Source organism: Camelus ferus, chromosome 26 (genome assembly GCF_009834535.1).
Source record: "Camelus ferus isolate YT-003-E chromosome 26, BCGSAC_Cfer_1.0, whole genome shotgun sequence".
Lineage (NCBI taxonomy): Eukaryota > Metazoa > Chordata > Mammalia > Artiodactyla > Camelidae > Camelus > Camelus ferus.
Window position 1 is genome coordinate 23,775,541 of NC_045721.1, and position 56,002 is coordinate 23,831,542.

Here is a 56,002-nt window from a genome sequence, read left to right on the forward strand (position 1 = left end):
CTGCTTTGCCAGGAAAATGGCAATTTCTGAAAGTCTCTGTAGCAGCTGGATAGTGGCACCTGGGGCGTCAGGTCCTAATCTCTGGGACTGGTGAATGGGAACTTATTTGGAAAAAGCTTCTTTGCAGATGGGAGTAAATGAAGGATTTTGAGCTGCAGAGATTATCCTGGATTATCTGGCTGTGCCCTCAACGACCATACACTCAGCACAAGAGAGTGGCAGGAGGTGAGACCCACACAGGAGGAGGGGTGACGGGGCCGCGGGGGCCAGAGCCTGGGGCGCTGCAGCCGCCAGACGCTGGACCAGGCGAAGAACAGATTCCTCCCCAGAGCTTTCGGAGGGAGTGTGGCCCTGCCAACAACTTGACTTCAGCCCAATGCGGATTCCAGATTTCTGGGCTCCTGAACCGAGGGAATAAATTCCACCAAGTGGAACCACCTTGGTGGTTTTCAACCACCAAGTTCAAGGTGACATTACAGCAGCGTCGGGAAACTAAGACAAGAAGAAGTGAGCTCACATCCTGCTTCAGAGGAGTCCTGTCCTGTCACTGCTTGTTTCCAGAGCAAAGAGGGGCACAGAAAGTGTGCATCCCCTCTTCCAAGGACCGCTGGTCCATGGCAGACCGTCTTATGCTTCAGACTTGAGTGGCAGAGGCGCCCCACATAGTCGTGCAAGAAAATCTGCAGCTGGGACTCCTCCCCCAAGCATCCCCAGGGTCCCCACGATTCCTAAAGGGAATCTGGAGCACGCACCCCACTTCCAATGTTGAGGTATCGCTGTACCTACTAGCACAAAAGCATGGCTCTGCTCCCAGGGCCCTCAGCCACCCCCCATCACGGCCAGGCTCCCCCAGGACACGGGGACACAAGGGGGCAAGTCCTCTGGCTTGGAGGCCCAACTCCTGCCCCAGGCCAACCAATACACTTGCAAATAACCGGAAACTCAGCTCAAATTAGATTGAAAAAAACAAGGGCTGCTGTTTGGGCAGTCCAGAGAGGAAGCCTAGGCGTAGGGCCTCTGGACCCAGTGTGGACACAGCGCCACCAGGAACCCAGGGCATCTTCCCCGGGGTCTGTTACTCCCAGACTCTCAGTGCCGAGGTGGCTGCTAAAATCCTGGGCGACTTTGGGTTTTGGTTTTGTTTGGGGTTTGGGGTCTTCTGTACCCTTGCAGGGAAAACATGCTTTTCTTTCTCCACCGATCAGACAAACAGTGGGCTTCACTGGAAGTCCCAGCCACAGCCCTGCCCGATAGTCACACTGACCCAGGAGATGCCCCATCTCGCTTGCTGGGCCTCAGGTAGGGGTCTGTTCTGGAATGCTCTCGGCAGTCAGGTGTGTGGGGAGCCGGAGTGAGGCAGTTCCCACCTAAGCCCTGTGGCCGGCGGGCGGGTGTGCGGCGGCTCCGTTGGCGAGGTTCCCACATACAGATACCAGTCATTCTGTCACAGCTGGGATCATCACAGCGGCATCTCTGCCCCACGTGCCTCGCGTGCGAGCGCCTGGGAGCCCTATACACAGAGGCCGCTCCAGCCTGGGCAGCCCCCTGCCGCAGGCCCACTCCTCTTTCTTCTCTGCCGCCCGCGCCCTGCCATGAGGAGCCTCTGCTTTCTGCTCCTGGCCACCTTCATCCTCTTCGCTCAGTTTGCCTCAGGTCAGCACGACTGGCCCTTTCGGCTGCCTTCTATCAGCCAAAGCAGGTCAGTAGGCCAGCCTAGACTCCAGAGCTGGGGAAACAGCCTCCGTCTGCAGAAGCTGCAAAGGGCCCCGTTCAGGGAGGGGTACGGTGGTGCCCAGGCTTGCAGACCACACAGGCCCCTAATCAGAACTGAAGAGGTCTCAGCCTAATTTTCCATCTGCCTCTTCCCCAGCCCTTCCCTGCCCCGTATGTACAACATGCGTGTTGTGGGGAGAGCCCTCGGACCCCCAGGGCAGAGGGAGATACGATGCCAGTGTCCTGAAAGAACGCCCGCTTCCTCCTTTTCTCACTCTGTGTCTGGAGTCTGTCCAGCCCTAGGCGGAGGGAGGGGAAGAAGACAGAAAAAGATGCTGCCGCCCAGCTTTCAGAGGTCTAAGGGCTTCCGTTTCTGCCCACGACGCTGCGAAGCACCCCCACGGAAACATGTCCCGCTGGAGAAGGACCTGGACAGAAGTCGGTCTCACCCGGGTCCTGCTCCTGGCTCTGCCACCTACCAGCCAAGAAACTGACCTTAAGCCAGACCCTCCTCCTCCCTGCATCTCAGTGAGCAGACACCGCACAGGCTTACGCGCAGGGTCTGTTAAGACAGTATTTCCAAAGCATGTGGAAATTACCCAAGACTTTCAAGTATAAGAGACTATTCTAATGGTGTTAAAATACATTTATTTTTACACCAAGTCATTTTCCAACATCCACATGACAGGTTTTGAAGACAAAGGTTTTCCACCTCCTCCCTCTGACCAGTCAGAATCAGAGTTTTGAGCTCCGGGTTCGGAACAGCTGGTGTGCTGGGGCAGAGGTACTCGCACCAGCACGAACCAGGCTGAGCTGCGGGACCTCCCTCCACCCATGCTCGCCTCTGTCTGCCCCCCATACACACTGGGAACTTGTGAGCGGCTGCGTGTGCCCACCAGAAAACATACCTGCAGGTGCCAGCAGGGCCCCAGTATTGGTGGGTTTGAGGGAGGATTCATTCACACGGCTCAGAGGTAGGGACAGAAGTCTCTGCGGATGGCACATGGCTTCCTCCCAAGCACTATAACCAAGTTGCTAAAGAAGCAGGATCTTAGGGCTCCTGGTGAACTGTTAGCAATCCTCTGATGAACCTTCTGGCTGGAGGCGCAAATCTGGTTATTTCCAACCACCACCATCACCTGGCAGGCTGCCTAAAGGAGCTGCCTCAATCAGCACGTTTCATTCTGTTCATGTGGGACTCAGATGAAGCCTGCGCGCCCACCGATGAGAAATACATTTATAAGCAGTCTTGCCGGTCTTACCTGCCCTATTTGGACTTAGGACAGAAAGCAGTCCCTGGACCCCACGTTGTAAGTGCTTATCAAATATGTTTACTCAGACATACATCATAAAAATGACCCCTTAAAGCCATTCCACTGGGGCCATGGGGCAAGCATGCAGGTGTGTGCCACAGTTCCGTTGTGCTCTCGAGGTGCTCCCCCCAGGGCACTGGCCATCTGTCAGGTCGGGGCTAGCGTCAGGCTGAGAGAAGCACAGATACAGGAAGGAAAACTGACGTTGTGGAGACATCCGGGCACACAACCTCGCTTCCAAAGCTTTATCTGCATTTTATTTCACTAAAATATTGGCTCATGATGGAATGAGCATTAAAACAAGAAGGTCCTTCATCACAGATAAAGGGGCGGCAGGGAGGGCATGGACTCCAGAGACAGGGTGTGGACCTGGACCGCTCTGGGTCCACAACTCACCTGTCCATTCCACCCACACCCAGCTGCCCCGGGGCCTCACCCCCAGGCAGACTGGGCCATTCGGAGCCTGGGAGGAAGCACCTCACTCCTACCTACGTCCTGTCCAGTCTGTATTTTCCCAGGAGTTTCCATCTGGGCCTTTCTGTTCACATTTAGGCCTCCAGGCCTCCCTCCTTGGATGCTCCCTAACTAAGAATCGGGCTGCCCCACAGGGTCGTAAGTGTCCCGGCACCCAGGAGCCGTGCGCCCTGTCCTTTCTCCAGAAGCGGCACTCAGCTCCCTGAGCCCTGATGTGCACTTCTGAAACATGCCTGTCACTCCTGCGGACACGCTGACCATCCTCTCCTCCACCTACAGGTGAAGTGCACGGACTAAGGAGCCTTTGGGCACAAAGCGAGCAGCCTCAGGTGCCCCATGAAGCGCTGGCACAGGGCCCGAGCCCCCAGCCCCTGGGCTCCACACGCGGGAAAGAGAACCTGGAGGCACGGAAGCTGCAGGGCCTGCGGACCCCGCGGGCCTCGAGCACGGCCGCGAGGGAGGAGGGTCAAAGGCCAAGGTGAGCAGTGTGGAGGGTGCTGCCCAATGTTTGGGCTGAAATCTCTGGAAACCATAAAGCACAGGTCTGATCGGATTAGGGACCCACCCTAAAGGAGTCACCTTAACCTAACCACAGTCCTAACTGCCCTACGCTCATGTACAATCACATTCTGATAAATTAAATGTTAGAGTTTCAACATATGAATTTGGGGGAGGGGAACACAATTCAGTTTATCAAAGTTGCTTCATTCTTTTTTTCATTTTTATGTTGTAAAAACTTATTTCATTTTTTACTGAATAAAACAATAATATCCATGAATTAAAGGGTACAAAAAAGAAGATTGTTTGAGGCGAGGAGAAATGGTAACTAATGGACTCTGTCCTCAAATTGGATTTAAAATAATGAGAGGTCGGCTGTTGGAAATAAAGGGAGTTCAAAATTTTAGCATTTTTATTTTAATTCAACCTTAAGTTTGGGTCATACTACATTGTATTTAAATGCTAAGAGGAGGTGGTTCAGAGACAGAGAGTTCAAAATAAAGTGTATATTGTTTTATAACTCACACAACTCAATATCAAAAACCAAACAATCCAATTAAAAAGTGGGCAGAGGATCTGAATAGACATTTTGGTTGAGAAGAAATACCATGGCCAGAGGCCCATGAAAATATGCTCAGCATTACTCATCACCAGAGAAATGTAAATCAAATCCACAATGAGATACCACCTCGCACCTGTCTGAATGCCCTCATGAAAAATCCTACAAATAAAATAGGTTGTCTAGGATACGGAGAAAAGGGAATCCTGGTACACTTGTTGGTGGGAGTATAAATTAGTGCACTGCTATGGAAAAGGGCACAGAGAGTCCTAAAAGGCTAAACATAGAACTACTAAATATCATCTAACAATTCCACTCCTGGGTATATATCTCAAGAAAATGAAAACACAGTTTTGAAAAGAAACATGCACCCAATGTTCACATCTGCATTATTTACACTAGCCAAGACATGGGAGCAATCTATGTGTCTATTAACAGATGAATGGATAAAGAACAAGTGGTGTGTATACAATGGAATATTACTCTGTCATAAAAAATAAAATAAAATTTTGCCATTTGCAACAACATGGATGGACTTGGAGGGTCTTATGATTATAGAAATAAAGTCTGACCAAAAAAAAAAAAAAAGACGAATATTGTATGCATTCACTTATTGTGAAATGTAAAAAAAGTGAAACAAAGAAATGAAATAAGAAAACACAAACCGATTTACAAATATAGGATACAAACTGGAGTTTACCAAAGCAAAGAGGGAAGGGGGAGGGGCAAATTAGAAATAAGAGATTGAGAGCTACTAATTACTATGTATAAAATTTTAAAACTTTTACCTCCATTAACAAAAAAGGGAAAAATTATATAATTTAAAACTTAGCTACAGGGGTAAATTTTACCACACAGGGAATATAGGCAATATTTTATAATGACTTTAAGTAGAGTATACTGTTTAAAATGATTAAATCACCATGCTGTACACCTGAAACTAATATAACACTGTAAATACTTAAAAAGTAAAAATAAAGTGTATTGGTTTTTAATTATAATGTACATTCTGACATGACAGGAGAGAGCAGGAAAGAACACAAACATAGAAATCAATTACCCAGCTGAGATTAAAAGCGACTCACTTCCTTTTATGAGGGAGATGGCATAAGTAATGAATGACAGGATAGGAATTCTGTAAATCTTGTGTTGGAAAGTATCCACCCAAAATTATCTATTTCATTTGTGAAATAGTTTACACATAATCTGACGAATGTGAGCGAAAAGTGTGAGTCCTCAGAGACTGAGTGGTAATAGTGAAGGTTGGAAATACTCTTTTTTCAAATCGAAGTATAGTTGATCTACCTTAATATTTTGGTTTCAGGTGAAATGAAATAAATACTCTTTAATGAGCATGGGCAATGGAACTGAAATGCATGGCATAACAGGATTTTCAGGCATTTTATGACAAATAACCAACATGTCCTCAGATATAGTGAAATACTATGCCCTCTGGTTTAAGTTTTTGCATTTCAGAACCAGGAATTTGTAGCTTAGAGAGCCATCTCCACAACCATGAGATCTCCTCTCAAAGGTGAAAGTCAACTGTGAATGACCCAGAAGTAAAATTATTCACTGTATCTTACTACATAGGAGCATTGTGTGATTCCCCCACTAACCAAGAAATAAAGTATAAAATTGTCTTCCCATTTTTTTTATATAGTCAGTAAATTCCTAACATGTTCTTGGAAGTACTACATGGCCAGTGCAAGTTCTCCGTTCCATTAATATACCTTATTTTGTCACCTCAGTATTTATATTTCAGATTTTCATTGTTCCTCACCTTTTATTTTTAATTCCATATTTCTCTCAGGGAATTCCAGCTTCCTTTCCACAGAATCCCATTGTGTCGGATGCCCTGCTTATTGGGAATACCTAGAATGTTTCCCAGTACCCAGGAGGCACTCAGAACGGAGACACGGATGGGTGGGTCTTTCCACCATCCCTCAGTAATGTCCTTACATCTCTGCTCTCCAACTTTGTGTGGGGGTTGCAATTGTGTATTAGTCTGGAAAAATCCAATCAAATTGAACAGGGCGTGTCTCCCGGGCTGAAAACCTATTGGACAGTTACGTACATCGATGCAGGGTGTATCCCTGGAACGTAGCCCAGATTGGATTATAAACGGTCTCCCAGGTATAAAGGGAGTTCAAACAGACATGCAATGCATTGGCCCCGAGAAGAAGAAACTGGACAGTCTGGGACATTGGAGGACAAGAAATTAGCTGCTGCTTGCTGTGGAACTTGCCTCAGAATCTATTTGGCTTCACTGGCTCCTCCAATTTTGGGTTCTGGTGAGTTCTTCAGACTGGGAGCTGGGAGCTGTCTTCATTCTGTGAAAATGTTCCAAGTCCTATCTGTCTTAGACCCTGGTCCTGTCAAAGCAGCTCCTTGTGGCCTCTGAGTTACATCGTGTCAGTGTTTCCCCATCTCCTCTTCTCGGATTCACTGTTCAAGCCCCTGTTCTTCAGTTCCAATGCTGCTGGCTTGAACATATCTATTTATTTTAACTGCCTAACCTAAGATCCTAAACTTGTGCTGTTCAATACAGTAACTAGCAGTCTCCTGTGGCTATAAAATGTAAATGAATGCAGTTAAATAACTAAACTTCACATTCTGGGGGGTGCTGTCGAAATTTCCAGTGTTCTGTCACCACCTGTGTGTGGCAGTTACTGCCTCGTACGATGCAGATACAGAGCCTGTCCTTCAACTAGGAAAGTGCTACCGGCACGTTGATCTACCGCTTCTGCTTTTATCGCTGTGTTTGTAAATACTTCCTTTTCTGCTTCTCCGAATTAATTTCCTCTTAGGGGTTTCATCAAGTGATGTTCTTCATTTTATTTCTTAGGTGTCTTGTGATATTTATTTTAAAATAATTATCTCAAGATACAATAAACCTCTTGAGGTTTATTTTAATTCTTCCCAAACAGCGATATACATTAACCTCCTCTGGTGCCTGTGACTTGAAAGATGGACGTAGCACAGGGCTGCCAAGCTTCCGTCTTCTTCCTACTTCCAGGGCTGCCCTTCTGCCTAGGCCTGGGGTTCCCTGGATACCAAGTAGGGGTTTACATGGTCCTATTTTCAATAGAAAAAAGATTCTAAGGGGAAAACAGAATGCTTCATCTGACTCTGAAATTTGCCTTGATGTCAAAACCAAAGGTATTCCGTAGCCAACTTTTGATCAGTTTTCCTGGACAGTCCTTCCCCTTTGGATTTTCCCAAAGGCTCTAGATAACCCAATCGTTGAACTGTTTCCTCGAGTGTTTCCTTAGGCGTTGTGAATTTTCCCAGGCTCTTCACAGGTTAGCAGATTCTTGCATTAATCTAGGGCTCCCTCCTAATTGAAGCTGGTAACTACACGATCAGTTTGATTGTGAGGAGAGGACAGGAGAGCAGGGACTCGTGAGCAAACATCGTCAGAGGAGATTTCTATTTCAAGACAGATGGGATGCAGCGAGGGGACTGACTGCCGCTATATAGAGGTTTCCCCTAAAACTGAGTGATAAAAATGAAGAGACATGACGATGTTTGGAAAGTGGGGTCGATACACTAGAAGCTCCCATGCGTTAGAGAATGGGTACAAGGAGTCATTTTGTGAACATGCAAGAGGAAAAAGGCTGTAATAAAAGGGAGCTCCTGATTATTAATGTTTGAGGTCACATTACAGTAAACCCTAGGGAATCTTTGTTATGCAAAAAGAATTTGAGCACAGGACACCAACCAAGCAAAATTAAATACTATTTGTTCCTTATCCTAGATGTGTAACTTTGTCATATGCTCAAGTCTTTGGAACCTCTGCATGTAATTGGAAATTTGTAAATAAACCAATTTCCTCTTAAACCTCAGACAGTCCCTGTTGCTGAGCATCCTTGGCCTGGAGGGTAGAGACAGCCCGTGGCAGTGACACCGTGACTCGTACTTCTGCTCCTTTCTGGTGCAGGGATGCTAGGGACTAGACTGGCGGGACGGGAGCCATGGCTCCTCCACACGGAACAAGTCCTTGAATTAACTACATCATAAGATAGATTCTTAGTAGATTGACTTCCAAGTCCACGGGAGACATCCCTAAAAGTCAGGGTTGAGGGAGAGCTGGAAGGGAGTGAGGTTCCAGAAGGCTGCCAGGGGTGTTGGAGAACCACTGTTGGTTTCCTAAGGCAGAAGTGATCTGAGGAATTCCACAGTGATTACCCACCGGAGAGAACCAAAAACTGCATGTGCCATGAGTCAAGTTTCCCTAGGTTTTGAATTAGGGAGGACACTGAATAATTCTGGATGCCACAGGAGAATTAACAAACAAAAGTGGATGCCTCGCACCTTCTTACTTGTAAGGTGTCTGTACGTTGAGTTTCTGCATGAGTAACCACAGCCTCAGCTGTCTCACATGTGACTCTGGGGGAGGAGAGACTGTGTGTTAGTCTTAGGATGTACCCCTTGTTTCTGTTTGTTGGGTGGGGGTCCCACCCAGGTGAAGGTCTGGGGCTTCAGGTGGGTCTGAGCTGCAAAAGAGGCTGAGTCTCATAACTGTTCTTCATCCTCAGATTTGACAGCTTGGTGGTTCGATTGGCTGTGAGTGACCCAGAGAACGACTCCGGGAAACAGTTGACAATGCAGCCACTGGTGAGTAGCGAGCGCCTTTCTCGGGAAATCACACCCCGAGGCCCACTGGATGGGCCACTTTTTCAAATTGGCATGTATGTTCCAAGTGCAATCAGGCAGTGTTCAGGCATCAGAGCTCCAATATAGTCGCCCAGGACTCTGGGATAGTTAACACGAGTCAGCACCTCATGAGTGAATGTCTCTTTCCTAACATTTAGCCAATTTAGGGTATCTGTGTCAACCTTGCGTATTTACAGAAGAGGTAAGAAAACTGCTTTTAACTCATCCAGCCCATGGCCTGACTGGCAAAAGATTAACTTGTTGACTGGTTTTGAATGTAATGGGATCAGGGGCTGGTGACTGCCAGCGGTGGAGAGGAGTGAGGGGCAGAACGTCGCGGTCCCCGGACTCCGACGGCACAGCCTGAGGATGACCGCTCCCCGTTACACCCCCCGGTGTGCACTGTTCCGTGCCGAGAGGAACAGGGCGCAGGTTTATTCTTTCCCAGCTTGAAACCTCTCACAGTTATTAGCGTATACCTGCACGACTGAAAATTTTGGGAAGATGTCACTAAAATCATCATTAGCAGTCTTTCCCTCCATACACAGTTTACTTCTTACTAATTAACCTTTTATTCCTATTTGATAACTGGAGGAATGTGATGGAAGTGGGGGTTTTTTCTTGTGCTTTTATTTTATTTTATTTTATTTTTGTGTGGAAAGGAGAAAGACTATAGTAAGTAGAGGAAACTTAGGCTCTTGTATAAATTTTTTTTAGTGGATAAAAACGAAACCAATAACTAGGCTTCTTTTATCCTCCAATGGAGGCAAGATGAGATTACAAGGGACACGGTGATAACTAGAGTCTAGACGCACTAGAATGTTGGGAACGGGGGTCCTGGCACCACGGGAGGTCAGGCGAGGACGGCCCTTCAGCTCAGCCACCCAGGGGCTCCCGGCCTTGTACTCGGAACCACCTGCCCCCAGAGTCTGCCATGAACCCCTGAGTCCTGCAGCACTAAGACAGAGGACACCTACTGGTGCCATGCTCTGTATGAAGCTTGTTCTGTTCTGAAGATGAGCGGAGTTCATTCATGGTTCTCGGACGTTTTTATGATCAGTAGCATAATGCATATACTATATTTTACTTAGGTTTGCTAGACAGGAAACACTTCATACAATCATACATTGGATGCTCCAATACTCATTACAAGTTACTAAATCAGCTCATATTTGGAACCAAAGATTCCTATAGGGAAATAATTTAAACAGCTCTCATGTTTTAAGTAGCACACCATGGTTATTGTTTGTCTCATTATGAATCTGTAGAGTTACTTAAAATCAATGGGGAAGAAAGACTTAGTTATGATTTTTCAAGTGAATATTTTACAATCACCTATCTGGAAGTCCTAATTACTAGGTTATTGAAAAACTTCTATGTTGTATTAAAACACACCTCATGCGATATTTCTATAAAACAAAGATTTATAAAGTCACAGTGTGTAGGTGTCTGTGAATGTATGTGGAAGGCAGATACCAGCTCGGCACTGACGGAGAACTGAGGGGAAACTCGCACATGGAATGATCTTTTATACGCCAGCCCCCTTCACCCCGTCATCCCAGCACTCCACTCCGGACATTGGTAGAACTGCTCTGTGTAAACCAGGTATCCCTGACGTTTTAGGAAACAGTCACCTTTGGGGACGTGGTGCTCGACTTCACCCAGGAAGAGTGGGCCCTGCTGGACACATCCCAGAAAAAGCTGTTCAGAGATGTGATGCTGGAAAACATCCACCACCTGGTCTCCGTAGGTGAGCCTGGCAGCACGTGTGTCCGTGTGGACGTGTCCTTTCCATTCACTCACTCATTCAACCAGTATTTAGAACAGCTTCCCTGTGTCCCATTCCAACTGCTTCCTGATTCTTTGATAATCGTCATCACTACATAAAAGGCAGGTGTCTCTTTCTGTTGTGCTTCTGGTTGCCACACTAAAGGGAATGGCGGCCACACTTCGTAGCTTTGCTGCTGCTCAGTCCCAACACTCAGAACTGGGGATTCAACGGATATTTTAATGCATAAACAAATGGATCAAACATTTTAAAGTAATTCTTCTGTTCTAGTCACTGCGTGAAGGCTTGAGAGCAAAGTGGTATAAACTGTGTAAAACTTGATTATTCACATGAGACTTATTAGTGATTTTTTAAAAATAATACTCAGCCCACTGTAGACCCTTCTCATCTTCCCTTTTGGAAAAGACTGAGGATGCTGTACTCTGTCTCTGAACTTGGGCAGAGGCCTCAGCCTCTCCAGGTCCTCGCTGTCTCTGCTGCTGCACTGGGTTTCCTCCTGGTCTGATGAGGCATCTTCACTGTTCCTTGTGTTGGTGATGTTGTTGTCTGTGGTGCAACAACCTCCAGTTATGTCTTTATCTGTCCCATTACCCAACCCTGGACTTGAGGACAGGGAAGGTTAATGAGCACAGACTAAATATCCACACATTTTTTTTTCAACAAACAGGGTATCAGATCTCCAAATCGGATGTGATTCTCCAGCTGGAGCAAGGGAAAGAGCTGTGGAGGGAAGGAGAAGGACGTCCCCAAGGCCGGGGTCCAGGTAAGCATCAGGGGCCTTGCTTCCACGCAGAGAGGTTCTGGCCGTGGGCGGGCCAAGCCTTTGGAAATGCCGAATGAGCGTCTGCGAAGTGAGTGACACAGCCCAGCATGTCAGTGAGGCCCGGGGAGGGTTCCGCATGCTGTCTTCACTCTGCCTACATCGGCCACAGCTTGTGTGCTGTGTGTGTGCACCCACTCTTTGACGGAGCTGATTCTTGTCCTGATCCTACCATTTAAGCGTTTTCCCGCCACTTGCTGACCTAGTATCTCTTCACCACATTACATTTTTATATTTTATTCCTGATTTTTCCCTCTAGACAATGATCTTTAAATGTTTCTGCTTCCTTGAGTATTTTTTACTTGACACAACATCCCCATCCAAGTACCGATTTTTGAGTCATACTCACAGGGAACTGGGTGTTGGACTACATTTTTATTCCACTAAAGGGATTCTAACTACCTAATTTTTTTTCAATTTCTTAGGTAGTGAAAGTCCCCTTAGACAACCAGAAATGATATTCATGCAACAAATCACCATGAGGAGCATATCCCCTACCATGTCAACGGTAAGTGTCATGGGTGTGAGCACCAGGCATCCACACGAAAGACCTGGCAATGAGATAAGTTAGCACCTGAGCACACCTGTCTCCATGTAATTGAGATTCAGCTCTCTCTGGGCGTATCTCAGATGGCTTGAAGTCAGTTAATAAACTAATATGAGCTCAAAACAATCACCTGAGATTTAAAAAATAAAAAGTCAACTGCATAAACACTGCTTATCACTTAGTCTTTAACAAAAACTGAAGTCTTCAAAATTAATCTGAGATCGCTGGGGCTGGGGTACTATAAAAGAGAAGCTGTTTGTGCCTGCAGGGGGGTAACACAACACGTGCAGGCAGCTAACGCTGGAAATATGTTCAGAGGAGACTGTTACTGACCGACACCCGAGGGCTCACATGTAGAGAGAGGAACACACACCAGAATGTGGGCCAACCATTAACAGCCTTTCATCTTCTCCTCCAAAGCAGGTTTCTCACACCCAAGTGGACCCCGTTGACTCTGCTGATTTGAGTGATGGATGTACTGACAAGTCTCCTTCAAATCAACATTTATCAATTCACTTAAGAAGGAAACATTACATCAGCAAACAGTCTAGAACATCTCTTAGCGAAGGGTCACTCGGTAATGAACAGGATCACACTCCCACCAGAGGAAAATTACGTGAATGTCCTCTGTGTGGGAAAGTCTTTAATAATTGCTTTAGCCTCAGACGACACGAGATGACTCACACTGGAGAGAAACCATATAAATGTCATCTGTGTGGAAGTGGCTTTTTGCAAATCTCCGACCTTAGAAAGCACAATCGAACCCACACTGGAGAGAAGCCATACCAATGCCAGCTGTGCGGGAAAGCCTTCGGTCAAAGCTCCTACCTGAAACAGCATGAGAAAACCCACTCAGGGGGAAAGCCATACGAGTGCCGCGTGTGCGAGAAGACTTTCAATCAGCTCTCCTACCTGAGAAAGCACGAGGGCGTTCACCGTGCGGAGAAGCGGTTCGCATGTCCTCAGTGCGGCAAGGCCTTCGGCCAGAGCTCGGGCCTGAGCCAGCACAGGCGGACGCACACCGGGGAGCGGCCGCACGCCTGCCCGGTGTGCGGGAAGGCCTTCGGCCAGAGCTCCGGGCTGGCCCGGCACAGAAGGGCCCACACGGGCGAGAAGCCGTTCCAGTGCCCGCGCTGCGGCAGCGCCTTCAGCCAGCTGGCCAACCTGAGGCGGCACGAGCGGACCCACACCGGGGAGCGGCCGCACCGGTGCCCGCGCTGCGGGCGCTGCTTCCGCCACAGCTCGTCCCTCCGGCGGCACGCGGGGACCCAGCACCGGAGGGGCCGCCAGGGCGGCGCTCGGGAGACGGCGCGCCGGGAGGACAGCGCGTTGCGAATGCGAGCGAGCGGGGAGGTAGCGCTGCGACACCCCGAAGGGCACGCCCGTTCAAGGCCCTGCCTGTGACCCACGCGGACGCGCTCAGGCATCGGCCCCCTCAGTCAGGACAGGCATGTGCGCGTGGCAGCGGCTCCGCGTGCCCACGAGTGACGGTGAACGCAGCGCAGGTGTCTGCAGCACCAGCTCTCAACCCTGAAGAACCCAGGCGACTTGAGCAGAGGAGAGCCCCTAGTTCCTCTTTGACACTTACTGTTAAGCATGAGCAGACTGCACTTTGTGAACCAGGAGGCCTGTAATCTCTCTGCAGGAGCATTCAGCCAAGCGCCAGGACTCATGAGCGTGAGAAACTCAGTGGAAGAGGAAACACTAAAGGTGACAATTGTGAAATACCAAAGCAAGCCGAGGAGCATCGACGCGTACTTGTAAATAATTCAGCCTGAAGAAGTGTAAACCCTGAGAAATACTTCACTCACAGAGCGACCCCTCCGGCACGTGTGAGGATCCAGACTGCACAAAACCCCCTCAGTGTCCTGAAGGAAGGGGCGTCTTCAGCGGTCACTTATTTCCTGGTCAACATAAAATACTCACGTGGAGGCTGTAGCAACCTTAAACCAGAATGGAACTAGAGGTCAATTTCATGTCAGAAATAAATCAGTATGTAGGAGCAGCAGGGAGAGCCTCTAAAAGAATCCTTCAACACACAATTAGGCAACTTGTGATTTGGGGGAAACACCAACTTATAAACACGTGGCATAAAATGGAGAATGAATTGATCTAGCCATATGGAATGCAGAATTTTGTAAGAAATCAAAATTTGTAAATGGAGTAATAGTTGCAAATATTCAAACAATGTAGTCCATTGATATAGAAGCTAAATGTTGGTGTCCAGTTTTCTTTGCCCCTCTAAACACAGGCATTCAGGTCTACACTCGGCATGTGGGGAGAGATTCAGCCCCAGACTCAGTCACCCTTTCTCAACAGCTCTTTCCACCCAGCTTAGCTCCACTCTCTCCAACATCCACCCCTCCAACCCCATCTGTCCCCATCAGGCCCTGGTGGTGACACAGCTGTGAGCTTCACCTCCACTTGCCAGGTTTCCCCAAATGTCATGGCGCTGGTCTGGCAAGGTCATGGGGGAAGTATAAAAGTCATCTAGTCCAAAGTTTTGGTGGCCCCTCAGCCTATGTCTCTGTAGCTGGAAACAACCTGGGGCCAGAGGGACATTCTTAGTTGAAACATGTGTTTCACCTTATTATTAACCAGGCAAAAATGGGACACTGAAGATTAAAGATTCAGAAAACAGTTCAGTTCAGAGGAACCGTTGTCCCCAAACACACACCTGCCCCTGAGGCTCCACAAGAGGGATGCTTCCAAATTCACCCAAATGCTGGACCTAGAAAGGGAGACTCCTTGAAACCAAGATGACAGGAGCATCAATATCCGCCTGGGTAATTTTTCTCCACTAATATAATAGTGTCATTTTAGGTCACAAGTTGCCACAAATCTGGGCACCAGGCTGGTTCCGAGAGTGCCTAAAAGCAACCAGGTGGATGGTCAAAAGGCTGAGATGTAGGGTCAGGTGTCCACACTTTAATCATACAGGATTCTCTAACTCCAAGATTTCTGCACGACCCCTTCCTCCTGACCCATCATCATCTATTTCACCCCATGGCTGTGATTTGGGGTGGGAACCACTATTTTCTGAGCTGAGGATATTCTCCTGGGACAATAAACCCCTTTCTCTATGACATTTTCTATCTTTCCTTCCAATAACCCACCCATAGCTTCAAGGCAGAAGACACTGACTGTACCTCTTATTTAAACTGCTGCTGTCCCAGGAGAAAGACCCTCTTCTGAACTTTTAAATCACTGGATTCTCTTTTCAACATATGAAAATGGAATATATGTTTATGCCTCAAATACCTCAGAATTAGGGGAAACATTTTTTTCTAAAACTTGAAATGCTGAGGGAAGTAAAGAATAGCAGAATGATTCTTCCTTTACTCCCAACCCCAATTTCTGTACGTGATTCAATTTCATATTCCTTTTCTAGTGGGTGAGAGTCCTGCTCCCAACGTGTACACATTGTGACATACTCCTTTTGCAGGACAACCAGGAAAAGGAGGATCTGGGGACTGGAAGTCAATAAAAGGGGAGATTGTAGAGGCAAGAGAGAGTGGGACTTTTGGCAATGAGGTTTTGTGGAAAGTGAAGCTGAAGGTATGGAAACCCAGAGTGCAAACCTGCTTCCCTGTATTGATTTAGAGGGAAGAGACTTCAAGGGTTTACACGGCATTTGACCATCTGTATCACAGAGCTGAGACTCTGAAATGGGGACAGACCTAGAAGATCAGAATTCATAGATCTGATGAGAAAACCAGAAAAGAGAAGCGAGTGGGAAGCTGGCCATGGGGAGGAGAGGGAAGCCTCTTAGGACAAATAAACATTACCTTCGATGAAATGAAGCATTTTATAAGAATCATATGGAAACTGTAGGGAATAACGAAAGATGTCTGACTTTGCAGTTTATTTTGATAAATGGAAAATAATCATGAGTTTTGCAGCTTCACTTGATTTATAGGTTCCTCTAGGTCATGCAACCCTATTTTTTTCCCCTTCAAGATGGTAAGTTCTTCAACTGTGACTTCTTCCACTGCGACTTCTTCCACTGCAGGGCTTTGGTAGGGAAGGAGGGAGTTCTCCACCTCGCTAAACCAGTGGGATCAGAGCAGCAAGATCCTTTGGAAGTGGCAAATCTCTGCCTCAGGGATGGAGGCAGAAAACTCCCCCAAAATAAAAAGGAGGGATAGTTTGGTTAATTGCTCACTTTAAAAGTTAAAGACCCCAACTTCATAACTGGCATCACCATGTCTAAATACCACTTCTTCCTTAAATTATACAGTAGGTAGGTAGGTAGGTAGGTAGATTAGATAGATAGACAGACAGACAGACAGACAATATCCTGTGAGGTTTTCCAGCGAGCAGTTTTACTTCTTGCACATTGGAATCTTGATTAACACTCAAGCCCCTGTGCAAAAAAAAAAAAAAAAAAAAAAACACCTTTTGTGGGAACAGAGATTGCGATGGATTCGAGGGTGAGATACAGGGAAAGACTCCAGTTAACATCTCCTGCAAGATTTCGGAAAGACTAATTTATGGCTCTAATCCAACTCCTTCCATTGACGTACATGTGCTCTCTGACTAGTGGTTAACCCGAGTGCCTTTCAGACGCCCCAGAGGCGGTGGCCAGTTTAACCACCTCCTGACCAACCCAGCTGCGGTCCCAAGACTCATAGTACTTTCCGAAGGCCCGTTATAAGGTTGAGGAACTGCAGAGAAACCGCTTCTGCGCAAATCAAGAGGCCGGGTCTAACCCGTACTTTCCCTGCTTAGGATTCAAAAAACACTGCCTCCCTCCCTCCCCATCTCCCCTCTAAGCCACTCAGGATAAACCAGAATGAGACACCTCACGCCTTAACGGCTCAGCCAAAAAGCATCCTGCAGTCGGGTCTCCGGCCGGAAACCTCCCCGACTCGGGGCGGCGGGAGGGGAAGGGGCGGGGGCCCGGGAGGCGGGCCGGCGGCGCGAGGCGCGGGCCTCGGGGCCGGCGCGGAGGATGCACGCGGGGGTCCTGGGCCTCTCCGCCCTGCTGCTGGCGGCCGAGCAGAGCGCGCGTGAGTGCGGGGCAATCCGAGGCTGGGCGCCTGCCATGCCCACCTCTCCGACACCCCAATCCATCCTGACGCCGGGGACCCACACACCACCCCGGCCATGGCGGCAGCCTGCCCCAGCCTGCGGCCAGCCCTGCGCGCCAAGGCACGCACGGTGGCCCCCAACCCGCGCAGTCCTTAGTGGATCCCCGCGAATGCATGATCCACCGTGGATGCGTGATTCCCTCGAGGATGCATGGTCTCCCTCCTCCGTGCATGAGACCCCCTCCCCTGCGGATGCACGATTTCCCCCGCGGATGCGTGATCCTCTCCGGGAACCTGGGCTCGTGTATCCCGCCCTTCCCTCCATAAAGGCCTCCTGAACTCGGCAAAGTGCCGCAGGTGCCAGAGGTGCTGAATGCGGGCCCCGGTGCGCCCTGCTCTTCATGCCACCCTGCCGGCCTGGGGGGTCTCAGCGGCGGGGGAAGCCGCTCGGGGGCCGGGTTCGGGCGGGACGGGGCTCGGCTTCGGCGGAGCTCTGTAGGGCTGTTCAGACCCAGGCAGGCTGCTGCTGGCTGGGGACACCCTGGCCCTGCGGGGAGCGCGGTCTCGCCAGCCGAGGCGGAGCAAGATGGCAAAGCCTTTAAGCGCCTTTTCAGTTTGAACTTGTAACTCCTTCGGTGCCGGAGCAGAGATCTCCTCCCACTTCCGCCGGGCCCCCTGCAGACGCGCCTTCCTTCGCGCGATCCCCACGGGTCCAGGGTAGCGAGGTGGATTTAATGCGGCCCCAGCAGCTGGACCCCCAGGGCTGCGCACCCCTCCTCAGCACGCACGCACTTGAGGACCCTGGGGCGGGGCGGCTGGCTCTGAACTTTGCGGCTGCGAGAGACTTGTCGCCCCCGTGTTGGCGGGGTTCCTGGTGTGAACAGTAGTTCCTTTGGGTCCCCCTGGACACTCCCGCCGTGAGATTTCAAAGGCGCACAGAGGAGTCGCCAGAGTGAGCTCCCTCCAAAGCTCCCTGTCCGGCGCCCCCACCGAGCAGGGCCAAGACAAGACAGGACCCCCAGGTCTCAGCACCCAGCCCAGGTGGTCCTGCGGCCGTCGGCCCCTCCTACCCAGCCCCAACCGGGAACGGCACGGGGCCTCAGCATGCCTCAGAGTGGGCAGGGCAGTGACTCCCCCAGAGGCTTTCTGTGCCTGAGGGCCCTGGTTTGCCGTGTGTTGCCTGGGTGATGAGAGCAAGGAGGAATGGCTGTGCAGGCCCTGGCTCCTCCGCGCAGAGCTGCAGGGTTCCTGTGTGTACCTGGGGCGGCGCTCTCCTGCTACTGATCACAGCTTTATGTGCCGGTACATCCATTTTAAACTCTAACATGGGAAAACCCAAGCAACAGTCAAGAGAAACGATCCCTGTGAATCTCAGTACTGGACAGATGCAACCACTCACCTCTGTTGTCATTAGGGAGTGCAGATCCTAACCTAGATTTGTCAGACTCTTTCCTCTCTTACCGTATCCTACAATTCTCAAAAATAAAATAAATGAAGAAGCAGTCCCCCGACAGGAGGTTTAACAGTTCTGAGCACATACTAAGTAACAGGTGGTTGCTGTGCATGCTGTCCTGGGTGATCCAACAGTCCCTCTACACGACCACGGTGTCTGGTATCTGGGATCCTTTGGAAGCTCTGGCACTTTCAGCCTCACTCCCGTCTAGACTGCCTGCTGGCTCTGCCAGCTCAGGCGCTGGGTCCAGCAGACAGCCCTGCTGGCCGTAGGGGCGGGAGGCAGTGTTGGCTGGTCACCCAGGCACCCCCCAGCTTCCCACTAATGGTCTCGGGCTTCCTCTTTCGTCCCCAGGCCTCTGCACCATGGTTTACTACTTCACCGCAGGCCGGCTCCTCTGGGGCTGGCTGACCCTTTCCGCGCTACTGCCTGGCTTCTTGGTCCAGGGCCTGAGCTATCTGTGGTTCCGAGAAGATGGACATCAAGGTCACGGCTTGCTGGCGGTGCTGCACCTCCTACAGCTTGGCGTGTGGAAGCGGTAAGAACAGGCAGCCCCTTTCACCCCCGAAGCGTGATTTTGTACGTGCAACAGGGCGGTTCTTCTGCCTATGTGTATTCCATCCTAAGGGGCACAGAAGTGCAGGGTTGGGAGAATATTTGAAGCCAACTCTTTGAATCTTTGCTCTGATCTTGGTCCCCTCGCCCAGCCTGTACTTTCTTGAGCATCATCAGGGGCTCCTTCTAGAAAAAGGTGTAACCCTTCACAAACCTTTTCTTGACTTGGGCAAAATTCTGTCTTGCTCTTGTTTCAATTCATTGGTCAACCATTCCATGTAAACGCCTGCTTCCTCAGTCCAGGAAGGTGGCACAGGCTTAACCACAGGCTCAGCAGTGGAATCGGCCTGGTAACATCTGTAACAAGCTTATATTGCAAAAAGAAGCCATTTGGGTGCCAGAGCTAATTTTTTCCATAAACGGGATGGGCCGAGTGCTCAGCAAGCTCACCTGTGGTCCACCACTGCAGATAAGGTATTGTTTTCACTGGGAAACCTCTCAAATGATGCAATGAATGTGAAATGTATTAGGAAACTAAAATGGTTAGTGAAGAGAGACATGAAAATTAGAAATTAGGAAAAACAACTAGCTGTCCATATCTCTTCTTATTTTAAAAAAAGTTAAGGTGACTAAACATATAATTTTAAAGGACAAAAAAAAAAAGAAAGAAACAAACAAAAAAGAAGTGAGAAAAGTCAGGAAATGTTGGAAAAGATGATAAAGACAAAATACACAATTATTCAAGGTGAACCACAAGGTAACTCTGAGTTCTGGAACAGTCAGTGCAGGCATAAGAAGCTACACGGTTTGCAGTGTTTCTGAAATTAAAAATGAAGCAAATAAATGGAAATCTACTTCCTTAGAAGAAAGCTTTGAAACTTAAAGCAGAAAACAAGAAATCTGTTCCTCATTCTGGAACCAGCATATTGGGCTCTCACGAAGAAAACACTGGGTAATAGAGTGTCTTTAAGCAAATCCTCATAGAATTTTGCAAGACTGATTCCCAATCAGCGCCCGAAAAGCAGCCTTTGAGCAAACTGCAATTCAGCTAAAGTGCCTGTAGGAGGAGCCAATTCTCTTTGCACAATCCCAAACAGCATTTTAAAAGGGATCACTTTAAGTGACTTCATAACAGAACGCAGAATCCACTTAATATCAGAAAAACCAAATAAAACACAAACCTTGTGAGGTGAAATAGCTTATAAAAAATGCAAGGCCTTAGAACATTAATGTATTCCTTTTTAAATTCCAAATAACACGGACTATATTAAGGTTAAGTGACTGTTCAAGACTGATTTAGTGACCACTTGTCTAAACAAAGTCACTTACTTTTTCCTAGTTTGTTTTTATACTTTCACTCTAATGCTATATGTTACCAACATTAAAAAAAATTGTAAGCCTATAAATCCATTTGAAAACAGCATGGGACGGCAGAAGAATACAGAACGCATCACATCCTCAGCATGTGTCTTGGAAGTTTTTCTTTAGTGAAAGCTAAAAGTTCTCAAAGGGAAAGCTGAGGTGAGCTTTAAGGATATGTAAGGCAAGCTTCCTATAGATGGGTGTAAATGTAATATTTAAAAGTTTGTAAAATTCAGCCCTATCAATAAGCACATGAGTAGATGCTCAACACCACGAACCATCCAGGAAATGCAAATCAAAACCACAGTGAGATACCACCTCACACCCACTGGGATGGCTACTATCAAAGAAAACCAGAAAACAACAAGTGTTGGCAAGGATGTGGAGAAACTGGACCCCTTGTGCACTGTGGGTAGAAATGTAAAATGGTGCAGCCTCTGTGGGAAAGAATATGTTGTTTCCTGGAAAAAATTACACATAGAATTATCATATAATCCAACAATTCCACTTCTGGGTATATATCCAAACAGACTGAAAGCAGAGTCTTGAAGATGTCTGTATACCCATGTTCGTAACAGCATTACTCACAATAGCCAAAACGTGAAGCAACACAAATGTCTATTGACAGGTGAATGAATAAACGAAATGTGGTATACATGTACAATGAAATATTATGTAGCCTTTAAAAAGGACATTCTGTTATGTGCTACCACATGGATGAATCTTGAGGACATGATGCAATAAGCATGCAGTAAGACAGATGCTGTATGATTCCACTTATATGAGGTCCTTAAGAGTAGCCAGAATCATTGAGACAGAAAGTAGAATGGTGGTTGCCAAGGGCCAGGGGAGGAAGGGGCGGCGAGTTACTGTTTAATGGGGACCGAGTTTTAGTTTTACAAGTTGAAAAGCGTTATGGAGACGGATGGTGGTGATGATTGCACAACATTATGAATTACTGCAAAGCGTTAATAATCTATTAAATTATGTTATTAAATTTAAATTATTAATACCACTAAACTGTACACATAAAATAGTTAAGATGGTTAAGTTGTATGTTATGTGCATTTTATTTACCACAATAAAAAGAACTGGAAAAAAAAAAAAAGTACAGCCATAGCGGAAACCTCAACTGTTCGCTGTCTCAGCTTTCACATTGCCAGAAAGCGTTCAGATGGAGAGAAGGATCACCATTCTTCACCTTGCGGGTCTATGATAGACTATTCCAGCTGAGGTGGGAAAGTCTGGTTTTTTATTTAAGCTGTTCATGAAAAGGGATTAGAGCTTGCTGAGAAACTTCATTCCGAAGACCGAAGTTAGTTTAATTAACGTGTTAACAAAGTCAATTTTCAGTTCACGCTGCCGTAGGGCAACTAGGTATCTCAGAGCACCATCAGCACGGCTTAATATGTTCGGTATCTATTTGTTCACATTCACTAACCTGTGTGTCACCAAAGGCGCTAGGGACACACGTGGTTAAGACACTGTCTGAGGCCAAATTGGGGGCAAAGCTGTATCAGAAGAACAAAAAGATGTTCACGGGATGCTGGAAACTGGAGGATTGCCACAGTGCATCCCTGGACCAGCGATATCTTCACCACGCGGAATTCATTAAAAACGCAAATGCTCGAGCTGCACCTGGACCCACATCACATCACGGCAAACTTCTCCTAGTTCTCCAAACACATCAGAAATTCTGGGCTGCAGCCCAGCACCCTGTCATTGGACAGCCCTCTTCGTGACTCTGATGCTGCCACTGTTTGGAACCACCACCCAGGCACAGAAGCCCTTGCGTGAGGGCTGAAGGATGAAGTGGATTTTAATTCACATGGGAGGAGGAAGAACTTTCGACCCAGAAAACAGCAACAGCTGTTGCAGAGGCAGAAAGAAGTGCCAGAAATGGTGTTTTGGGAACACTAGAAATTTATTGTCCTGTGAGCGCAGGGGAAAGATTTTCAGGATGAGAGCAATGTGGGCTAAGACAGACTAGGCTGGACCATGAGGGAATTTGTCCACTAGGTAAGGGGTTTGAGACCCACTGGAAAGGTTTAAGTAAAGGAATACCCTGGTGAAATGAGGCCCTTAGAGAGATGGCTGTGGGACAGTGAAGGACATAGAAGAGAAGGAGGGTCCAAGGACCAGGCCAGCAGCCAGAGATCTGGGCGGGAGCTGCTGAGGACCCGGAAGGATGTGGACCCGGACAGAGGCAGCAGCCACGAGGACAGATCTCGCCAGAATTTGATGGGAGCTGGTGATCCAGGCGTTCCCACTTCCTGCACCCACCGTGCCTCAGCTTTCACTTGGATTCCCCCCAACCCACCAGCTTTCCAGTGATCCCAGCCTGAGTTCCTTCCCTGCAACGGGTCCAGAAACCCGGTTCAGAAAACCAGATGAATCGCATTCCCACTGGTTCTCCGTCTCCCAGAGGGAAGCCTAGCTCCTCAGCTGGACCAGAAGAGGCCTCTGCTGTCCAGCCCCAGACCAGACCACCTCCTGCCCCGCTGACCCCACACACGCTCCCTGAGGCTTCATCTCCGTCCTAAGCTTGCCCATCCCTCCTTTACCTGACCTGGCGTCCTCTCTCCTCAGACCCCTCCCACCCTTCTCATTTTGTCACGTTTTTCTTCCTACTTAAAACTTTACACGTGCATATGGCTTTCTATCCACAACTGAATCTTGGGCTCCTGGGGGACTTCCTTCATTTCGTTTGCGCTTTCTGCCGCCTCCAGCAGGTGGGAGCAGCCCAATAAGGATGCTTATTGAATGAATGGAGGTGGTGGGGAGGGAAGGAAGGGGACCAGTCTGTCCCCAGGATTCCAGACCAAAAGGGAAGCTCCCATGTTTGGCTCCATATGCTTTTTCTTAACATTATGTTTGGGTCAGAGATCATGGCTTCAAAGACTCAGTAAGAAATCGGTTCCCTCCAGGATTCCAAATCATGAAAGAGGAAAACTGTTTTTCTCAAGCTCCTTTCCTGGGCCCTCCATACCGCGAATAAAGCCATTTCAAAGAGGACCCCCTCTGCTTTGGCTGCCGTAGAAATGTTGGCTGCAGATCAGAGGGAGTGGGTGTCTCAAGGGACTTGAAAGGTGCTTCAAGCTCTGATTCAGGAGTCAGTAAATTGAAATGAGTTCCAGTTTTCCTCCACTTGGACAGAAGTTCTCGACCCCACCTGGACTAGGGGGGCACTCCTGCTCCTGCTGCAGGTGGGTGTTGTGACCACCTTCTTCCTGCTCATGAGTGGACCCGGGGGACACATGGGTGGAAAAGGGGGAAACTGCTGCAAAAACCAGAAGTCCCCAGCACTCGAGTGTCCCCAGGGAGTCGTGTCGTTTTTATACAGGCACAATTCTCAAGGTGGCAAGGGATGGGGCCCCACAGCCCCTCCGGTGGCTCTCATGAGATGGGAGTGTCAGGAAGGGTTTCTAGGGTGGCTTCATGGGACGGAGAGTGAAGCAGGAACACTTCCTAATTTCTTTCTCTTGCGCTGACTCCTTTTCCTGGGCACAAGGAAGGTGGGCCCTCCTTGGGGAGCTGGTGTGTCCCGGTGGTCGGGCAGCCCAGTCTTGCAGACCCCACGACGATGCCCGCCCTTCCTGCTGGCCAGCAGGGCAAGCTTTGCCTCCCGATGAGAAGGCTGCATGGCAACTGGCCACCCCCAATCCCGGCAGCCTCCTGTTACACGTCTGCTGCTGCCTGGTTTCTGCCCGGGATGTCGGCCATCCTTCTCGGAGGGTGCTCTGCCCTCCTCACTTCCTGCTCCTCTCCTCCAAGCTTTCTGCTGGCTTCTCCTCGTCCAGGCCCCTCAGTGAGAACAGTCCCCAGGGTCCTGTTCCCACGGTCTCCTCTGGTCCCCTGGTCCCTGCTGTCTCCCTGTTCCCGAGTCCGAGTTCATCAGTGGTAGCTCCAGAACTCTCTCTTTGTGTCCCGCAGTCCTCAAATCCTCACCTCGGAGGACAGTCATAACCCCAGCCAGTCCGGCAGCCCCATGGTTTTAACACTGGCTTATTTCTGCCAGCAGCATCACCATTTCCAAGTCGTTCACTCTTGAAGCCCCAGAGCCATCGGTTACCCTCCCTCACCCTCCCTTATCAGTCACCAGGTCCTAACCTTCCCCCAATATTTCCCTCACCTGCACCTTCCTTTCCACCCATAATGCTCCTCCAACTTAAACTTCATTAGTTTTTATTCATTGATTATTGCTGGAATTATAATATTAGTTTCTTCCTGATTTTCCTTTCTTCACTAAGCACACACACACACAGTCTTACTCCAGGCTGAGATAACAAGATACCACAGACTGGGCAGCTTACAACAGACATTTATTTCCCCACAGTTCTGGAAGCTGGGAGCTCCAAGGTCAAGGTGCCCGCAGATGGGGTTCCTGGGGAGGTCTCTCTTCAGGGCTTGCAGACGGCCACCTTCTTGCTGTGTCCTTCTTGGTGCATGTGAGCAGAGAAGGACCTCTGGTCTCCCCCCTCTTCTTATAAGGGCACTAATCCCATCATGGGGGCCCCACCCTCGTGACCTCATCTAACTCATCAGCTCCCAAAGTGCCCACCTCCGAGAACCATCACACAGGGTCAGGGCTTCAACATACGAATCTGGGGGACTATGTTCAGTCTCTAATACACACACATACACACTCATCCGGTACCCCAAACACAACATACATATCTCTGCCAAATTCAGCTTTCCAGAGCAAAATCCAGGCCCCATAACCTGCAGTTCAGGGCCCTGGTGTACCTCCTGGGCCCCCTCAGCCCTCCCTCCCCTCCTGTGCCAGCCACCTGGGTCTTGCCAGGCCCCAGCCACTCCCCCTCTCCTTCTCTGTGCTGCTCTCGGCCTGTCCTGCTTTCAGAGGCACACGAGGTTCTACACTCTGTGAGGACGAGGATGAGTTTTCTCACCTCCTTATGGGCTAAAGCAAGGATGACAGTGTACCTAGCAACACACATTTATCGAGCAAATTAATTCCCATCCCAAGAGGCTCTGGAGTGGGGGAGGGGTTCAGGGTTAGCCCCAAACTTTGCAGGACTCAGAGAGAGCCCTCAGCAAGCCTGTCTGGTTCAGGCTCCTGACGCCCCTCCCTTCCCACACGTGCACAGTGTGGTCCACTGGCCAGGCCTTGCTGGGCAGGGTTACCTGCTGCAGCATTTGGATTAGAAGCTCTGTCTTCAGCCTGGAGTCAGAGCTCAGGGGCTCCAGTGTGGAGAGGTGATGGGTTCATCCCCAGAATGCTATCTGAAAAGGGGGGTCTTATTTGAGCTGTCACAGTGTGGTTCTGAGTCCCAGCGCCCTCCCCGCTCCAGGCACTGGGACGCCGTGTCCACTGTTCCATCGAGAGAAGGGGAAGCCTCCGGCCGGGGCCAGCTGTTGCTACAGGAGGCCGACCTGTCAGCCCTGCGCCTCTTGGAGGCTCTGCTTCAGGTCGGGCCCCACCTGCTCCTTCAAACATATGTTTTCCTCGCCTCGGACTTCACCGATACCGTGCCAGGTGAGTAACGTCCACACTAACCACAGACTGCCCAACTTCTCCCAGCGGACAGAAACCAATGCCTTATTTAGCCAAGACCAGCCATCTAAGATTTCCCCTGTTAGGGAGAATTAGGGCAGCCCAAGTTCACTATAGTACAGAAGATGATGGTTAATACTGGCTTTTGTTTGGGGCGATGAGTTCCCAAGGAGTTAGCTTCCTCCATGGGGGTCAGTCCCTGAGACAGAAATTGCAGATAGTCACATTACCTGAAGGCACCTTGGGAAGGTACCACATGCTGCCACTCAGTGAGATCAGTGTGTCCGTTTTTCAGGGGGACCAACTCAGCGCGGCCAGAGGCTCAGGCCTCAAGAGCCGTAGAAACAGAACAAGTGAGGCCCAGCAAGCGTGCGTCTCCCGCTGGCACTCAATCCGGGGCACAGGCTCTCTCCTACCGCCTGACACCATTGGCTGTCCTGGTCTTATTTCCTTGATTAAACCTCCTTCGTGTGGGGTGGAGGGCAAGTACATTCAGGATGGAACACCAGGTTCAGAGCCTTTAGGATCTGCTTCATCATAAACCAAAGGACTGAAGGAGCCATGACTTGGAAGCTTTTCTCAAAGGGCGACCACAGGGGAGCCCAGCCCACCGGCTGGGGAAGGGGCCCGTGTGTTGTGCAGAGGACACTCTCCTGCCCAGCCTTGTTCTCCTGAGCACAGGCAGACGTGCGTGTTTGCACAGAGGTGATGGTGCCCTCTGTGAAGTCAGATTTTACGAAGAGGCTAGGCGTCCTGTAAACACCACTGTTGTCCCTTCCCTCCCAGGGCTGAGTGTCCTGTGCTCCTGGTTGGCGCTGTCCTGGGCCCTGGTGTGCTACACCCGCCTCCTGGGCTCCATGAAGCCAGGCCGCCTCTCCATGTCCTGGACGGCCCTCGGCTGCCAGCAGCTCTGGAGGATGGGCATGTTGGGATCCCGCGTCCTGAGTCTGGTTCTGTTCTTCAGAGCTTACCACCTCTGGGTTCTGGTTGTCGGAGGTAAGCTGTGCTTGTGTTCCGAGTGTCTACTGCTGTGTGGTGAGCCACCCCACAACTTGATTCCTTCAAAAGAACCATTTGTGATCAATATCCCTGATTCTGAAAGCTGGCCAGGCTCCGTCCGGGCGCTCTTGCCTGGGAGGGCGGGCCTCACACTGTTGCAGCGGGCCCACAGGTGTCTGGATTCAGAGGGAGGTTCCACCAGACTGGCCGTTCAGACGTCTGGCACCCAGGGCTTCTCCACCCTTTCTCTTCAGCAAAGCCATCTGGAGTCAGATGTAGCAGCTGACAATTCCCACAGAAAGCGGGTGCAGACTGCCAGTCCTCTCATTGCTGGCCCAGCTCTGGATCAGTATGGCTTCTGCTGTGTCCTACCCAGCACAGCATTCTCAGGCGGCCCAGGCTCAAGAACGTGGAGGAACCGACCCAATTCCATGAGTGTCCAGGATGGGAGCTGCGGGGGCTCTCTTTGGAGATACGCTCCCACAGCTGAGCTGGCCCAGCCCTCAAAGGACCAGCCAGCTCCAGAGCACGACTTCAGCTGCTGTGAGGGCTGCACATTCTGTATCATGGGCTGAAATCTTTAGTGAAGCTGTCACCCAAACGGAGAGAGGCACAGGGTCCCACCTGCCCTGGCCCAGGACAAAAACCTACAGTACGTACGATGCTGTTGCTCATAGACTCCAAAAGCCCTCTGTTTTACTCACATGCCAAACTTTGGCTATTTTCTCTGTTTCAAACAGGACAGCTCCACTGAACCCAAACCCTCCCTCAGCCCTCAGTCTAGCCGAACCTGATTTAACCAGTGATGACAGGGAGTCTGACTAAGCAGGGTGCTTGGAGGGGACCTCTCCCGGTCCCCAGAGAATATGGTCTACACAAAGGAACAGTGTATTCTGTTTAAAGAGAACTGGAGGCACCACGAAATACTTAGGTTTGAACCTAAAGCAAGCATTGATACACTTATTGGCAGAAAAGAGAAATTTTTGAAAGAAATTGTATTCCTAAAGAGATTAGCTTTTTAAAAATTCATTTAAAAAAACTGGTTCAAACCCAACTATATTATTCCTCTTTAATACAGACATAAATATTACAGCTGGGCTGCTGCAGATGTTTTCTTTGCATGTGGAGGGTTTTAGCCCTTAAAGCAGCGACTTAAAAATAGTGGGTCACCAGTTTCGTAACTGCTTCCTTAAACACATTCTGGAGCTAAGTGGTCATAAGCACAGAATATTTGGTAAGTGTTACCGAAGCTGGTCTACGCGCCTCCCTGTTAGGTCAGCTACCTGTTGTGAGGACCAAATGAGATACTATGTGCCAAAATTAAGTGTTGGTTTCCTGTGCCCCCTGAATCTCTTCTGGGTTTTCACCAACCCCTCGGAGTCAGATGTAGTCATAACAGAGAAGACGGTGACGGGTCCTGGGTTTCCGCATCCTTGCCCCACCCCCTGCCCGTCTTCCTGCACCGAGGACCCTGACCTCCAAGGCCTCCCCTTCCAGGTGCCCACTGGCTGGTGATGACATTCTGGCTTGTGGCTCAGCAGAGTGACATCGTGGACGGCACCTGGCACTGGAGGCTGTTCAACCTGCTTGTGGGGGCCGTGTACATCCTCTGCTACCTCGACTTCTGGGACAGCCCTTCCAGAAACAGGATGGCCACGTTCTACATGGCAAGTGGTGATGACGGGTTTCTTTTTTTTTTTCCATTTATTATTTTTTATTGAAGTATAGTCGTTTACAATATTGTGTTAATTTATGGTGTACAGCATAGTGATTCTATTATATATAATATATATATATGTGTGTGTGTATATATATATATATTCCTTTTCTTATTTTCATTACAGGCCATTACAAGGTGTTGCATATAGTTCCTCATGCTATACAGTGGGACCTTGCTGTTTATCTGTTGTATATATATATATATATACATATACATATATGGGTTTATGTATATATATATATAGTAGGTCAGGCCACTGACCGGGTGGAGGGCATGGCCCTGCAGCCCAGACCTCAAACGCTCAGCCAAGCAGGGAGAACATGGGTTTCAGCTCCAGCATCTGAGGTGTGATGCAGGATTTCTTCCTCATGAGCTTCGTGGGAGGGACAGCTCCAGACTTTTCCCCAGTGCTCTCATCTGCCAAACAGCTGTTGCTGGGAATGACAGGTGACAAGAGCAAAGCAGAGCCTGGTGCCTGGGACATGCTGGCTGTGGGGTACTCTGAGAGCTAAATTATTTTAAAAAAATAAATGACAGGCACCTTCCCTGGTGTTGATGCATGAGCCCTGACCCCAAAAGAAAGTTACTCCTTTGGGGTAAATTGTGTTCTATTAGCAAAGAAAGTGTTAATGCTACTTTTTTTTTTTTTTTTTTTGCCTCAGAAGCAAAAAGACCACAGAATACACTTTCTAAGGAAGATGGGCTTGGTGGCTGCTTATAGTAGCTCTGTTTTTTAATGAGGAATGGTTTTGCTTATATGAGGGCACACGTGTCCCCGGGCCAAAGCAGTAACTTCTGGAGTCCTTCTTTCCTTGATTCATTCAACAAACGCATGAAGCATTTCTATTTGTCAAGGTTCTGCACTAGGACTTGTTCCCACCCTCCTATGCCTTCCTTTCCTCATCTTCTGGTCCAGAAAATCCTAGTAGATCACCTGTAACAGCTGACATTTGGGGCAGGATTGTCATGCACCAGACACTGTTCTAAGCTCACTTGTTTCTCACAGAAGGCAATGGGATGCAGCCCATTTTACAGATGCAGAAACTGAGGCACACAGAGGTTAAGTAACCTGCTGAAGGTCAGGCAGCTCCTCAGTCAGAGGCAGGATTCAAATCCAGTTGGTCTAACGCCACAGGCTGAGCCCATAGCCACCACAGCTGGACAAGTGGGAAGGGGCCTCGGGGGCCTCTGTGCAGCCACCCTTCAGCATGGCTGGCTGTCAGGGACACTCAGGGAGGTCTTCTAAAGATGCCAGATGCCTCATCGGCGATTCTGATCCCACAGGTCTGAGTGAGGCCTGGAGTCCGGGTCTGGGAGCAGGGTCCAGTGGTGCTGATGCAGCCTATTTGGGAAGTGCTCCCCTGTGCTCACTGCTCCTCTTCAGAGGTGGGAACCAGCCCCCATCACTTGTGAATGTCAGAGAGCCCGGCCGAGCCTCCTCCACCGTCACTGATTATTCACATAAAGAGGCACAGACAGCTTCCTGCACGTGCGAGAAATGTCCCAGACACCAGAGTGTGAGAAGGTCCAGGCTCAGAGGCCGCAGGGACACAGCACAAGAATGCAACCCCCGTGACTGGAGAAATGGTGTTATCAAACCCCAGAGGAATTCAAGAGGCTGACGGAGGAGCAGGGCCTGGGAAAATCGGGGAAGACTTTGCAGCTGTGACACTGGAGCTGGGTCCTGAGGGACAGGACGGTTGGCCGGAAGAGGAGATGGGGTGGGGGGTGCAGAGGGGCACTTCAGGCAGAGCTGATGAAGCAAAATGAAGACCACGGAGGATGGGGGAGGCCACAGGAAAGGAGATGTGGACAGTACCCAGACAAACCCGGACACCAGTTAAAGGCAGTGATAACAGATTTTACTAAGTCAGTTGCAGCAGGGAAAGGGGGTCCAGCGTGGACTGACCCCGCCCTCAATTTGTGCAGAGGTGACTGCAGATTTTAAAGGGAGAACGGAGGTGGGGAACAGGGGGGCTAGAGCAGAGTGGGGAGTGAACAGGGTGCTTGATGTGACTGCAGCGTCTGGCTCGCAAACTGGCACTTTTCAGGAGCACAAACACACTTCCCCCATCTTCATGACCGAAGGCAGTGCTCACGCACCTTAGCGCCAGGAGAGAGAGACTTGCCCCCTTGGTTTGTGTTTCAGAGACAGCTCTCAGGTCCTGGAGAAGACGGCGCTGGGTGATAGATTTCCAAGGGGCCGAGAAGGGATTTATAATTGCACGCTTTCTAAAGTAACTGCCCCTGAGAAGGGGCTCAGGGCCTATCAACCTATCACCAGATTGCGGCCAGAATAAACCAAGTGCACCCGGCAGCATGGAGCTTTCTTAGGCAGGAGCTTAAGTGAGGCCAGGCCATTGCCCTAGGGACGCTGCCTTGGAGCTGTCAGAAACTACGTTTGTGTTTGTTCAGGGCTCTCAACGTGGGAGAGGTGGACGAAATCATCTCTGCTACGAGTCTACAGTTTGTATACGCCAAGGCTGAGGCCTCGTCGAGAAGAGGGCTTGGAGGAGCCTGTCTGAGTCAAGTCTGGTCAAGAAGAGAGTCTGCATCAGTGGAGCGTCACTGCATTTGTCAGGGTTCTCCAGGGACACAGGACCAATAGGATGATGCACACAGATATGGAAGAGGAGGTTTATTGCAGGAATTCACTCAGGCAGTTACGGGGGTCTGCCTTCCACAAGCCGGAGAACCAGGAAAGCCAGTGGTGATTCAGTCCAAGTCCAAAGGACTAAGAACGAGGGGCTCCGGCGTCCAAGGACAGAAAATGGACGTCTCAGCACAGGCAGAGAGAAAGAGAAATCCCTCCTCCTCTACTTTTTTGTTCCATGAGGACCCTCCGCAGACTGGACGAAGCCCACCTGCATCGGTGAAGGTGACCATATTTACTCAGTCTACTGGTTCAAGTGCTAGTCTCTTCCTGAGACACCCTCACAGACACACCCAGACACACTCTTACCAGCTATCCGGCCCTCCTTTAACCCAGTCAAGTTGACCCATGACATCAGTTGTCACGGTGCTTGTGAGGTCAGCCTGCCGGAAGAGGGCTCTGGGTGGCAGAATCGGACATATTGTCAACAGGACACCTGCATCGTCAAGGAGTGGCCTCACCACCAGCGTGGAGGTGGGGCTATCCCGAGGTGCGTTAAGGCAGGCAACAAGGTCTGCTCTGCAGGTGAGACAGGTCACCCTAACAACAGCATGGAGGAGAGACTGCAGCGGGAGAGTGAAGACAGAGGCGACAGTCAGACCCTGACAGGAAGTAACGGGTTCAGAACCATGAAATGGCAGTAAGGACGGGAACAAGGCAATAGATCTGAAACAAACTTTAAGCGTTTGACTCAACAGGACCAGACGGCTGATGAGATGTGGGTGATTTAAGCAGAGAGGGAACGCCTCCAGGTTTAGCGGACTGGGCTGACGGGCAGTGCTGTGTAGCGCCGAAACGCCTGCTGAACCCTTGGAACACAGCTGTCCAGAGCCTAAGGTGTGGGGGGAGGGGATTCTTAGGATTTCTAAGCAGCCCCTAGTGCCATTTTTTACTGTCCCCTTATTTGACCTTTCTAGAGTAAAATAATGCCAGTGAGTGGCTGTGGCAAACCTTTGAAGACTTTTAACATAATCATATTAGTTTCGGGGTTTTTTTTTAATGTCTTATATACAGTATTTAAATATATTATCTTTGAATTACATCCAGTTTGTTTACTTAAAGAAATACCTGTTTATATTTAACAACTGGAAAGCAAATTCATACGCCCACCTAGCTGTGAGAGCGGCCACTATTTGGGACCACAGACGAAGGCCGTCCCGCCAGCAAGCCTGCCTCCCCTGCTGCCACCTGCTGGCCTCGGGCAAAATTTACCTTGAAACAGGCAAATACTTGGGGAAAAAAATTGAAGTTGTTATGAAAGTTCGCGACTCTGGCTTACCAGAATTCAGTGTCACCATGAGCTCTGCAGATACTTTTAATTTTTGCATTATAAAACACATACACTCAGTTAACATGAGACTATGAAGCATATAAAGTAGGAAATAGAAGTCTCCTGTCAGCCCTACCGGACTCACCAGAGGGAAACCCCCACCCTTGTGAGCAGTGCCCTCACACGTCTTGGGGGTTTACAGGTCTGCAGATGTTTCGGTGAGCTGCACTAAGAACAGGGAGAGTCCCCCTGTGCCAGAGAGGCTCACTGGACCCTGACTCTGCTTCTGGGAGGCCCAGTCAGCAGTGGGAGCCCTGGTGGGCACAGAGGTCAGAGCCCCCAGCCCTGAAGGACGCTGCAGAGGACTGCAGGATGGGAGCATCCCCAAGGCCATGTGACCTGACCAGGTGTGGTGACTCTTTTTGGTCCCACAGATTATGCTGCTTGAGAACTTCCTCCTTGTGCTGCTGGCCACAGACTTTCTCCAGGGGGCGTCGTGGACCAGCCTGTGGGCCATAGCAGGAATCTTGTCTGGATTTCTGATTGGTAAGACCCAAAGTCACCTTCCTATCCCCTCCCTCCTCACCCCAACCTGCTTATTTACAATAAACTCACTCCAAAGGCAGGAAACGGGACTCAGAAGCAGTTGGTGGAGACCAAGGAGGCTCCCTGCACTGTGGGTTGCAAGGCCGTCCCCACCAGGGCACAAGAAACTGAATCAGTCTTCATCTGCCTCACTTGGCTGTGGTCAGAACTACAAGCCAGCAGGGGCTGCCTCTTTGGGGGGGTGCCCTCCCTGGAGCAAGGGCAGGGGTCAAGGACATGACCTCCCTCTCTTTTCCCACAGCAGCAACAAGGGATGGGTGGGGAGGGAGCAAAGCAGGGGTCTTCCTGACCCCACACGTGTGCTATAACTCAACAAAAGCCCTAGGAGAGGGGGCTGAACTAGCCCCAGCCTAGGAGGCACAGAGGAAGTTAAGTGACGCCCACGGGGTCGGACCATCCGGAAGCTGCAGAGCTGGGATTCACAGCCACTCCAACTCATGCGTCTAGCACAGGGCCTGGTGGTTTTAGATAGTCACTTACATTTCATGATGAATGAATGACTTCAAGGTGTGTACTTTACCCACCGTGTTAACTAGCCTGATTTAACACAGCAATGTGCGCTCCCAGGCAGAATTCCTCCCATGCACTTGGAAAATAAAGTGAGACGCACCCCTGCTGTCAGCCTGCCCCCCACCCGGCCCCCAGCAGGTCCTGGCTCAGCAATGACAGCGCCCTCACTCGGCAAGCCTTTGCTGTGGCTGCCCAGGACGGCACCTGCATGTCTCAGGCTGGTCCTTGTGCTTCTGAAGCTCAGTCCAGTGCAGAGGTTCCCCTGCTGTGTCCAGCAACTCATGGCCTGGAGCTCCTGTGCTCGCCCCAGAGCATTCCCGGACCCCATCACCTGCAGCCTGGAGGAGGCATGTGGGAGGGGAGGTGCCAACGAACAGCCCCGGCCCCTCACACCGAGGAATGAGTGTGTTATCGGGGAGCAGGGCCCTTTTACTAGTCAGCAGCTGGGGCTGGACTAGCCTGTGTGGGTAGCACTGACCAGGGAGAGGAAATGCCCTGGAGTGTCCAAGCATTTGGAGAGAAAGAGACTATCCCGGGACAGAGCAGATTCACAAACGCCGCCTCAAGCCACCTGGGCCTTGGCTCTGGCCCCTCCCTCAGCTGTCAGGGGCCGTGGCTCGCTAGGGCTTGCTGAGTCTGCCCTCCTTTTTCAAATTAAACTTCTTGTTCTTTTTGAGATCACTGAAGTTTTAAGAAGGCATACAGAGAACTCTACATCAATAAATCTTTTTGAAAACGTTTTTAACAGCACAAAGCAAGAAATGACACAAGGACAAGTAGTATGACTGGAGATGTGTGACTAGTAATTCACCAAGGAGATAGCTTTGGAGACAGATTTAGGAGGATGAATGGAAGATATTAAGGTCAAGAACAGGGAAATTTTTCAAAGTTGTGCATGAAAGAGATTGAGAGAGGAGAGGGAGGGAGGAACAAGGAGACGTCCCTGCATCCCTGCCCAGTCCCTGCAGTGGTGACTTCTGACAGAACTGCAGGCAGAACATCTGAACCAGGATACCGACATGACCTGCAAGACACAGAGAATATTTCAGTGGCCATAAGGACCCTCTGATACTCTTATAACCACGCCCACTTCCTCTCACCCCCACCTGCTCTGTAATCCCCGACGACCCCTAACCTGCCCTCCATTTCTATAATTTTGTCACTGCCACTGCGTCACATGGCTGGAATGGTACATGTGCTCTGGGCGCTGGTTTGGTTCACTGAGCACAGTCTCCTGGAGACTCATCAGGGCAGCCCTTCCTTTGTGGCTGAGGCCGGGTCCGAGGTCTGGATGAGGCCCAGTCTGCCGGCCCTTGAAGGACATCTGAGTTGTCCTTTTCCACATCATCATTTGTACGCAGGGCACTAGTGTGCACATAAACGTAGAGCTGAGGACCCTGGAGCCCAGGTGAGAAGCGGCCAGCTCCCTCCCAGGGCCGAGTCCGCTGCTCCTGGCTCTGCCCAAGCAATCTTCCTGGGGGCCCGGGCGCTCGACACGTGGGGGAAGGGCCGTTGCAGCTGGGAGGCTGAACAGCTCGTAAGGACTTCTCGGTTCTCGGGAGGCCTAACTGAGCTCTGTGAGCACAGCAGGGTCAGAGGCAGAACGATTCCTCCCATCTACTTGACATATTTTTACCCTCCGATTAGAAAACCAGTGTTGGTCATCATTCCAAGAATGTGTGATGCTCCTGGGGGCCGCCTCGCTGGCTTCCCCGCCCAGTGTTGCTCCAGGGAGGAGGGATTTTCATTCTGTGTGTTTACTTGGGGATGGGGGGGCCAGGTCCGAGGGTCAGCACCCCAGGCTCAGGAGGCCTGAGGGGCTCAGACAGAGCCCAGCCTGCTGGTCCTTCTCCCCGGCTTCCTGGGGTGGCCCTGGACAGCATCCTCTGCAGGAAGATGGGGTGTAATTATCGTCAGAGGAGCACAGGCTTGAAAGTGTCTGGCTCCCATCTTGAGCCCCCTGACAAACATGTATTGAGTACCTCCTGCATGCCAGGGGCCTTGAGGGAAGTCTGTCTTCGTTGAACACATGTACTTGGGACGTGCAGGGTGGAGGGGGAGGCTCACTGTAGGGTAAGGCCTACAGTTGACTGTGAGGACTCAGAACCATGTGTAGAGGTGGTCTGAGCCATGCCCTCCCCCCAGAGGCAACACACGGTCACATCACGTGGGAATTCTGGCTGCATTCCCCCAAAGACACTCCGAGAGGGTGCGAGGGGATGTCTGGAGGTTCCTCTAGCTCCACTGCTATGATTTCCTGGCCCTGTCGATGCTTCCCTGGCTTTGTCAGGTTTCACACTCACTGTTTATAACAAGCGCCCTGAAACCAGGCACTTGGTCCAGTACAACAGGAAGCTGGAAATAACGTGGGAGGATTGCTGGAACGCTCTGTTAAATAAATTATTGCTGTAGTCAACACTTCTGATCAAAATAAATTAACCTGACAACAATGTGATTAAGATGTTTGTGCACAAAGGAAGTATTGCTGTTGCTCATGGAAATTCCTTGATATCTGGGTCTTGTTTTTGAAATGACTCCTTACCTACCCCTCCCCTCACTTTGGAGTCTGTCACCCGGCGTGTGGATGGTTGATTTCTGAGTATTTGATCCATCCAGCTGTTTGAAAGTAGAAGTAGCATTTCTACCAAATCCCTCAGTCACACATGCACACACACGCACACCCAGTACTTAAATGGAGCCTCCCTCAGCAAAGATGTCATAGAATGCATAGGATTTAAACTTTATTACATTTCCAAGACTAGAAACACCTGCAGTTTATGGGAGCTAGAGTGTACCTAAATCTTCCCTCCAAATATCCAATTCTGTTGCTCCAACAAGAGTCCTGTTTTGAATTCCAAATGATATTACTCCACTCAAAATTCTAGAACATGGAATTCTGCAAACCCCAGGGAGGATGCAGGATTTCAAAGAACATAACCTTGGGCTTTTTTTTTTTTCTTCTTTTGTAGGCGGTGCCTCGCTGGTAATTTATTACAACCTGCTACATCCTAAATCCACAGACATCTGGCTCAGCTTTGTACGGAAGTCCTGCGGCGTTGTGGGGAGTGATAAAGCAGAGGGAGACTCTTCTCCCGGGGCCCTGGGTCCAGCTGGGGAGAGACCAGAGAGCCAGGGCACAGGCCAGGAGGAAAGTTACGAGCTACCAGGTCTGGGGAGGCCCCCCAGCCCACAGTGGGGTCCCCCAGAGGCCGGGCTGGAAAGCCAAATTGCTGGGGAGGACTCTTTCCTCAGTCACCACCACTGGCTGTTGGTGAAACTTGCCCTGAAAACAGGAAATGTGTCTAAGATCTACGCAGTCTTTGGAGAAGACAATCCTAGCCATTTTTGTTCCGTTACGTTGGGGGTGAGCCAGCACTGCAACCAGCAGAGGAAGCCCTCTCTTCCCCAGCAAGAGCTTCCCTTGTCACCCCTTGAACCTCTAGCCTCAGAGAAAGGCTCTGAGTCTCAAGCTGCCCTGAGAGTGGAGGCTGACCTGTTGGAAACCTCAAGTTATGTCTCTTTTGCCAGCAATCATTATGACAGAGCTCCTGCCCAGAGGCTGTCAGCTACACAGCAGGAGGGCAGCCCAGGGGAAGGAGCCGGGGCTGTCTCTGAGGTGCAGGGGAGGGGTGCAGATGGGTGGCCCAGTGCAGGGGAAGGACAGGACAGCTCCACGCTGTACTTCAGCGCCACTGCAGAAGGGGCCATGTCCTCACACCAAGAAGGTGGGCCGGCAGCTCTGCAGATGTCCCGCTCTGGGAGGAGAATGGGAAGGCACAGCCCCACCCAGCCTGCCTCACCTCTGCCAGCCACTAAGCCCTCTCCTGTCACCATGGCCAACATCAGCCCGATCTTAGGCCCGGGCTCAGGGAGAAGCGTCCATCGCAGGGCAGGCTGCCCTGGCAGAGCCCCGGGCGGCTCACAGCACGGGGTGCAGCAGGAGCTGGCAAGTGACCTGAGCCACGCAGCCACGGCCGGCTCACAGACCTCACTGCCGAAGGTGAGCCTGAGGCCCGCAGACGAGCCCTGCCTCACCTCCACCCCCAAGTCCGAGCCCACCCACAGGGGCTGCAGCTGGAGGGACAAGTTTGAGGCAAGCTTCTTCATCTGACCAGTCACAGGGGAGCAAGAAGCAGGCCAGCGGATCAGGCTGGGCACTGGTGTCGGGATAGGAGGCATCACACTTCTGACACGTCCACCTGAGCCCCCCACCCCCCACCCCGACCTCTACTCGCACAGCCAGAGATGAGGGCAGCCCCAGGTTAGAGTCCTTCCCAGATCGCCTGCCGACACCACGTGCCACGCCTATGCACGGAGCCGTTCTCCAACAGTGCGGGAGGTGGAAGGAAGGCTTCAATCAGTATCGGCTGCTTCTGTTTACAAACTACATGTTCCTTTTCTCCCTCCTGTGGTTTCTAGGAAACTCAAAGGTAAAACCCAGAGTCCTATTTTATTCTGTGTTCTTGTTACAGCTAGCTTCTGACACTAAGTGATTTTATTAACTTCTCTGTTTGAAAATGTATTTTAACTACGTTATTTTATGAAATCTCGTGATAAGGTAATGCAAGCCCTGTCTGGAAGTAGAAGAGAAATGTGTACTTAAAGTATCACTGTAAACAAAAACGCAGGTGTCATTGTGAGGTTCCCTTGTCTCTTTGGCAGAACCTGACTGATATTCTGTAAAACCCACAGTCCTTCCTGCAGGCTGGCCTGCCAGCAGTTACTAGTCAGAGCCCTCTTCTCCACTACTGGCTTCAGACTCTGTCCCCTTTATTTCCAAACTCGGATCCCTCCTCCATTCAGTGTGAGACTGTGATGTAAGCTCAGCCAACAAGGGAATTAGTGCCCCTTACCCCTTTGCTCTGTTTCTTTCTAACTCTTCTCCTTAAAGATGCTATTTGTAGATAGTTATTTCCATCATTTTCAAGCCTTCCTTTATAGCTGGTTAAAGGGGTCCAATCAGAAACTATCGAAGCAAAAGACAGGGCACCTGGAGGGCAACCTGCTTGGTGCTGGTGCTTTTTACCTTTTCCAAACACCTCTGGGATCCAGGACAGTGTCTGAGCCTCAACAAGGAAGTGAAGAGTAACTCAGCTCAGTTCACACGTGGTAAGAGCTTGTACGTTTTCTGCCCTAAGCTCTCAGATCATCAGCAACCCTGCTGCCAACCACATAAACCAACCTGAGATAGCAAATGAGTGGCTGAGCACCTTTGTTAACAACAGGTAAATGCGAAGTACAGAGAGTTAATTAACAGGACAAAAGATGGCCCACAGTTACTGACTGTGCTATTACAGCACACTCGTTCCTCCGCAGCCTCTCATCCAACCAGGAGCCTGGGCCTATACATTGATTCCTAACAGACCCCCACCCCATGCTCATCCTCCAAGACTCAGCTCAAACTCGGCCTCTCCAGAGCCTTCCCTAGCCTTGCCTGCCCCCAGCTGTACTCCACAGTTCCCTGCCCTCTAGTGACCTCTTCCTAAACTTGAATGAGCCCTTGCACCAAAGGCTAATTAAGAGTTGCAAATCCTGACCTGTGTAGCTCCAGGGCCCAGCACAGTACCTGGCACACAGCAGGCACTGGGACACTGGGAGGAGCTCACTCATCAGTCATGACTGAGTCACGAGGTGCGGCTTTACAGCAGGTCTAGTCCTCGCAGTCAGCTGTAACCAGATGCTATAACCTGGGGGCTTAAACAGAAGACATTTCTTTCTCACAGTTCTCAAAGTCAAAAGTCCAACATGAAGGAACTTCAAGGACTTCCCAGCTCAACGTTCTCTTTTAGGTCCTGACCCGAGGGCTGGGTGTGGTGTGGTGAAAACAGATTTTATTCAGAGGCCTTCTCAACAGGGGAAGAGACCTCAGTATCAAACCCGCTCGACTCTGAACCCCATGCAGTCTCCAGAAGTGGGCTCCCCGGGCCCGGCAGCACAGGAAGCCAGTCTTGGGAGATCTGACAGTACCCACCCAGGTCCGCACAGCAACACCCTCGGCATCTTCCACAAGCCCTAGAGACTTACCGCTAAGCCGAGCGCCTCCAAGCTGCGATGCAGCTGTTATAAATGTGTCTGCTTTTCCCTGCTTCCCTCACCCCTCACACAAGAGGAAAATAAAGGGATTTATTTTTATCTATCTAGTTTACTTACACTCTGGATTGCTGGTTAATATCTTTCCATGGCCTTTGCAGGCACAGTGACGAAATTCACTGCAAGTTCTTCTATTAACAAGCAGGAAAAAAGGAAAAAAATGTGTAACTCTCTGTGTTGAAGGATGGTAATGAGACTCACTGTGGTGATCGTTTCACAATATGTACAAATACTGAACCATCATGTTGTACCCCTGAATATAACGCGATATGTCAATTATACCTCAATTAAAAAAAAAAAAAGAGAAGCAGAGAAACAAGAACGGAAGCTTTACATTTCTGCCCTCCTCTGACATCAGAAGAGAGCCTAGAATGAAGACAGCTTTGAAGATCTTTTATAACACACACGGGGTGGTCAAGGGGAAAAGAATCAGATACGATGTAATGAGACTAAGTACCTTCTTTAAAAGCAAGTGTATTTGTCAGCTTTGGATGCAAAGCAAACAGCATAGCATCTCAGTGGCATAAAACAATAATCACCTTTCACTCAGGGGCCTGGGTGTCATCTGGGGGCTCCTGTTCAGGCTGTGGGTCAAGGTCATATGTGCTCCACATCCCAGGGTTAAGGGGCAGTGGACACGTCGGCCAGACACTCCCAGAGGGTGGCTGGAAAGGTGACCACTGCCACGCCTGCTCATGTTCCGTGACCTCAACAGGTCACATGGCCAAGCCCAAGTTCCGTGGGGTGAAGGAAGAGCAGTGGTCTGCCCCAGCAGGTGGAAGTCCCCCCTTCCCTCCTGTCCTGTTCTCCATCTCACAGTCCTGGACTTCACAGCTGTCAAATCTACAACAGCAGAAAGAGTTAACACACATTTGCCAAAGGGATTTACTGAAATTACAAATCCAGAGATAGATTCAATTCTCCTCCTCAAGTCTCAGCATTTATAACTCCAAAGACGTGTGTAACATCCATGCCCTAAGGCATCTGGTTTTACAAGTCAAGAAGAGATCTGACACACATTTCCTCACCCCCTGTGCAGAGGTGTCACAGGGCTCCCTGACTCATGTTTTGGGGTCTTGTGTTGGCCACTTTTTCTAAGTTTTTCTTCCATACTCCTTCCTTTCTCCCTGCCCCAGTCAGCCTACCAGTTCCTAAAAGTCAGAGGTCTTCACAGTCCTCAGAGTGAACCCAGAGGAGACCCAGAGAGCCGGCCCTGGAGCAGGGCGCTGTGTGGAGACCCAGATGGGAAATCCGGCTCCCACATCAGCCCCCCGAACTGCTCCTCTCCCACATCCTCTCCCAGTTTGCTGAGCAGTCAAGGGCCTGCAGCACAGGCCTGGAGGAGAGGGGCCCCGGCAGCCACCTTCCAGCCGACCTGCACACCGAGAACTGCCTTGTTCCATCCCCGCCTCCAGAGACCCGTGGACAGATCAGCCTAAGAAACTGCTAGGCAAAGCGAGCAGCAGTGTCTTCGGTTCCGCCTGTTATATTCTGCTGTGCCGAGTGTGAGATTTCTCCATCCCTTTTGAGTCCTTTCCTGAGTCAGTTCTCAAGCGAAAGCCTGACAACATTCGGGTTTTTTAAGCACCACAAAGACTTTTCGTTAAAACTCACTCTGGTTGTTCAGTGTAAAATAGTCTGTTACTTTTCTGTCCTCCCAAATTTGATTTTCAATTTTTCATACTTTTTAAGATGACCAACTATCCTGGTCGACCAAAGACTGGGGGTTTCCTGGGATGTGAGATTTTAGGGCTAACTGGATAGTCCCAGGCCAGTTGGGACGGCTGGTCACCCTGATACCTGTCCGCCCTACTCGTCTTCTACTTTATGTCACAACACAGTCAGGGAGCAGAGGAAACACGCCTTGGCTAGAGCTGGGAGACCATGTGCGTTTCCTGAAGTAAGCCCCTCCACCACCAAACCCCTGTCCCTCATCAGTCTTGCAAAGATCAGTATGACTAATGTCCCCCTCGCTAATCACGACTACCGCAGCCAATATAACGGTCAACTTTAAGCTAAACCAATGCCAGGAGAGGTCCTGCTCTGAAGTCAGAGCTATAATCCAGATTTTAAGTTAACATCTCTGAGGGAGGAAATCTCCCATGGAAAAATACCATGGAAAAATCCACAACTTTGACCACAGAGATACATTCATTATGGCAAGACTATAATTACAACACTGCCCGTCAGGGTTTCCATTATAAATGGGGTCTAAATCTTGGTGGAACACAATTCTTTCCAGCTGGAGCAAACCATGGACAGGTTTCCAGCCCACTGGGGATTTGTCTGATTTGTTTACAAATTGGCAAGGCTATGGGTGGGGGAAGGAAAAGAGGGGAGAAGAATAAACAATATGGATTTTTGTTTAGTGTGTCCTTTAAACTGAAACTAAAAGACACAGACCAACAAAAAAATAACTCATTGAGGTCAATTAGGGATGTCATCAAGATCTGAGAATTTTGGATTTAAAGACACATTTTGCCTTTTACTTTAAAAGAAGGAACACTCGATAAATGAATACAGATTTCCTTTTTTTTTTCCTTATACCTGAAATTTGATCAACCATGGAAGAGATGAGCTTTGGCTCACCGTGCCCTTGAGGGAAGCAGTGTGATGGGAGACTGGGTGGGACTAGACCTGGGTTGTCCTCTGGCTCTATTTCCGGCTACTCTCTGATCACTTCTTTCTGACCTCAGGTTCCTCGTCTGTGAATCAGGGATACTGTTAGTCAGTCTGGCTAGTTTATAGAGTTACTTGTGTATGACCATAAGGCAATGGAGATGAACTGTGTTACCCAAGGGGCAGAGTTCTTCTGTTTGCGCATCCCAGCCGCCCCCCAAAGAGGGTGGAGCCTGAGAGTCACCCCGTGTAGTTGGGGGGCTGCTGTTCCCAAGGCCATGGAACAAGGGAGACACCACCACCCCTGGGATACTGACTTACCCCAGAGCAAGTGCATCCCGGATCCTGATGGGGGTTCAAGCTTGTTTTTACTAAAAAGTTTTACAGTAATTGCTCCAAAGCCATAAACTCACTTCGGGGCATCTTGCCACAGTCTTGTGACCTTGTAAGGCATAAGGAGCAAAAACCTCCTCCATGGAGCCCAGCAGGGAGAGGGGGTGAGGGCAGAGACCCTTCTCGGGCCTTGTAAGCTCACAGGGTGATGGTCAGGACCTACGATAAAATGGCCCTTATGAAACAACTAACAAACTAAACAGGAATTCCAAAAATGTTAGGTCCCAGCCTTCCCCTCTTATAACCCCAGAACTTCTAGGAATGCTGGAGGGAACGAGATTGATTCTGGTTGCCGATCACGTGTTTGCTTTAAGTGACAGCTGTTGCAAAACAAATGATAGAAAGTTTTCCTTAGATATTCAGACCCCACTTTCCTTTCTCAAACGTCTAAAGAATTTGGAGGTCAATATTTTTCCCCAGCAGTCAGGAAGTAATGTGGTTAATCTGAGTAATGGAGCTAGGTGGACAAAGGTCCAAGTTGCATTTTGTAAGGTTACAAAAACTTTCAGGATTTTGAGTCATTTATTTTAAATAACTATCAGCTAAAAGCTTAATCTGGCCTAGTTTTGACTTGGGTTTGAAATACATGGCCAACCGCCTTCTTTTCTCACTTAATTGATGACAAAGTTTAGCCGTAATTCTAAGTTGCAAAAAGCCCATTCTTAGTAGAGCTCCACATCCCACGGACATTTTAATGCATTAAGTGTCTGAAGATCTTGCTGACTTTTGCAATGAAGACGCGCTGTGGGGGCTATTTCCATAGATGTATGTTGTGGTGTTAAGCATACTTCACATCGTGTTTTGTTCTCAGAGCGAACGGGGCAGCAGATGGAGGACTCAAGCTGCACACTGGCTCCGCGCACAGGCAGGGCTGTGTGAACTCAGTAGGTGGCGCCCTCGCCCCTCCATCCACCCACATCCCAGCCAGGAGCCCCCCTTCTAGTTAATGCTCCATCTCTCATCCCTTGAAGTGTAAGTTTAGTGGGCCGAGTTTTCATTTGTTGATTTCAGCGATGCACACCAATGCCCCACATGAACAGCACCACCAGCTCTGAGAGTCTATGCAGGCAGGATCTTTGCATTTTTCCAGCCAGCTGACAGTCCGCCCTTGTGAGGCACGTACCTAAGGGTTTACTGGGATAAACTAGGTGTTGAGCACAGAGCTTAACTCCTTCCCATAGAAGGAGCACCACGAAGGTCCACTGTCAATAGCAAGTGCCCTTATATTTGAAGTCAGCATTTATGACACGTCTTATTCATGAAGCTTGTTCATGGGACAGACGCACACAATTCCTGCATGCCCATATTGTATATATTGCACCAAAGGGCGATTTTATCATGGAGACCCATGAGTCAGGCTGCCATTGCTACTGTCATTAAGGAAAAAAAAAAAAGCCATTTCTGTATCTTTTCAGGGACAGTGAATTTGGAATGTGCCACCAGTTCCGAGGTGTCCCCAGCTCCCATGATCAGGCTAAATCCCATGGATCTAGAAAGGGCTTTTCATTTCTATGAGGCAAAAACTATACTTTTCTCAGACAACAGAATGCTATTCAGCACTAAAAAGAAGTAAGCTACCAAGCCATGAAAAGACACAGAAGAGCCTTAAATGCATACGACAAAGGGACGCCAATCTGAAAAGACTACATACTGTGTGATTCCAACTCTGACATCTGGAAAAGACAAAAAAGTAAAAAGATTAGTGGTTGCCAGTGGTTGGGGGACGGAGAGAGGGATGAGTAAGTGGAACACAGGATTTTTAGGGCCGTGAAATTCCTCTGCATGATGCCATGGTGGTGAATACACGTCACTGTGCTGCTGTCCAAAGCCATAGAGTGGACAACACCGAGTGACCCGAGTGCCAACATGGACTCTGGGTGATGATGACATGGGCAGCGTCATCACCTGTAACAAGTGTACCACCTGGGGGGGATGCTGTAACAGAGGAGGCTGTGCATGTGAGTGTAGCGTGTACATGAGAAATCTCTGTACCTTTTTCTCAATTTTGCTGAGTCTAAAACTGCTCTTTAAAAGTCTGTTTTTTAAGAATTTCTTAATTATTCTCTCTTCTCAGCCATGAACCAAAACCTATTTTTAGCTCTCAAAATGTTTAATCAAGCACCTGTGTTTGCCAGGCCCCCCCACCAAGTGCCGGACACAGGAGGTCCCGCTCGCGAGTACTGTCAGGGGAGGGCAGTCGCACAAAGAGCAGTGGGCTTGTCCCCCTCACAGGCTGGCTCTGAGGGTCACATGGAGCCTGCCTGTGAATAGGTCAGCACCGTGTTTAAACCAGTACAGGTGCTTTGCAAATGTTAGACCTGAACCTATGAGTTTGTTTAAACTGGATCTTGGGTGAGTAGGGTAAGACCTGGCAAGGCTCCCAGGAGTCAGGCATCCCCCTCCAAGTCCAGTTTGGTGGTTAGTGGGCCAGCACTGCAGTCAGTCTACCTGGGTTCAAGTCACCATTCCATCCCTTGTGAGCTGTGTGATCTTAGCAGCAACCTAACCTTTCCATGTGAAACTTCCCTCTCTCAAACGAGGGCAATAGAAACAGCCCATGTTACAGGATTGTGTGTAGAATCGAGTGGGGTCAGACCCAGAAAGCTTTTAGCCAAGTATCTGGCACAGATTAAAAAGCACAAGGTTTGGGAAGATGACCTTCGCAGGTGGGGAGGCATGTAGGGAGAGCTGAGTAAGCCGTGAACTCGTTATGTTCGTGACTATATTTAAATATACATCTTTTCTCTGAGACCTTTGAAATCCCTCAAAATGTGCAATACGCACTTGGCAGCCTTTGTCTGCCCTGCGCCCCCAGGAGGCACGCTCCAGGAGAGGGCGCCCCAGGAGGGAAAAGACCAGGATTCCATTCTGGGTCCCGCGGCTCACTGTCAAACATTCAGACTTTCCTAAGCCAAAGGGGAAACTCCTACGAGGCCTTTTGGTCCAAAGGTAAAGGCCAGGAGCAGCTCACACAAGACTTTCTATAGGGGAAAAAAAAATAAAAGACGAGTTTTTTCCTGGTTCATAGTTTTTGACATGCTTCTTCTTGTTTTTCTTCTTACTTGGGGGCAGCAGAAATGACACACGGCCTCCCCATAATCACGGGGCTCTCTCCAGTGGACCATGATATATTTACTGAGAAATTTTTAATAAATAAACCACAGCCATGAACCCATGTGCCCTTATAAACCAGCCGGTTCTCATGGGGAGAGTTCAGGAGTTTTTATGGAGCAATTCTATGTTCTCATGAGAATTTTATTAGAAATCAGAGACTTGAAATGCATCAAGCAGGAAATTTATGAGGTTACATGGGAACCGTCCTTTCATTTTGTCATTCTGGGTTAATTTACTTCTTCATAATGTGTTGACATACTTTATAAATCTCAGTCATGAATTCTGAATCTCTCAGCAAACTGAAGCCAGTTCATCGATTTCTTGAACTTTTCACTTCCCATTTTTATCCTTAAAACAAGATAGAAAATTATTGATTGCCTATATAAGAAAGTCCCAGTGTCTAAGTGGAACACATATTACTGGTCAAAAATGTGTCCAAGCAGGTCTTTCCAAATGCCAAGGAATAAACAGAGCTTAGAGAAAAACATTTTTATAACCTCATGCAATTCTTTACGTCTCTAACTTTTCCACTTAATGGTTTCTCCAAATAATTTTTTAATTATGTTTTGCAAAGTACCCAGTTAAAATTTCACTGACAAAAAAAAACACGCACACAAAAACAAAAACCCCTTGTTTATTATCATGTAACCCAACTTGGAAAACAGCCCAAGCCCAGAATAGTTGTTTGTGCTGGTGAAGTGGGGAGGAAGTGTTCTAAACAAGATTTTCGTCTGGGCCTGTTCCAGCATTTCATTAATTGTGTGTTAATGGTGTGAGGAAAGAAGCCAGGCCAGGACCGGCCTTGGCTGGAGTCGAGAGTGAGCAAGTGACACAGGAACTCATCTTCTATTAAACAACTGACCTCTTTGCAGACATCTGAGCTCGATTCCTGGGTCAAGTCCCAAAATTAGGTAATTTCTTTTAATCTCTAAATTTAATTCTCAAGTTGTAACTGTGTTTTTCCAGCCAAATACTTGCTTCAGGAGCTGGAGCTGACTAAGCTGCCACCGTGGCAAGGTTGGTTTGTCTTAACCTTTTCTATTTGCTCATCAACCCAAAACTCCTAGGCACCCGCTTTAGAAAAAATATTCATAATGAAACAACACAAGAAGGCACCCTGGTGGCTGGCTTCAGACTTCCTGGTGCCAGAGAATGACAGGTGCTGCCCCCTCCCAGCTCAGCTCTTCTTTGGACTAACGGAACCTGGTCGTTCCTCCAAAATGCAGACTCAAGCACCGTCACCACCCACGGGTCTTTCTGGAGGGCTGCCCACACACGGGGCTCTGAGCTACTTTCTCTACACACCTACCGCTGGAGACGGCCCTCTAGAGAAGGCCCCAGTCCTCTCCCCACCTCACAGCTGATGAGCCTGAGGCTCCCCTGGGTGAAGGAGCCTCTATGTGACCACACAAGCGGACGAGCTCTCACTCACCCTGCCATGCCCAGACCCTTCAGGGCCACGTTCTGACTTAGGAGACACAATCTAATTTCAGAAATAAGGAACATGACAGCAAGGCCCATACCCAGATCCCAGTGACTGCCCAGGAAGACACTGTCACTGTGTGGGAAGAAAGATGCTCCGATGGCAAATGAACACATGAAAGAAGATGCTCCACACATCCTACGTCATCAGGAAAATGCAAATTAAAACAGCAGGGAGATACCCCACACCCCTATGAAAACGACCAGATCTGTACACTGACATCGCCAAATGCAGGTGAGGGTGTGGAGCAGTAGGAACACTCACTCACTGCTGGTGGGGATGCAAAGTGGTGCAGCCACTTTGGAAGACAGTTTGGTGCTTTCATTACAAATGAAACATACTCCTATCACACAAACCAGCACTTACACTCTTAGGTATCCACCCAGAGCTGAAAACTTATGTCCACACAAAAATCTGTACACAGATGTTTATATCCTTATTCACAGTTGCCAAAACCTGGAAGCAACCAAGATGTCACTCAGTATGTGAATGGATAATTAAACCTAGTACGCCCAGACAATGGAATATTAATCAATGATACAAAGAAATGAGCTATCAAGCCACAAAAAGGCATGGAGGAACCTTTAATGCATATGACAAAGCAAAGGAAGCCAACCTGAAAAGGCTACATACTGTAGGAGTCCAACTATATGACATTCTAGAAAAGGCAAAACTACAGAGACGAAAAAATCAGCAGTCTTCAGAGGGTGGAGGGTGGGAAGGATGAATAGGTGAAACAGGATTTTTAAGGCAATGAAAATACTCTGTATGATGCTATAAAGGTGGACACATTCCGTTGTACATTTGTCCAAATCCATAGGATGTACAACACCAAGAGTGGACCTTAATTATAAACTATGGACTCTGGGTGGTGATGATGTGTCACTGGAGGTTCACTGATTGAAACAAATGAACTGTCTGGTTCAGGAGGTGCTTGGTGGGAGTCTGTGTGTAGAGAGGTCAGGGGATACATGGGGAATCTCTGCACCTTCTACTCAAGTTTGCTGTGAACCTAAAACTGCTCTAAAAAAATAAATGCTATTAAGAAGAACAAGAACAGTCCAAAACGCCCTGGACTTAGGGAATGTTTACCCCAGTGGCCTGAGAGCAGGTTCTTGGAGGGAGGGTTACACTGTCTTAACAAGTATAAAAGCAAATCAAAACCGTGAATCCAGCTCATGGCTGTGAAGGACGCATCCTGTAGAGCAGAGTGCTGGTAATAAGATGGAGACCGCAGGAAGGCTTCCTGGTGGAGGAGGCCTTGAAGGGCATGAGGGCTTGTGGCCAGACCAGAAGGCAAAGGCAGGGCCTGGACCAGGGTCTCTCACTCAGCTGTGGTCTTTACCCTGGGATTTTGCCTCTAGATTCTACCCCTTACCCGCCCTGGCCTCTTTTTTTCTGAGAATTGTTAACAAATTGGTTTCCTCTACCTCCAGGCAAGCTGTGTTTTGGTGGCAGGCCAAGGAAAGCACCCACTGAATACAAACCAGTCTCACAGAACATGCCCAGCAAATGCACAGGAAGCGCTCTGGCTTCAGCAAGCAGGGCAGACGGCCTCGCCTCCGTCCTTCCTCGGAGGCCTGAGGCCAGAGAGACAGGTATCTCAAGGGACCACACTCTCCACAGGCCTGTGAGGAAGGACAGACAGGCGGGCCCTGGCGGGCCTCCTCCCGGCTCAGTTGGGACGCTTCCAGCATCACACACCGAGGAAAGTCTTCCAGCCCTGGGAGAAAGTTCGGTCCCCTGGGAGCGGCTCCAGCGAGCACAGCCTCCAGGGGTGGGGACCGCAGCGGGGCCAGAGGAAAACATGAGGCGTCCAAGTGGCCCCGGCTGCGGCTCCCGCCTCCCCCGCAGCGCCATTCCGGGCTGGGATGGCGCTGCTCCGGCCCAGACAGGAGGCTCAGGCAACACACTCGGGATTCCGAACAGGCCCCTGCTGGTGCCCTCGCTGCGGCCGTAACAATGCGGGCTGGGAAAGTGACTCCCTTTCCACCATCTCCCGCTTTCACCCAGCTGCCCTGCCGGGGGTGATGAGGGCCCCGCTGCCTTCCTTTCCCTTCACTTCGAGAGTCCCCAGCATTTGGAAAGGCTCCGACTAAGCGCCACGCAAAGGCGTCGGGGCTGAGCGCTGTCCGCTTTCCTCAGGCGAAGGTGCTGACTTCCCCCTGACGGCGTGTTATCTCCCGACAGCTGTGACCCGCCCGCCGGCCCTCCTCACCTGGAAGGTGAGCTGAGAGCAGGACGCGGGTCAAAGCCGCCCCTGGACGCCCTCAGCCCCGCCCGACCGAAAACAGCCCGGTCTGCAGTCAGAGCAGAAACCGACCAGAGCCCAGCGGGCGAGGAGGGAAAACCGCTTACCTCCTGAGACCGGTCCCTGCGCTGCCAGGAGCAGCGATGAGCTCCCAGAGCGGGGCTGAAGAACATCCGCCGCCGGTTCTCCGCGCCATGAGGGTGTCGCTGCACAAGCGACGGTGTCCAAGACAGGAGGGTCGGGGAAGAGCACAGCGCTGAGGTTCGGACGCAGCGGTTACCACCAAGATGGCGTGATTCACTCCCAGCAGGCCTTGCGGCCAAGAAGGCGGGAGATTCGACTCCCAGCAGGCCTTGCGGCCAAGAGGGCGGGCGATTTGACTCCCAGCAGGCCTTGCGGCCAAGAGGGCGGGAGATTCGACTCCCAGCAGGCCTTGCAGCCAAGAAGGCGGGAGATTCGACTCCCAGCAGGCCTTGCGGCCAAGAAGGCGGGAGATTCGACTCCCAGCAGGTCTTGCGGCTGAAGAGGGCGGGAGATTCGACTTCCGGGAGACCTGCTCTTCCCTCCGGTAATGTATTACCGTGGCGAGTGGGACGCCCATGGGCGCCGTGAGAGTTCAAAGGGGATCATAAAAGGCCCAAAAGTGGGTGGTGGCCCAGTTCCTGGGAATCTCGCCCCTTCCCCAAAGTAGCCCTTATAATCCTCCCACTTGTTAGCCTAAAATTTGCCAAGCCCATAAAAACTAACCACCCGCACCTGGTGGCCGCACTCTGTCTGTGGGGTGCGTATCTCTCTGAATAAATCTACCTTTACTCAACTGTGGCTCGCCCTTCAGTTCTTTCCTGCACAAAGCCAAGGACTCACACTTGGCGGCAAACATCCCAGGGATTCAACCAAGACCTGGGACACTGCCATCCTCTTGCCCCACATTTTTTTTCCTGTGTCACGATCTCTGCATCAGATGTGAGCCCTGGGCAGCCAGGGCCTCACCCGCCTTGTTCCCCACAGCACCCCAGGACTTCGGGCCGTGCCTGGCACTAATACCCTAAGCCCTCAATATGCATGCATTGAATAAATGATTTTTCAATGTCTGCAATGAAAAAGCAAGGAGGCCACCTGGGCAGTAGCATTTTTTTTTAAGCAGATTCTTCCAGTGAGGCTTATTTGTGTCTGGAGGCATCACAGTTACCTGCTGCTAAGACTTAGATATCCTCTGTTTAGAGAGCTAGTCAGAGAAGAATTTTTTTCCTTTCCCTTCCCGCATATCCAAGTCAGTCCTTACCCCAAAAAAGAAAAAAAAGCAATTCTAGGACATGTTCACTGCATTCTAATAATAGAAACAATAACACTTTCTGCAATAATGTATAAAGAGGTTGTTTAAAATACCATCTTTGTAACACTTGGCAACTTTCAAGATACTTTCTCATCATCCCTTGGCCATCTCACAGAACGATGCTATTTTTATCTGAAAATGTACACAATATCTATAAACTCAGGGTGGAAAATAAATGCATCATTGAGCAGCAGGAACCTTGACCTCCATAAGGGGCAGGCAGATGCAAAGGGCAGTGTTTGGCTTGCAAGCCTAGAGGGTCTGCTGTGACCTTGGCCGGGTTCCCTGCCTCTAGCCTCAGTCTCCTCACCCAAGAAGTAGGACAAACACTAACACCTGTCTTGCAGGGAGGTTGTAAGTGGTTTTGAGTTCACACAAGGAAGGTGCCTACCAGGGTGTTTAGTGTGTTAAACTGGCAATAAATATTAGTTACCCAAAAAAGGAAGAAAGAAAGAAACGAAATTGAAATACTGTAGCAGTAAAGTTCCTCCTAGTGGTTAGATTCTTCCCCTCTCTAGATAGTCAGCCCTTAACTCTTTTCCCAGGTCCCCTGCCCTTGCCGCAGGGCAGGTGCTCAGATTTGAGCCACCACGAGCTCCCGTGGCCCCCTCGTACATGTCAGGAAAAGTCTCTCCATCTGGTTGGGTTTTAGCTCGTCTCTCCCCTCAGCCAGATGCCTGCTGCAAAGTACAGCTCCTGCGATGCGATGCGATGCGATGCTGCTCAGTGGTCCTGACACCAGCAGCCCCACCTGGTCAGCACCAAGACAGATGCAGATGGATTTGCATAGTCAGCTCCCTAATCCACTAGTCTCACTCTCTCCAGGTGGGTAATTGCCTTTAGGGCTTCATCTCCCTCCGTGTCCCCAGTTAAAAAGGCCTCCTTGGGGACTGGGATCTGTGCCAAGTAACCACACAAACAGGCCTTTGAATTCTCACCAAACTGTCGCGGTTCCTGCGTTAAACACTTGAGTCAAGTGCACGGGGTGGGGGAGCAGTATATGCAAACCCTCTGCACCTTCCTCTCAATTTTGCTGTGAACCGAAAACTGCTCTAAAATATAAAACTGCTCTAAAATGCACCCCCATGTTCATTGTGGCATTATTTATAACAGCCAAGACATGGAAACAACCTAAGTGTCCATCAAAGGATGAATGGACAAAGAAAAGTATCTATCAGGAGGTGGGGGATGATGTAGCTCAATTAGTAGAGCACATGCCTAGCATGCATGTGGTCCTGGGTTCAATCCCCAGTACCTCCATTTATATATATATTTGTATTTTTAATAAAATATATATATATATTTATTTATAAATAATATATATATAATAATAATAAATAGACCTAATGACCTCCCCACAAAATATTTTAAAAATAAGAAAATTATCTATCTAGATTTATATACAGACAGTCCCCATTACAATGATTCTACTTAAAATTTTTCGACTTTATGATGGTGCAACAGTGATAGGCATGCAGCACAAATCATACTTCGTATTTTGAACTGTAGTCTTTGTCCAGCCTCATGATATGCTGCCCTGTCCTCACTTATGATGTTGGGCATCACCGCTTAGTCATTAAGAAAAATTATTTCCTCCTAATGACCGTAGCATCTGTGAGAATGAAGGAGTTAAGGCATCAGAATGAACTGTGGTTTTAAAAATCTGACTGGCAAGAATTCTAGTGGGGTTAGTCAAATCATAGTTTTCTTGGCTTTCGAGGGACCTGAGTTGACTCTTGTACAGACTCTGAAACCTGGAGAGAAGAGTGTGTGATGGAGTGAGAGATAAGGGATGGTGCCCACGTGTGCGTGTGAGAACAAGTGAGTATGAGACAGCATGGGAGCCTGTGTGTGTGTATATGTGTTAGAGTATGTTTGAGTATATGTGTGTGTATGTTTGAGTGTGAGTGAGTGTGTGTGTGTGTGAGAGCGTGCATGGTGGAGACAGTCTAATGGGCAGCCCAAAAATGACTGATCATAAAGGACTGATTTATGAAGGAAGACGATTCTGGCTAAATCTGCAGAATTTCACTAAATTGGGACCACGAGGGAAGGGCAGGTGATAACAGCCCACGAACACCTGATGGGCACAGGGAGCAGGAGAGGCAGCTGTACCAGAAGCTGTAAGGAGGAGGAAGGGTATGTCGTCAAGGAGGAGGCGGTGGGCTGCACCGGGGAGAAAGCTTCTGGCCAGCTTCACGCCCGCCAGTTGACCGCACTCTCCCGTCCAGTCAGATGTCCCATGGACCCTGGGCTGCAGAGGAAGCCAGGGCTGGGGACCACGTGCTCCTCCCAGATACCCAGGGCTGAAGTGTTCTTGCTTCTCTCCATGAAGCCAAGAACATGGGATGTGAGGGATGGGATTGAGGGCTCACAGGGGTGGTCACTGATGAGCCCAGAGGCCACCTCTCCAGAGGTGACAGAGAGTGGAGATGACCCTCTGGGAAGACCGCAGCCTGTGGCTGTATCTGAACCTGGCTGCCTGGGTACTGGAGGCTCAGCTGAGACTCGGAAAAGCGCAGTGTTCTCCAAGGGAGAGACAGCTGGGAGGGAGGGAAGACAGCCTCCCCACTCCGCCCACCTGCCAGGGAGCTCCAGGTGGTCACTTCCTGTGACAAAACTAGGTGAAATTCAGCCAAGTCTGTCCATAATCCATACCGTAACCTCAACTCAGAGCCAACGTGGAAAACTACTAGGCTGGAGAAATTTTCCCCATATTACTGCTTTCCTATTTGCTATATAAAAAAGGGGTGCACATGATACAGTGATCCCAGTGGGGCCGCTGCTTCCCCCGAGAGCTCGGTCCTCACCACCCACTTACACCCATCCCACCGCCCCCCAGGGCGTGACTCCACTCACAAATGCTGGCTTTATCATTCTCTTGCTATTTGTCTTTTTTTTTAGTTCCATGAGCTGAAGTCATCTTTAAGGAAAAAGCAGTGTTTATAAATGGCAACTTTACACTAGTAACCATACCTGGCAATTTGTGAAAAGGATAAAACACCCCAGAGCGCGCGGTCCTGGGGTGAGTGAGGTCTTCAGAAAGATACGCCACAGCCAAGAGGTGGAGCCGACTCACGTGCCCACCAAAGGATGGACAGATAAACACATGTGGTCTCCCAATACAGTGGAATATTACTGAGCCTTAAAAAGAAAGAACATTCTGACCCACCCTACAACGTGGATGAACCCTGAGGACATCACGCTCAGAGAAATAAGCCAGACACACAAGGACAAATACCGTATGATTCCACTTATGTGAGGTCCCTAGAGGAGTCAAATCCGTAGGGATAGGAAGTAGACTGGTGGTTGCCGGGGGCCGGGGGAGAGGAGTGGGGAGTTCTCGTTGAATGGGCTATGCAAAGGTGATTCATTCCTCTTCATTCCCTGAACAGCAGCTCCAGTGTGAGTGACGCTAACAGTGCTTTCTAACTTGGGTCGAATAGCTGCGTTTTGGGGAAAATTCTAGTTATATCGGATGGACTTGCCTTCTGGTGGTCGGACTCCAGGGAAAAGAATTAGGAAATGCTTCTGTCCATCATGAGATGCAAAGGATTCCACGACCGTGATCTCTCCCTTTCGACGTGGTTGGTTTTTCCATGTGGAAAGAAAGCAGTCATCTAATCACAGGCCTCAGGTTGGTCAGCGGCCAGTGGGAACCATCCTCCCAGCACTGCAGACATCACAGATGGAAAATGGGCCTGCATCATTTTGTCCACTCCCAGGAAGGGCATTCTCGAATGATTCCATGGGCTGGAGCAATGGAGTGGCTTCTACCCGGCCCCCAGGGAGGTTTTGAAATTTAATGACTCCTTGCAGTTGTAAATTTCCTTTATTTCATTTGCTCAAGTTTGGAGAGAGTTGGTGGTTTTTTTTTTTTTTTTTTCATGAAAAACCAAACCAAAATGATTCTTTTTTTTTTTTAGCCTAAAGATGATAGCTTCCTAGCCACAAAAAATGTATATACCAGCTTAAAATTTACATTGATTTCTTAGAATAAGTTATACTGTTTTCAGGTCAGAAGAGTAAACATTTATCAAGCACTTATATGCTGGACATGATGCACTGATTCACCTTGTCCTCCCAACAGCCCAATGGGGAGGGAACTGTTACCTGTTCCCAGGTTGCAAATGAGAAAACCAGGACTCAAAGAGACTCTTCCCCAGATGCACTCCCTAAGGGCAGGGGGCCCACGCTTCATGACCGTCCAGTTCATGCCAACTTCATTCAGTCTAGAAACAAATACATTTTAATAGTACCAAAAGAACTATGATGTGTTGCAGGTTATACACAAGACCCTAACCATTTTAATAACATTCCCTAATGCATTTCTTCCCAAGACATTCTTCACACCTTGCCATGTACTTTTAGGGGCACGATTTCCCACGAGTCCATGGACGGGGAAATGTGGAGGGGTGTTTGCTCCATGTCTCCTGGCTTCTGAAATCCCTGAGCACCACTGGCCCCCAGGGCCAGGCTCTCTGTGCGTCCCCTCCCTGCAGCCCTTGGAAACTGTGCCCTTGCTTTGTGTTTGCAGTGACTATCTTCCCTCTGGTGTCCAAAGAGAAAGTGGAAATCTCTATTTCTAGGTATTTGGACAGAGAGGAGACTGGCCTCTCCAGCAGATGTCCGGCTGGCCTCCACCACTTATCCCAGCAAACAGCCACTCTC

At 49.5% G+C, this 56,002-nt stretch overlaps 3 protein-coding genes across 5 annotated transcripts; 2 read left to right on the forward strand and 1 right to left on the reverse strand.

The window, feature by feature from the left end:
• Nucleotides 1-6,755: 6,755 nt before the first annotated feature.
• On the forward strand, nucleotides 6,756-13,933 carry LOC106728841 (zinc finger protein 705A-like). The gene is made up of 7 exons (XM_032468406.1): nucleotides 6,756-6,851; nucleotides 9,099-9,177; nucleotides 10,840-10,966; nucleotides 11,673-11,768; nucleotides 12,251-12,333; nucleotides 12,796-13,251; nucleotides 13,339-13,933. The coding sequence occupies exons 2-7, from the start codon at nucleotides 9,166-9,168 to the stop codon at nucleotides 13,774-13,776; spliced, it is 1,212 nt and encodes a 403-aa protein (XP_032324297.1). The 5' UTR covers nucleotides 6,756-6,851; nucleotides 9,099-9,165; the 3' UTR covers nucleotides 13,777-13,933.
• A 3,360-nt stretch (nucleotides 13,934-17,293) lies between these two features.
• Nucleotides 17,294-40,578, forward strand: XKR5 (XK related 5). The gene is made up of 7 exons (XM_032468501.1): nucleotides 17,294-17,384; nucleotides 19,213-19,396; nucleotides 26,088-26,272; nucleotides 27,077-27,286; nucleotides 28,787-28,956; nucleotides 33,367-33,478; nucleotides 37,018-40,578. The coding sequence occupies exons 1-7, from the start codon at nucleotides 17,327-17,329 to the stop codon at nucleotides 38,157-38,159; spliced, it is 2,061 nt and encodes a 686-aa protein (XP_032324392.1). The 5' UTR covers nucleotides 17,294-17,326; the 3' UTR covers nucleotides 38,160-40,578.
• LOC116660022 lies at nucleotides 34,789-50,727 on the reverse strand. Of its 3 annotated transcripts, XR_004315375.1 has the most exons (3): nucleotides 50,106-50,727; nucleotides 39,615-39,742; nucleotides 34,789-35,072 (listed from the first exon to the last, which is right to left on the reverse strand). XR_004315375.1 is itself a non-coding variant. In XM_032468502.1 (2 exons), exons 1-2 carry the CDS (start codon nucleotides 50,597-50,599, stop codon nucleotides 34,913-34,915), a joined length of 654 nt encoding a protein of 217 aa, XP_032324393.1. In that variant the 5' UTR covers nucleotides 50,600-50,727; the 3' UTR covers nucleotides 34,789-34,912. The 3 variants fall into 3 exon arrangements, 2 of the variants coding, with proteins under 2 accessions (XP_032324393.1, XP_032324394.1); XM_032468502.1 differs by lacking the exon at nucleotides 39,615-39,742; XM_032468503.1 differs by lacking the exons at nucleotides 34,789-35,072; nucleotides 39,615-39,742 and adding an exon at nucleotides 46,490-46,612.
• Between the last annotated feature and the right edge of the window lie 5,275 nt (nucleotides 50,728-56,002).

Coding starts and splice junctions, on each gene's coding strand:
- LOC106728841 (XM_032468406.1), top strand. Junction 12,334..12,795: donor TATCCCCTACCATGTCAACG/GTAAGTGTCATG, acceptor CCTCCAAAGCAG/GTTTCTCACACCCAAGTGGA. Junction 13,252..13,338: donor GAAAGCCATACGAGTGCCGC/GTGTGCGAGAAG, acceptor GCATGTCCTCAG/TGCGGCAAGGCCTTCGGCCA.
- XKR5 (XM_032468501.1), top strand. CDS start 17,327: ATGCACGCGGGGGTCCTGGGCCTCTCCGCCCTGCTGCTGGCGGCCGAG. Junction 17,385..19,212: donor GGCGGCCGAGCAGAGCGCGC/GTGAGTGCGGGG, acceptor TTTCGTCCCCAG/GCCTCTGCACCATGGTTTAC. Junction 28,957..33,366: donor GGATGGCCACGTTCTACATG/GCAAGTGGTGAT, acceptor TTGGTCCCACAG/ATTATGCTGCTTGAGAACTT.
- LOC116660022 (XM_032468502.1), bottom strand. CDS start 50,599: ATGGGCGTCCCACTCGCCACGGTAATACATTACCGGAGGGAAGAGCAG. Junction 35,073..50,105: donor GCAGGGACCGGTCTCAGGAG/GTAAGCGGTTTT, acceptor TGTGTCTTGCAG/GTCATGTCGGTATCCTGGTT.